Genomic DNA, 51,425 nt, shown 5'->3' on the forward strand with positions numbered 1-51,425 from the left:
ATCTCAACCGAACTAGACGGTGAAGACCTTAGTTGTTATCTAATAAAAAAGGGTCCTAATAAAGCCACACCCCAAAATCATAATTTCACACCTTGTATATGGCCCGAATAACGTTATACGACCTGTATAGAATAATCTAACATGATAAATATTGGGTCGTATAATGTTATACGACTCATATAGATGGAGAATATATTAGGTCGTATAACATTTTATACGGTCATATAACATTCTATACAGGTCGTATATGTTATACGACCCGTATACATGAAGACAAAAAACATTCTCTGGCTTTTTTTGTAACAATCAATTATACGACTCGTATAACTCTATACGGGTCATACTTTGAAAATTTAAAAAATTAAAAATTTTAGCAGTGTAGAAAGAGTTGAAAACAATAAAAATCAAACAAATATCCCAATCAATAATTCCCCATGTTTATGTAATTAGTCCAAAAAATAAACATAAGTGGACTCTTAAGGGTGTAAGGGGTGCTCACCTCTTAGGTGAGTCCCCCCTCTTACACATAACCAACCATAAAATGCCACGTCAACTCCCCTCTAACACTCCTCTAATACCCCTTTTTGATGGCGGCACTCCCCTCTTAGGTGAATTGGTTTTTTTTTTTTAAAAAAAAAAAAAGAAGAAGAAAAGCATTGATTGGTCAAGATCTCCCTCTCTCCTCCCTCTCTCCTCCCCTCTCTTGGCAACTCCCCACCTATTTCACCCTCTCTCTCTACTCTCTCTCTAACTCACCTAAGTGTTGGCAATGCTCACCTAATAGGTGAATGGAGTCACCTAAGGTGCCCCGGACACCCTAACAACTTTATTCTTATCCAGCCATCAAAATCATTCAACACACACAAAAACCCATTAAACAACCCACTCTTAATTGTACTTTAGCTTCTTCTTCTTCTTCAACCCCCACTCATCTACACCCTCTCTCCTCTCTCTCTCTCTCTCTCTCTCTATATATATATATATATATATATATATATATATATATTCCAACCTAACTTGATGTCTATTTTCTGATATTCATCAACCAACAATGGAGTCGACTCAAGGGTGGTTGTTATTATTTTCATTACTGTTGATTTTAAACAGCTGTGCTTGTTACTCAAAAGCACCTGAGTTTGTAAACGTGGGGGTTCTTTTTTCCTTTGAATCTGTCATCGGTAGAGCTGCAAAGGCGGCTATGAAGACTGCTGTAGTTGATGTTAATAAGGATTCGAAGATTCTTAATGGAACTCAGATCAGGTTGATCATGGAGGACACTAATTGCAGCGTCTTCAAGAGTTCAATTGGAGGTATATATATATATTTATCTTGTTATAACATAGATTGATTATTTGTTTAAATTGTTTTGTTGGTTTTAGGGATTTGATCATACTTCATATCAATACTCTTACCCAATAACTAGTTTATTTATTTATTTATTTATTATTATTATTTTTTTTAGAGTTAAATGTTGTTTTAGTCACTGTGGTTTGGGTTATTTTGCCAGTTTAGTCCAAAGGTTTCATTTTTCGCAAATGAATCCGAAAACGTTGCCATTTTAGTCTACTGGGTTAACTTCATCTATTTTTTTTGTTAACGAGAAGGGCAATTTGGTCTTTATATGGCCGAATTGCCCTTATAGTTAACAGAATTACATATAAAATGACCAAATTGCCCTTCTTGTTACTTACCCAGTGGACTAAAATGGCAAAGGTGAAAACTTTTTGGCCACAGACAAAAAAAATAAAACTTTTGGATTAAATTGAAAAATGACCTAAAACCACATGGACTAAAATGAAATTTAACCCTTATTTTTAAGTATTAGCATTTGGCTACATATTTTGCCTCAAGGGTAAAGTTACTTGACCAAATAACTAGTTTAATTTGGTTTTTTTTTTTTTTTTTTTTTTTTTTTTTTTTTTTTTTTTAGCTTTTGATTAGATATTTGGTCCCCAAGGGTAAAGACAGTTGAGGGGAAAATCAATTAGAATGAGCATTTGACCAGTCAAACTTAACAAAATAACATTGAATGCAAGGTTTAATTTTATAAAACATTGAATAGATAAAACTTTTAAGACTTTTCAAAAAAAAAAAAGAGAGAGAGATAAACTTTTAAGACTTTTCAAAAAAAAAGATAAACTTTTAAGATCTTGACACATGGCACGAATGTGCACCGAGTGCACAACAAGCTGGTGGCCCAAAATAAAGAAAGGAGCACTAAAAACGTGTCACATAGGCAATTGCATTATGCGAGATAAGTCTTAGTGCACACATTTTGTGCACTGAGATTTAAACCCGCTGGCGTAATTGCCTATGTGGCGTGTTTTTAGCGGTCCTTTTTTTTCTCTTGGACCACGAGCTCATTGTGCATTTGGTGGCCATTCGTGACTCTGGTCAATGTTTATGTGTGTTTTTGTATGGCTCAAGCTATCTACACACTTGGTGTGTAGACAGCCACCTCAAAAAGTGGTTTTTTGTCCTATATGCACACCCTACAGTGTTGAGCTGTGGTCAAAGCGCGGCGTTTGGGTCCGGTTAACCAGACAAAGACTGGCGGGTCTGTTGACCGGACCAAAACGCCGAGATTTGGCCGCGTTTTGGTCCGGTCAACCAGACAAAAGACTGATCGGGTGTCTGGTTGACAGGACCAAAACGTGGCCAAAGCTCGGCGTTTTGGTCCGGTCAACAGACCCGTCAGACACCCGTCAGTCTTTGTCTGGTTGACCGGACCAAAACGTCGCGATTTGGCCACATCTCGACACTGCAGGGTGTGCATATAGGACAAAAAACCACTTTTTTGGTGTGCATATAGGCACATTGGTGTGCCAATAGGTACACCCTGTTGTATATATTTGCATATTGAATTTGGCAAATATAAGGAATTAGAAACATAGGCGTAACGCGCTATAAACATGTGTCTCCTTACCTTAAAATATCATTAATATCACACTGTTATAAAATATCATGTTATTGTTTGTATTCTGATGTGTAGACCTGGCAAACGGGTCGGGTCATGGGTCAAAACGGGTTCGGGTCAAAACGGGTCAATTATAAAAAAAGGGTTGTTTTGGTTCGGGCCAAAACGGGTCCGGGTCGGAACGGGTTTCGGGTCGGGTCGGGTCCGGGTCAGAACATTTGTCAGCATTTCAGTGATGTGTCTGCAACTTAAAGTTACCGAATAAAGTTTCTTGAAAACATTTGTCAGCATTTCAGATGCTTGAGCGAGACGTGGTGGCAATAATCGGCCCGCAATCATCAACAGTCGCCCACATGATATCTCAAATCGCAAATGGCGTTCAGGTACCGATAATATCATACGCTGCAACGGACCCCACGTTATCATCCCTGCAGTTCCCGTATTTCTTTAGAACCACACAAAGCGATTCGTATCAAATGGCAGCCGTCGCTAATTTGATCGACTTTTACGGGTGGAAAGAAGTGATCGCTATTTACACCGATGATGAGTACGGGAGAAACGGGATATTTTCGTTAGATGATGAAGTAGAAAAAAGAATGTCGAAGATTAGTTACAAGTTAGCGTTGCCCGTTAATTATAGCGTCAATGACGTCGTTAACGTGCTTAACGGGTCAATCCCGCTTGGTCCTCGTGTTTATATCGTTCACGTTAATCCTGATCCCGCTTTGAAGTTTTTTCAAGTGGTTAATAAGCTTAATATGACAACGAGTGATTATATATGGTTAACGACCGATTGGCTTTGCACGACTTTATCGTCATTCACCCCGAAAAATCGGTCTTTGTTAAGAATTATCGAGGGTGTTGTCGGTCTTTGTCAACATACTCCACAAGTGTCGATGGATAAGAATTTCGGGTCGAATTTCTACGGGTCGAATGTCTACGGACCGTACGCGTATGATGCCGTGTGGGCCGTAGCACACACAATCGATACTTTTCTTAATCAAGAAAATAGTTTAACGTTTACGACTGTCGGGTCACAATTCGGGAAACTCAAGATTTTCGACGGTGGGGAACAATTTATCAAGATATTATCCAAGACGAATTTCGACGGATTAACGGGCCCCATTCGATTTGACGGAGATAGAAACTTGGTCCCGTCTGGCTATAAAGTGTTTAACATGGTCAACTTAACGGTTCGTAATGTGGGCTATTGGTCAAACCACTCGGGTCTGTCGGTCAAACCACCCGAGACTCTCAAAGTGAATAAAACTAGCTCTTCGGTTTCAAACGATGAACTCGGTGTGATTACTTGGCCCGGTGGAAAAACGGATCGTCCTCGTGGATGGGTCATTGGTGATAGCGAAAGACCGTTAAGAATCGGGATACCGAAACGGGCTAGCTTTGTTGAATTCGTGACGGAATTAAGTAATCATACAATTGCAGGATATTGTATTGATGTGTTTAAGGAAGCACTTAAGTTAGTTCCGTATGATCTACCTTATAGATTTGTTCCGTTTGGAGATGGTGCGCATAACCCTAATTATGATGATCTTGTGAGGCTTGTTATGGAGGATGTAAGTAAAATACTAATTATATCTTATTGAATAAATTACAAAAATCGTCCTTTATGTATGTCAGTTATTGCAAACTGTGTCCTTTATCTTCAATAATTACAGAAAACGTACTCGTTGTTTGCAAACCCTTGCAAGTTATGTCCTTTAGCCCTAACTCAGTTAATTTTTGTGGTTAAATCTGATCAAATGGACCCCACATGAGTGTATTTTGGTCATTTTACTCTCATGTGGGGTCCATTTGGTCAGATTTAACCACAAAAATACCCTCATGTGGGGTCAATTTGGTCAGATTTAACCACAAAAATTAACTGAGTTAGGGCTAAAGGACATAACTTGCAAGGGTTTGCAAACATCGAGTACGTTTTCTGTAATTATTGAAGACAAAGGACACAGTTTGCAATAAGTGACATACATAAAGGACGATTTTTGTAATTTACTCTATCTTATTTTTATCCTAGCATTATGATCTATGTTTAAAATTTGCATTTTGGAGCTCAACCAAACGAGCTGAAATGTTGAGCTCGAACTCAGCTCGTAAAAAGCTCGAGCCAGCTCGTTTAATTTCAAGGATTGTCCTTTATCTTTATACCTATTTTCAGGCGCTGTCCTTTATGTTCAAAATTGACGAGTTTTGTCCTTTATGTTTTCATATCATACACATTTTGTCCTTTAGGCTTAACCCAGTTAGTTTTTTCAGTTAAATTTGGTCATATGCTTTGCACATGAGGGCATTTTTGTCAATTCAAAGGTAAGTTCAACGACAGATTTACAGCTCAAAGCTTCTGCAACCTTTGAATTGACAAAAATGCCCTCATGTGCAAAGCACATGACCAAATTTAACTGAAAAAACTAACTGAGTTAGGCCTAAAGGACAAAACGTGTATGATATGAAAACATAAAGGACAAAACTCGTCAATTTTGAACATAAAGGACAGCGCCTGAAAATAGGTATAAAAATAAAGGACAATCCTTCAAATTCACTCTCGTTTATTTAAATATCAAAATTATTAAAATGTATAGTACGCCTTTCTTGAAAAACAACAATGTTATTTTGATGAGTGAATTGCAAGTTTTGTCCTTTATCTTTAGGCCATTTTGCAAGTTTTGTCCTTTATGTTTAAATTTGACGAGTTTTGTCCTTTATGTTTGAAAATCAAGCACGTTTTACCCTTTGGGGCAAAACGTGCTTGATTTTTAAGGACAAAACGTGCTTGATTTTTAAACATAAAGGACAAAACGTGCTTGATTTTTAAGGCTCAAAGGGTAAAACGTGCTTGATTTTTAAACATAAAGGACAAAACTCGTCAAATTTAAACATAAAGGACAAAACTTGCAAAATGACCTACAGATAAAGGACAAAACTTGCAATTCACTCTATTTTGATTATTTACAGGTTTTTGACGGGGCGGTAGGAGACATAGCAATCGTAACAAACAGAACAAGAATTGTTGATTACACGCAGCCGTATGCTACAACCGGTCTTGTGATAGTGGTTCCTATTAATAATTCAAAAGCGAGTACTTGGGTATTTCTTAGACCGTTCACTATAGAAATGTGGTGCGTCACAGCAACGGCTTTCGTGTTAATCGCTCTTGTTATTTGGCTTCTTGAGCACCGTGTTAATAAAGATTTCCGGGGCCCACTTAAGAGACAACTTGTAACAATTTTCTTGTAAGTTCTTTGTTTATATATTTTACTATTTTAGAGGTAGTGGGCCATGGGCGGACCTAGCCTTTGGCCAGGGTGGGCGGCCGCACCCCTTGAAAAAAAAAAATTTAGTGTATATTTTAGGTAAAAAACCCGACTGCACCCCTTGAAAATATAGTTGAACACCTCATCCGCACCCCCAGCAAATAATTTCTGGGTCCGCCACTGCTAGTGGCAATTTCGACCCGTTTACGTATAAATGGGCCGTTTTGACAAATTGGGTTGTTTTATACTAGCTGGTCAAAGAAAAAAATTAGAGTAAAGTACACAGATAGTCCTTGTGGTTTTTCAAAATTTTGGATTTGGTCCCTAACTTTCCAAAAGTACACGGATGGTCCCAGCTTTTGCCAAAAGTACATGGATAGTCCCTGTGGTTTACACTTTTTAACGCATGTAGTCCATAACTTGGACCTCCTGAAACCCTTAGATTTGTTGGTTGGGGACTAAATGTGTTGCCAAGTGCAAACCACAGGGATCATCCGTGTATTTTTGGAAAGCTAGGGACCAAATTCAAAATTTTGGAAAACCACAGGGACTATTCGTGTGCTTTACTAAAAAGTATAGCTAAAGGGGAACAGGTTGAATAGGTCAGACAGGTTTGAAAATCGATCGATGTTTGTATTTAATGAAGTTCACCTCTTAAATTGGTATATTTAGAAATATAGATTGTAAAATGACGTGAACATATTTTGACCCGTTACCCATCCCACCTGACATCGCCATTTTGCGTAATTTAATATAAGCGATGTGCTAAAAAGTTAACGAACGCTGACGCACAATTTTTTTTTTCAGGTTCAGTTTCTCAACTCTGTTCAAGAGAAATCGTAAGCATTACTTAAATCTCTAAATTTTCTTATCATAATTTCATTAATAAATGAAGCACCCATACTATATTCTTAATTTTTTTTTAGTAAAATGCCATTTACGCCCCTGAGGTTTAGCCAGTTTTGCGACTTTCGTCCAAAGGTTTGTTTTTCCGCATCTGGATCCGAAAGGTTTGAAATCTTGTTTTTTTCATCTGGCTCGTTAACTCTATCCATTTTTCTCCGTTAAGTCAGGGGTATTTCCATTTTTCTTGCTAAAACTTAAAGGATTTTTCAGGGGTATTCGGTCTTTTTACATAAAGTGTAAAAGACCGAGTTTCCATTTAAGTTAGTAAAAAAATGGAAACACCCCTGACTTAACGGAGAAAAATGGATGGAGTTAACAAGCCAGATGAAAACGACAAGATTTCAAACCTTTTGGATCCAGCTGCGGAAAAACAAACCTTTGGACGAAAGTCGCAAAACCGACCAAACCTCAGGGACTAAAAAGGCATTTTACTCCAATTTTTTAAATTAACTTATCACTATTACTTTGCAGAGGAAGATACTATCAGCCCGCTTGCGCGAATGGTAATGGTGGTATGGCTTTTCTTGTTATTGGTAATAACATCAAGCTACACTGCAAGCTTAACATCCATTCTCACCGTTCAACAACTTTCGTCACCAATCACCGGAATCGATAGTTTAGTAGCTTCTCGTTTGCCAATTGGGTACCAAGTTGGATCGTTTGCGTATACATATTTGGCTGAAAGTCTTTTCGTGCCTAGATCCTATCTTATTCCACTTGGGTCGCCAGATGAATATGAAAAAGCATTGCGGTTGGGCCCACATAACGGTGGGGTGGCGGCTATTGTTGATGAGCTTCCTTATATCGAGTTGTTTCTTTTGGATCATCATGATTTTGCGATTGTTGGTCAACCGTTTACAAGAAGCGGGTGGGGATTTGTAAGTAACATTCCATATACGCCATCAAAATATAAGATTTACGTCACGTAATATCTAGGGATGAGCATTTGCACCGAGTACCGGTACCCAATTTTGACGATTTTCGATACCGGTATTGTACCGGTTCGGTATGGTACCGGTACCGGTACCACGCTCATTCCCAATAATATCAATCTACTTTCGTAGTTTTACCTAGGGCTGCAAATGACCTGAACGTTAAGCGAACAGTTCGTGAACTGTTCGGCGGGAAGTTCGTTTAATAAATTAATAAATGGACGAACACAAACAAGAAATTTCGTTCGTTTAGTTAAAAAAACGAACATGAACAGAAGCCACGCTCGTTCATTTATGTTCATGAACGTTCTGTTGCGTGTCTGTTTATGTCCGTTTGTGATCATTTGTGTGTGATAGTTCACTGAGGTTTTGTAATTTTAATATTTTTTAAGTACTTCAAAATTCCCACTAATAAAATATTTTATAAATATTAAGGTATTGTATAACAGGGTGGGGTTCTAGAGTGAACACTAGTGTATTTGCGAACTGAGTGAACAAATCCTGGCCATTAATCTACACACGTGTATGGCCAGGATCTCATCATCAAGTATTTCAACATCAAATCCTGGCCATTAATCTACACACGTGTATGGCCAGGATTAGTTCACTCAGTTCGCAAGCTACACTAGTGTTCACTCTTGAACCTAATCCTTGTATAACATATATAAATTATCTACGTAATGTTGTTTATGAAAGATGCTAATTTTATTTGGAATTTAATATATGTTCGTTTGTGTTCATTTTTGTTCATGAACGCTTCTTTGTGTTTGATTGTATTCATAAACGCTTGTTTGTGTTCATGAACGTCCGTTTGTGTCATGAACATTCATTTCCTTAACGGACGAACACGAACATAAAATTTCGTTCGGTAAGTGTTCATGAACAGTTCGTGAACACATGTATTTTCTTAACGAACGAACACGAACAAGGCCTTGTTTGTGTTCATTCGGTTCATTTGCAGCCCTAGTTTTACCTAATCCCGCTTTCATGTTTGTATCAAGATTATTTAGTTTTTGGATGATATGTCACTAAATAATCCACGTCAGCAAATTTTATTATCGATTTTTAGTTTTTATTTGAAACTGGTGACTAACCGATAATCATATACACCATTCCTGAATGTCAGGCATTCAAGAGAGACTCGCCTCTCGCGACCACACTATCCTTATCAATAATGCAACTTTCCGAGAACGGAAAGCTTCAAGAAATCCACGAAAAATGGTTTTGCGAAAAGGGTTGTTCAAGCGGTGTGGGGCTTGAAAACGAGCCTAATCAGCTGCAAATGAGCAGTTTTTATGGTTTATACATGATTTGCGGCATTTTCTCACTCACTGCTTTGGTATTATTCTTATTACAAACCGTTCGTCAATATATTTATTATAAACAAAAGCAGATGCTCGACCCAAGCTCGCCTTCATTCCCGACATCGTCGTCAAGCAGGGGTTGTTACGGCGTGTTGTCGAATTTTTGTGATTTTATTGATGAGAAAGAAGAAGCCATCAAGAACATGTTCAAGAAAGATGATGATAATCCTCAAGGTTCTCAAACTGTTTGATCTTATTTAATGCTAGGTTTTGTTTGAAAATTGCTACATAAACATATGATTTGTAAATATATGTGTGTATATGTAGGTGTGGTGTTGTATGCATGCATGCATAGTTAAAAGATAAATTATAGTTTTAATATGATATGGTTAACTATACTTCAAAGTATTTAGGATGAAAGTTATTGCCTCTTGATTTTAACAATATACTTGTATTCATTTGTTTCTTTATACAACTTCGGTTTGAGCTCACGCTATTTGTGTTGACACGCGTTTAAGTTGTGACGCGTGTTGCCAATGTGTTGTTGGTATTGTTGAAACGTTCGACCTCTATATGCGGTTTGACCGTGTTGTAGAGTACGTTGTGCATCGACAATCGATGTAACAAGTGTGATTTCTTCCCCTTCGGTCCAATGCACCATGTTTGATTTTTTTTCTTTTTTTTTTTTGGTGTGGGTGTGGTTGAAGAAGAATGGGAAAATATGGTTTGGGGTTGGGTATTTATAGGTATAAAATGTAATTTTAAAAAAAAAATGGTTTGGCATAGCCGCTACCCCCAACGGTTACTTTGAACCAATCAACCATAGCCCGCCATGTCACCCAGCCCCCCTCCCTCCGCCCACGCTAGGCAGAATCTCCACGCTAAGCGCAACGCCAATCCGGGGTGGTGTAGCTAGCGTTAAACCCCCTCCACCGCCCCAACCCATGTCCCACACCCCATAGTCTAAGGGCAAGTGTTATACTAGTGGACTCTTCGTTCCTAGCATTATGCCAAAGTACTGACATGGTGTTCCCGTCACTTCAAACCTTCGCATCAGCTTCCATCTTTGCATCATCCTTAAATCCTTCTTTGTTTCAAATGATTATTAGTACATGGTCCACACTTTAGTTGCAGGATTGGGGGGGGGGGGGGCATCGTGGTGTTCCTTGCCCTTCCGCGATGTTACCTAAGCACCACGCATCCCCCCGTCTCCGTCGTGTGTATAACACATGACCTAAATAAACTAACAAGTGAAAATGTAAAGGTAAAATCGGAAAAGGTTGATCTGACATATATAGGTCACCATGAAGATTTGTAGATGTTATAAAAGGTATATATTGGGGAAATGACGTCAATATGTAGATAATATTTAAATAAAAACCAATAAAGATTAATAAGACAAAGCATTGTATTCTTTAGGAAGGAGTACACTGAAAATAACATTATGTTTTGATATAAACTAAATAAAATAATAAGATTTCATCCTCTAAATAGTATCCCGTATCTTTTATTCTTAGTTTATTTTCTAATATTATCTTGATGTACCACGGAAATCATGTATTGACAATTGCTATTATGATCAATTTGTTAGATAGAGCATTGACAATTGCATACATAAAATTAATACCTAGATGAAAGAAAAATATGTCTTATAAATTAACTTAACAAAGTTCATTTTCTTTAAGACATATCTTGACAAATGTGTATATTAATAGATTACATTATATTTTATTCACCGTATGTAATTAACGAGTTTAATCAAACTGTACAATACACGAGTTTTTTTTTAATAAATTAACTCTGTTATTATTATTAGTTATATAATAATATAACATTATATTTATTCAATCAAAGTAATACATGCAATTCTAGCTTGTTTTAAGGTATATAAAAATAAAAGTATGTTTGGAAGCTAAAAGTATATTATATTTAAAGATGGCTTGTTTGTTATAAAACTAGTCGGTTGCACCCGCGCTCCGCGGCAGGGGCTACCCGACTTTGAACAAATTTTAAATGGAAACGTAGATGCAATCATAACATGAATGGTGTGAATATGGTTGATATTTGTTTGGTTCGTTACGGTACCAACATTTGCTATCACAACCAAAAGAGAGAAAAAAAAAAATAAAGTCATTATATGACCAAAAGGATATCGACACGTGTTTTACATTCATTGAAACAATAAAAATGAATACCGATAATGGTGCCGAACTTGTGATATGACTAAAAGGATATCGACACGTATTTTATATCATCAAAAACTATAAAAACCGAATACCAGTATCGATACCGACGTTATTCAATCGATATCAACGCGGTTCATTTCGTTACCCGTACAATATCAGGAATTTATAAAATAAAGGAACGTAAGTTATTTAAAGTATAAAGTTGTGATTAAAACAAAAGGACAACAAATTAAAAGAAAAAAAAAGAAAAGGACAAAATAAAAACAATGGAGCAAACAAAAACAATAAAAACCGAATATCAGTATCGATACCGACGTTGTTCGGTCGATATCAAGACGGTTCATTTCGTTACCCATACAATATCAGGAATTTATAAAATACATAAATTATTTAAAGTACAAAGTTACGATTGAAAAAAACAAAAGGACAATAAATTAAAAGAAAAAAAAAAAGAAAAGAAAAGAAAAGAACAAAATAAAAACACTGTAGCAAACATGCTATAGCATTTTATATATATAATAACTAGGTTAGAACCCCGTGTATTACACGGGTTGAATGAATATAACTTTATAAACTAAGTAATAAAATAGTTACATCTTTTAAAAACTCGTGTATTGCACGATTTGAAACACATGTCTTACACGAATAATGTAATCCGTTAACACATTTAGTCATCAAGATGTGTTTTCTAACAAAATGAACTTTGAGTTACTATTTACTTATTGTAACATCTCACTTTATTTTTTATTAGGTTAGAGAGTTGTGTATTACATGGTTTATAACATTTTACTTTGTTTTTTTATTTATTATTAGGTTAGAAACTTACGCATTACTTGATGTTGGATAATCAGCAGAAAAAAAAGAAATATTTTACTAAAAAATATTAAATACACCAAGAGATAAGTTGGATATTATGAGGTAATATTATTATTTTATTGGAGTGTAAAACGGGATAATGAGATCCTTTATTAAAAGTAGGATTCTAATTATACCACATGTATAAAAAATATATATGTTCTACATGTATTGAATAAATCCTTTTAACGAAACAGTTGATTAAAATAAATATTTTTATTTTAGTATGTGATTATCAGTTATCCTTGTACTTATCATCAAATATAAAAACAAGTAAAACTACCAATTAAATAAAATATTTTCTAGGTATTAACATAGTTAGTCCCTATGGTTTGCACAAAATAACATACTTAGTTACTAATAGAATGTGATTTTAAACCTACAAATAACGTTAATACTCCCAAAGTTACAAAACGAAAAGTTAATACCCTAGAGTGTGATTTTAAACTATTAGTACCTAAGTATGTTATTTTGTGCAAACCATATGGACTAACTATGTAATTAACTCTAAATATTTAAAACGCTAATATATTTTTTTTAAATTTTAATAATTAATATATAATTATAATAATTAATATATTATTATCAGTTATCGTTGTCTTTATCATTAAATCTCTTCTATAAATTTAAAATTTTAAATTTAATATTATCAATAATTAACTTTCCTTAGTAAATATTTAAAAAAATAATTACGAATGCCTCATAGAGCGCCATGTGTCTCTAACATGGTTTCTTTTATTATATACTAGGTTAGTTCCCCGTGTGTTACACGGGTTGAACAATTTAAACTATATAATATAGGTATTTCCTGTAAATGCAAAACAAAGACAGTAACATTTATATACCATATTGACATAAATGAGTTAATATAAATGTAACCCATCAACTCGTACATGTTAATTATTATGAGTCGCAATATTTAATAGATAACTAATAAAACAAAAGTGGTTAAACATGGAAAACTAACTTTTTTTTAACTAATAAAAAAATAAATAAGAGTGGTTATCTACAACTTATTGGAAAAAAAATAAGAGTGATTATCTATAACTTATTGAAATTATAAATTTCGAATCATATGAATATGCCATCTTTCATAACTAACTTAAAAGGAAAGAAAATTAAATATACTTAAAATAAAATAATAAATCATCATCACCATTTTGCTCTCTATTTTTTATGCTTATCGCCACTAGTAAACTCTCCAAATTAGAAGATTGATTTAAACAAGAAAACACAATTAGAGAGCGCTCAGGAAGTGTCATGTGTCCCCAAGAAGTTTATTTTATTATAGATAATAATAATAATAATAATAATAATAATAATAATAATAATAATACAATAATCTATACTATATAATAAAAGAAACCTATAAGGGGACACGTGTTGAATTACTATGCATTCTCATAATTGTTTTTCTGCCCCTTTTTTCCTCTAATTTAGTTGCTATCCTTTAGGTTTAAATATAATTTATATATTTCCTAACTGGTAAGTGATAAACAATAATTATTATAGATAAGTTTTATTTTTATTTTACCTATTCTTTAGGTCTAATTATTATTTATATATTTTCTAACTGATAAGTGATAAGCCATAATTATAGATATTGTTTATATATTTTCTAACTAAATACATTTTATTATTATTATTACCTTCGTGGTAAATGTATTATTAGTAATATGTAGTTCTAAAATCAGGATGTTACACAAATGAAACTACATAAAAGATAACTAGCTTATAACCTAACGCTATCATGAAGTGTGATAAATGTGTTCTTAGAAATTATCTACCAAATCGCATAAAATACTTTTATTTGATAAAAACTAAAGAGAAATAGAGATAAACTTGATTCAATTCTTCACAATATTCAACATTACAATATATAGAGATAAACATAGCTGGAAACCCTAAAGCCCATAAGTAACAGGTTGGGCCTAAAATGTCTGGTTTATAACACTCCCCCTCAGACATTTAGAATTAAACACAGTTTAACAACATGCTTCAGGATGATGTTAAATAGGTACTTCAGGACCTGAATAAATAAACTGATACTATTGGATCAGCTATGCTGCCTCATTAAAAACCTTACTAAGAAAACCCAGTGGGACAAAACTTAGTTAAGGGAAAAAGAGTACAGCGTGTATAATTCTCCCCATGAATTCAACAAACATCTTTCAATCTACGAAGACCGATCTTGTGTGATAGCTGCTCGAAACTGCTTCTAGGTAAAGATTTCGTGAACAGGTCAGCTAAATTTTCATTTGACTTGATCTGGCGAACATCAATTTCCCCTTCTTTTTGCAAGTCATATGTTGAGAAAAACTTTGGTGAGATGTGCTTTGTTCGATCACCCTTGATGTAACCTTCTCTGATCTGAGCTATGCAAGCAGCATTATCTTCATAAATAATCGTTGGCTCCTTCTTGATCTGTTCTAATCGGCATGCTTCTTGTGTGTGATTAATCATTGATCTCAACCACACACATTCCCTACCAGCATCATATAGTGCTATTAATTCGGCATGATTTGATGATGTTGCTGTAAGTGTTTGCTTAGTTGACTTCCAAGAAATTGATGTGCCACCATATGTGAATACATAACCTGTCTGAGATTTTGCTTTGTGAGGATCTGATAGATATCCGGCATCAGCATACCCAACAAGCTGGGACTTTTGATCTTTCTGATAGAAAAGACCTAAGTCTTGTGTCCCGCAAACATACCGGAATATATGTTTTACACCATTCCAGTGTCTACGTGTTGGATTCGAACTGTATCTCGCTAGTACATGTACTGCAAATGCAATGTCAGGTCTTGTGTTATTTGCGAGATACATAAGGGCACCGATCGCGCTTAAGTACGGTACTTCTGGACCAAGTACTTCTTCGCCTTCTTCTTGAGGGCGATAAGGATCCTTGTGTGGATCTAGCGGTCGGACAACCATAGGTACGCTAAACGGATGTGCTTTATCCATATTAAAACGTATTAACATCTTCTGGATGTAGTTTGATTGATGGACAAATGTGCCATTGCACAGATACTCAAATTGTAGTCTGATGCATAATTTCGTCATACCAAGATCTTTCATTTCAAATTCCTTCTTCAACAACTGAGCAGCTTTCTCTATCTCTTCAGGAGATCCAATAATGTTGATATCGTCAACATAGACTGCTATTATAGTGAAATTTGAGACTGATCTTTTTATAAAGACACATGGACTGATTACATCAGACTTGTATCCTTCTTTTTCGAGATATTCACTAAGTCGATTGTACCACATGCGACCAAATTGTTTGAGACCATATAAAGATCTCTGGAGCTTTATAGAACACATATCTCGAGGTGTTGATTTTAATGCTTCAGGCAATTTTAATCCTTTAGGGATTTTCATGTAGATGTCATTTTCAAGTGTCCCGTATAAGTATGCGGTGACAACATCCATTAGTCTCATATGAAGTCCTTCAGAGATTGTGAGGCCGATTAGGAACCTAAGGGTTATCGCATCCACTACAGGGGAATACGTTTCCTCATAATCAACTCCTGGGATTTGGGAAAACCCTTGTGCTACAAGTCGAGCCTTATATCGTACAATCTCATTCTTTTCATTTCTCTTTATTGCAAACACCCATTTATAACCTACTGGTTTGACGTCTATGGGCGTTCGGACTACAGGTCCGAAAACATGTCGCTTTTCGAGCGAATTTAGTTCGGCATTTATGGCTTCTTGCCATCTTGGCCAATCATTTATGTGCATGCACTCTTCTAAAGTTTTTGCTACGTAATCATTTTCGTTGATTACATCCGTTGCTATAGCATATGCGAATATATCATCAACACGTGTTTTATTCAGGTTCCACATTGTACTATCTTGTACATAATTAATAGAGATCTCATTTTCGTTCGGTACCGGTGTTTCTTCTGAAACTTCATTTTCCTCTGGATTCATAGTTGTCTCTTCTGGGACATTTACCTCTACCGGGGTTTCACTTATAATCTTTTGTGAGTTTTCACCAACTGCGTTACTTTGCTCTTTTCGTTTCCGTGGGTTTTTGTCTTTGGAACCGATTGGTCTCCCACGCTTTCGTTGTATAGTAATCACTTCTGGGATTACTTCAATTCGAGCAGGTACATTTGATGCTGGTACATGTGACTTTGTCACTCTATTCGTGTCTGTGAATGCATCTGGTAATTCATTCGCTATTCTTTGCAAATGTATGATCTTTCGGACATCATATTCACATTGACCACTTCGGGGGTCGAGATTTGATAGCGATGATGCATTCCACGTTATTTCTTGTGTTACCAGTCTTTCTTTGTCCTTATCTCCCCATAAGGCTGGGAACATCGTTTCATCAAAATGACAGTCAGCATACCGTGCTGTAAACATGTCTCCCGTCATTGGTTCTAAGTATCTAATAATGGACGGGGAGTTAAAACCAACATAGATACCCAGTCTTCTTTGGGGTCCCATTGTAGTATGTTGTGGTGGCGGTATTGGTACATATACCGCACAACCAAAAACCAAGGTGGGACAAACTTGGTTCTCGTCCAGAGACCAGTTACAATGGGGAGTATTCGTGATCAGCAGTTGGTCTCAATCTAATCAGTGCAGCGGCATGCAAAATAGCATGACCCCATGCAGAAGATGGTAATTTACATCTCATTAAGAGTGGTCTAGCGATTATTTGTAATCGTTTGATTAGAGATTCAGCTAAACCGTTTTGTGTGTGAACATGAGGTACTGAATGTTCAACATTGATCCCGATTGACATACAATAGTCATTAAAAGATTGAGATATGAACTCTCCCGCATTATCCATCCGAATGTTTTTAATTTGATTGTCGGGGAAATTGGCTCTCAATTGTATGATTTGAGCTAAAAGTCGGGCAAATGCTATATTTCGAGTAGCTAAAAGGCTCACATGTGACCACCTGGAGGATGCGTCTATTAAAACCAAAAAATAGCGGAATGGTCCACACGGAGGATGAATAGGCCCACAAATATCCCCTTGGATTCTTTCCAAAAATGAGGGGGTTTCATGTATCAATTTAGTTTGTGAGGGTCGAGTTATAAGTTTACCCAGAGAGCATGCTGCACATAATAAGTCTTGTGGTAGCAAAACTTTTAAGTTTTTTGAGAGGGTGCCCGGTTGCACTTTTGATTATTCGTCTCATCATTATGCTACCAGGGTGACCTAGACGGTCATGCCATATATTGAATGTATCTTTATCTAACAGCTTTTGGTGACCCACCATGTATGATCCGATAGGATTGATATTAGTACAATATAACCCAGAGGATAAGGCTTCTAATTGTTTAAAAATTGTTTCTTTGCCGTTTTTGTTTGAAGTAATTTGAAGATATTCAATATTATTTTCAGATATTGTTTTTAGGTGGTAACCATTTTTTCGAATATCTTTAAAGCTGAGTAAATTTCTTTTGGATTTACTAGAATATAATGCATTATCAATAGTTAATTGGGTACCCGAAGATAATGTTATGTGTGCTCTGCCGGAGCCTTCGATAAGGTTACTGACACCAGATATAGTACTAATCGGTGTCTCTGCCGGAGACAACTCAGAGAAAAATTTCATATCTTTGAGAATAGTGTTAGTACTACCACTATCTACCAGACATTCATCACCAATAATAGCTCTGCTGGAGCTAGTATACATATTTCTTCTGGAAATAATAAAACATGTTAAGTATAAGAAATTGCATGTTTGAGTATGATAAAAACATCATGCAACTATAAATCAAGCATCACTAGGTTTTAAATGAAACCATAACAATAGTTCAAAACATAAAATACCACTAGAGCTTGAATAAAATTCAAACAAAGTAAAAATATAGTCTAATGATTTTATAGTAAAAAAAATCATCACATAACACGCATCTAATGATTTTATAGTATGAGCTTGTTGTTTTGTTCCGTGACCAGTAAAACATGATATGAGCTCAGAATATTTTGTAAAATTACATTCCCTGTACTGCTGCATCAGGAGCAGTACATCAAATCTATTGTATTGTAGAATTACGTTCCCTGTACTTCTGCGTCAGGAGCATGTTGGATAAATGGAACGTTGAGGTAGTTTGCTCAATCATTTCTTTGTCGGTGATTTGTTCACCACATAATTTAAGCTCAGAGGTGATGCGAAGAAGCATGTGTATATTCGGGTTCTTTATAATTAGAACTTCGGGTTCTATTTTGCTAGATCTGCAGGTTCTAAACTCAGATTCTATTTTGCTAGACTGCAAGAAAAAAAACAGTGTGGAGATTTGGATGATGTGTACCGGGTGCAAGAAACAATGTTATGTTCCGCTGCGTGAAGCGATTCCAAACTCCGGTCAAGAATATCAAACAACTATTGGAGATGATTTGTTGCAGACGGCCTGTTAATCCCAGTGTAGAGGCAAAGGTGCTGATAACGTGATAAAAACTAAAGAGAAATAGAGATAAACTTGATTCAATTCTTCACAATATTCAACATTACAATATATAGAGATAAACATAGTTGGAAACCCTAAAGCCCATAAGTAATGGGTTGGGCCTAAAATGTCTGGTTTATAACATTATTGTTGTTGTTGTTGTTAGTATTATTATCATTTTGCATCATATGTTAACTATATTTATTTTTTCAACCCGTGTAATACACGTGGTTGTAACCTAGTATTAACAATATCTATTTGTTTAGGCGGGAAAACATAATTGAGATCACCCCATAGAGTGACATGTGGCACTAAATGGTTTACTTTATTATATGTATAGATTATAGATAGATATAGATATCCCAATGCGTATCAAGTTTGTGTAAAGTATTAATAATATCAAAAGTCATCTGAGAGAAATAAAAGTAATATTTTTAAACCAAAACAAAAAAAATATATATTACATTATTTTATTTCAAGTGAACAAAATTATTTATAGGATGAGTCTCCCAATGGCACAATGCTACAAGAAACACATGTTCCACGTGTGGGACCACTCACCACATCATTAATCAAGGTGGCCCTCACATCAATCGGAACCTTTGAATTTTTGATGACCACGTAAATGTAAAAACATAAATTCACAAGAAACAGAAAATAAAAATTCTCAAAACGCTTCAAATTGTTTGATGTGTACCACCCTTCGTAGTGGGGCGTTTTTTTTTTAATTTCAAAAATAACGTCCAAAAATGTCCGGAACCTATTACATAGGGCGTTTTTTAGCGTTTTTTTTTGAAAAAATATGAATTCACATATATGTGATAAGGGAAAGGTTCATTTGAGAAGAAATGTTTAATTCACATTATTGGATTGAATTGAAGCTGATGATTTTTTTTTTGAAAACAAAAGAAAATATGTTAATTATCTATATGATAGGAACAAGTTCAATACGATTACAAACTAATGGCAAGTAGGAACAAGTTCAATACGATTATCAAACTAATGTGATAAAGAGAAGAAATTTATGTGATAATCGTACAAATGTTATAAATTAGCGGTATATATGGGTGTTGTATACTCACACTTTTGCTTTCTAATCCTACACTATTTCACGTCATCAGCGGTATATATGGGTGTTGTATACTCACACTTTTGCTTTCTAATCCTACACTATTTCACGTCATCAGACGAACGTTTCACATATATGCAAACGACTGTTTGAAATTTAAAGGCAATGATTTGATATGCAGACCTGTAAATGGTTGTTCAATATATATACAAACGACCTTTTGGAATTCAAAGAGGGCTATGATTTAATATAGAGACTCACAAATAGTCTTTTGATTACTTTTCAAACAACCGTTTGTAAAGTGTGAGAGATTAGATTATAGGGAATGTGTATATAATCAACCTCTTAATATATAATAAAATGAAAACTTTTTAACTGTTTCTCTTCTACACTATGGTTTTCTTACAACAAATATCTATGTTATCGATCAATTATTTATTTAAGTTCATCAACTAAAATAATATAAAAGTGCGAGTGGTGGTTGTTGCAGCTTGGTAATATCTAGCATGTCGGGTCACAACACCACATCATCATATTTTCTTCTATTTACTACTTTTTTTTAGTTTTTAGCTGTTTTACACAATTATATTTTACAGCTTTATACTGGTCTTTTCATTTAGTTCGTATGTGGATTCCCACCTGCAACATGCGGTGGGGAAATCCTAGTATATATTTAGGGCATGTTTGGCTAAGCTTATTTAAGTGAAAAATGACTTTTTGTGAAAATGACTTATTGACTTATGACTTTTTGGCAAGGAGTTTTTAAAAAAGTGTTTAGATTAGCTTATGGAGTGAGAAAAGCCAATAAGTCAATAAATTGTTTTTTAAAAAGTGTTTGGCTTAGCTTATTGATGTAAAATGACTAAAAGGACAAACAAATATAGTATAAGGAGTGTTAAATCAGGGGTAATATGGTAATTTGTTGTATGAAAAGTTATAAGTTGATAAAAAGTCGCAATATGTTAACTTCTCAAAAACTCTTTTTCCTTCTTTTAAAAAGTCATTTTGTAAAGGACTTTTAGGTTTGCTAAACACTAAAACTCCTTTTTAGCTTTTTGATTAAGTGAATAAGTCAATAAGTTAGTTGGAAAAGCTTAGCCAAACATACCCTTAAAACATAGTAAATACGAGCAACATCTAGTGTTTTAATAACTATCACATGTGAGTTCACATCCGTGCATCCTTTCCCAAAATATGTCTTTGTCGGGCTATATTTATTATTTAATTTGATTTTTTCACATATTAACTTGTGTTCCTTAACATTTTTAAAAAGCTTGAATACGTAGTTGTTTTTAAATTCTTCTTCTTGATATTCGGTGTAACTTTTATTGAATACGTAGTTGGAGTCAAAATTAAAAAAAAAAAAAAAAATTATAGTATCGTGAGCTATAGCTAGTGTCGGTACGTGATGGATCGATTAGAACCAAACAACATCGGTACCAGTATTATCATTATTGGAACCCGTACCATTATTTGTTTTTATGGTTTCAATCAATATAAAACGTGTGTTCATATCCTTTTAGGCATATCACAACTTTATTTTTTGGGTTTTCTTTTTCGGTTGTTATAGCGAATGCCAATACTGTACTGATACCGACCCAATTCTCGTTGTCATATGGAGAATCCCAATAACTGTTTTAATTATTCAATACTAATCACTACAAGAATATAAAATTCCAATGTGACATTATATATCATGCAATCTAAAGTATATTTAATGAACAGAATATTTATGTTATAAAGTATCTTTGGAAAAATACAAATACAAACAAAGAAAATGCAGTTTGGTATGCAAGATGCGGTTTAAAAATTGAAAGAGAATATAAAACACATGGAATAGTTGTATAGTTATTAACAGCAAAAGAAAGATTCTTTGCTGGGAACACATTATAAACTTTTTTGTTTTGTTACTTGCTTGTGGTCTTGTAAGTTGTAAAGTATAAAGTGATTTTTTTTTTTTTTTTTGGTGGAGTCTTGTAATGGCAGAATATGATTTATCAGAAAAGTTTTGTATGATGAGGAACACGAGAATTGATTCGTGTTACACGTTAACAAGTCGGTTTGTTTAAACATGAGTACGATGCCGATACTCAGTAGGAAATGTCTATTTCTAGTTCACGATACAAATAAATAATTTATTGTAAATACAACTTTATTTTTAATAAGATATAATTTAAAATTTAACAAAAAAAATAAACACAACTTTATATATATATATATATATATATTTTAAATTAACGAACACAATATATAAAAGAAAAAAAAGTTAAATAAAATATTATAAAAAGGTTATTAAAGAAAAATTAAATAAAATAATCAACTAATTAATATTAATATTAATATTAATAAATGAATACAAAAGTGAACACGTGTCACCATAATATTTTACGTCATCAATTTTTCCGCCCAAATCCCTCCATGACCCTAAATAAAAATATTGTTTTATATAATAGAAAAAGAGTATCTTAGTCCTATTTTAATATTATGAATGCTAAACCATATATTTTTTTATAAAGAATCATGTTCTTCTGACACCGCCGACCAAAGTTTACATTAAAACAAAGACGATTACAGACTAATGGCAGGTAGACGAGCAGCAAGTTGCGCCGCTACTCCCTTCTGAATGGAAAACCCTACCCTGCTAAACACAAAATTTTGTCCCTTAACATGCGCGTTGTTACTGCTTACCACCTGCTGAACCCGCTTGAGGAACCGCACCGCGTCAGGGGTGAGAGCACCAAAGGTATCGAAAGTGCACGGGACGAACACATGCTGATTTTCGATGCAAGCCTTTTCGTGCTTAGCTACTTTGCCCGCCTCTACCTTGGTTATTGTCACACCCCCAAAATCCACCCGCGGAGTACCACCGCTTGAGAGCGTGACTGACCAGGATCAAGCCATCAATCATATCAAACATATCATTTAATAATAAAAGTAATCAATGTAAATCATCATGACATGATTGATGTTCCAAAACCAAACATCGTTTAAATAGCGGAAGCATAGTATGTAATCTCAAAATAGTTATAAGTTCAGAATAAGTTCATGATCCGTATCCCACAACGACCTGCTCCTCCCTGTGCAAGCTCCATAAAGTACCTAAGGTCCTGCAAGGCATGCAGCAAATAATCAACAAACTAGTTGAGCGAGTTCACAGAAAGTAAGTTCATAACATACTGCATAAGTATAGCTAGTGGGGGCTTCCCATACTAGTGTGTACTAAAGGTGGGGGCTTCCCAAACCTTGTGTTCATATTACTGGTGGGGGCTTCCCATGTTTATCCTGGTTAATGAGGGCTTCTCATTAACGGTACTTACTAGACTAACTTCCGACCATGTGTTCTTCTTTACCGAGAACAGGAAAACGTACAGGGTCACGTAGGCTTTACGTGACGTGCCCTTCCCCGAGGACATGGGTACGCGTGGGGGCTACGTAGGCTTTACGCAGCGTGGCCTTCCGACCTGGAAGCCAGCAGATGGTATTGGGTTACGTAGGCTTTACGCAACGTGTCCTCCCGACCCGGGAGACAAATGGCGACATAATGGGTTACGTAGGCTTTACGTAACGTGTCCTGACTAACCTGAGGACGATGGTCTATAGTCTGGAGAATGCGTAAGTACGAGTAACTCTTTCAATATTAACATATCCAACCCAATTCCCAACCCGGGAATCCCATGCCTTGGCTGTGTGAACTCACCTTGGTTTGCTCGGCAGATACACAAAAGAGTACAGGTAGCAAGTAAATGGTCAACCACGTCCTATCATGGTTATTTATGCAAGTTAGGTTCGTATATAGCACGTAGATTGTATCACGTATAATCATGGCAAACACATAAACGTATCAGCAGTTCGTATCATGTAACGAGTCCAAGTAGTCGGCCCAAACAGATAAGCAGTCCAACTAGCAGTCAAGAGCACACTTGTGCGTGTTAACCCTGGCCCAACATAACCCGGCCCAAATAGTAAGCACATACTGGTCCAATTATCAAACAGTCCACAAATCCAATTCGTTGGGCCCAAATGATTGGACCCGTGACAGTGAAGGCCCAACAGTGTACGTGCATTAACTCGTCTCGAGTCGCAACCGGCGATCTCGAGTCGCAACCGGAGATTACGAGTCGCAACCGCTGGTTGCGAGTCGCAATGGTGATCTCGGTTCGTCATGGTCTGGTCTCGAGTCGCAACGGGACTCGCAACCATGGTTCCGGCTTGTGCTGTTGTGGTCTCGAGTCGAGACGGCAAGGTTTCGACTCGCAATCTGAGTCGCAACCGTGTGTGTAACTGGTTTCCATAAATCCTGTAACAATCACTCCGTGATTCCAGCAAACAACTTAGGCAGTTTCACAATTCAGATCAATTAACAGTTTTTAACAATTTCATAACATCTTCAAGCATGCTCATATCATCAGTTCATATATTCAACCTCAGTTCACAATAATTACATAAACATAACCCGTAATCTAATTATATAACCGAATTCTAGATCAACCATGCCTTCCCCTAAACATGTTTGCACATTAGAATCATCACAGCCGATTACAAGCACAAGTATACAAACCGATCCAGGGTTACAACAAGAACAATTAGAAACATACCATTCGGTTATCATGCCTTCATACAACATATAATCAAATACAAACCATCATCAATCGATCCAACTAGCATGTGATCCGGTTACTAACAAAATCATATAAACACGTCATCATGAACATCATACTAACCGGGATGGGAAGAGAGGGATTCAGATTCAAAAGCTTCGAAGGGTGTTCGGCAGTCTTCGGTTCCGAGCCGAGAGAGAGAGAGAGAGCTTGGTGTTTGTGTGTGTTCTTGGTTGCCAAGATTGTGTAAACAAAAACCCTAATGAGATACATGTACGTATGGAAAGGAAGTGGGCCGAAACCCCACTTGGGCTATCTCATGGTCTCGAGTCCAATTGTATGGACCGAGTGGGTTTGTGTTCGGTTGGGCATTCGGTTCAAGTAGTAACATACACATTCTCATGAAATTATATAGCACGTAACATTCGATCACACAACTTAATCACATAATTCACATTAGTTCAATGGTTACACGTAATGTACGAGACGGTAAAGTACGAGTTGTCACATTATCCCCTACTAATTGGAAATTTCGTCCCGAAATTTGGTATGCACTCACTGAGGAAGCTAGGTAAACTGTATTGTTCACTGATCTTCCTGGGGTGTCACATCCTCCCCCCGTTGATCTGGAATTTCGTCCCGAAATTCCGAAGTAGTAGCTTCAGCCTCAGTAGTGGTAGCATTGGTTTCGAATAACTGGGGGTACTTTTCTGTCATCCTGTCTTCGCGTTCCCAGGTGTACTCTGGGCCACGTTTGGAGTTCCAGCGAACTCGAACAAGAGGGATTCTCTTGTTTTTGAGGACCTTCACATCCCGGTCCGTGATTTCTACTGGTTCCTCGACGAACTGCAACCGCTCGTCGATCGTGAGTTCCTTAAAAGGAATGATGAGGTTTTCATCTGATAGGCACTTCTTTAAGTTCGATACATGAAAAACATTGTGAACTGCCCCGAGTTCAGCTGGTAGGTTCAACTTGTATGCTACTTTGCCAATCTTTTCTATAATTTCGAATGGTCCGACGTATCGCGGATTCAGTTTGCCCCGTTTGCCAAAACGAACCACACCCTCCCAGGGTGAAACTTTCAATAAAACCCGGTCCCCGACCTCAAATTCCAATGGCTTTCTACGCTTGTCCGCGTAGGCTTTCTGACGGTCGCGTGCTGCCGCCATGCGTTGTCGTATCTGTGCAATCTTTTCTGTGGCGTCCACTACAATCTCTGGACCCGTGATCTGACTATCCCCCACCTCTGCCCAACAGAGAGGTGACCGGCATTTACGTCCGTACAATGCCTCGAATGGAGCGGCTTGAATGCTGGTGTGATAACTATTATTGTACGAAAACTCCACCAAAGGGAGGTGCTTTTCCCAGCCGTTGCCGAAATCGATAACGCATGCCCTAAGCATGTCTTCAAGTGTTTGAATCGTTCGCTCAGACTGCCCATCCGTCTGAGGATGATATGCTGTGCTCATGTCTAACCGTGAGCCAAAGGATTTATGCATCGCTTGCCAAAGCTCTGACGTGAATCGTGCGTCGCGATCCGAAATGATGGACGTGGGCACCCCGTGCCTTGAAACAACTTCTTTAAGATATACGTCTGCAAGGGTGGAGAACTTATCCGTTTCCTTTATAGGCAGGAAGTGTGCAGACTTGGTGAGTCGATCAACGATCACCCATATCGTATCGTTCCCACGCTGGGATCTAGGTAGGCCTGTAACGAAATCCATGGAAATTTCTTCCCATTTCCATTGAGGTATCTTAGGCTGCTGAAGTAGGCCAGCTGGTTTCTGATATTCAACCTTGACTCTCGCACAGGTCAAACATTTTCCAACGTACGTAGCAATGTGGGCCTTCATGCTAGGCCACCAATAAGTAGTGCTGATGTCGTGGTACATTTTATCCGACCCTGGATGTACCGAATAGCGAGACTTGTGTGCTTCGTCCATCACAAGTTCGCGTAGACCGCCATAAAGTGGGACCCAAATACGCCCCGTTACATAGTAGGCGCCGTCTGCCTTCTGTTCCATTTGCTGTCGTGAGCCGCGTAAGGCTTCAGCCTTGACATTTTCTGGTTTCAATGCTTCTACCTGAGCATTTCGTATCTGTGCTGGAAGGCTAGACTGAATCGTAAGCTGTAGCGCTCGCACGTGCCGTGGTAGAGTGTCTTTCCGACTGAGGGCGTCAGCCACAACATTGGCTTTGCCTGGATGATACTTGATAGCGCATTCGTAGTCGTTAAGTAACTCGACCCATCGTCGTTGACGCATGTTCAAATCCTTCTGCTTAAGGATATGCTCGAGACTCCTGTGATCGGTGTAAATCGTGCACCTGGTACCGTACAGGTAGTGTCGCCATATCTTAAGCGCGAAAACAACAGCTCCCAGCTCTAAATCGTGCGTCGTGTAGTTGCGTTCATGAATCTTGAGTTGACGAGAGGCGTAAGCGATAACCTTGTCGCGCTGCATTAACACACATCCCAGTCCCCGAATGGATGCATCACAATAAACCACGAAGTCATCTGTGCCCTCTGGCAACGAGAGGATAGGTGCACTGCAAAGTCTATCCTTTAGGTGCTGAAAAGCAGTCTCCTGGGGTTCTCCCCAGCGATAGGTAACACCCTTCTGTGTCAGTAGCGTAAGCGGCTGAGCAATCTTCAAAAAGTCTCTAATAAACCGTCTGTAGTAACCTGCCAGACCCAAGAATTGGCGTATTTCCGTTGGCGTACGCGGTGCAGGCCAGTTTCTGATCGAATCTACCTTGGATGGATCGACATGGATCCCATCCCTGTTCACCACATGGCCTAAGAAGTGGACTTCACGAAGCTAGAAGTCGCATTTAGAAAGCTTGGCGTACAGCTGTTCCTTCCGAAGGAGTTCCAAAATAAGGCGAAGATGCTGCTCGTGTTCCTCCTGACTCTTGGAGTAAATCAGAATGTCGTCGATGAAGACAATGACGAACTTGTCAAGATAGGGTTTGCACACCCTGTTCATAAGATCCATAAATACAGCAGGCGCGTTCGTTAACCCGAACGGCATGACAAGAAACTCGTAGTGACCGTAACGAGTTCTGAAGGCTGTCTTGGAGATGTCCTCATCCCGGACTCTCAGCTGATGGTACCCCGACCTTAAATCTATCTTCGAATAGTAGCACGACCCTTGCAACTGGTCGAATAAGTCGTCGATGCGCGGAAGAGGGTAACGGTTCTTCACCGTCACCTTGTTGAGTTCACGGTAGTTGATGCACATCCTGAACGTACCGTCTTTCTTTTTCACGAAAAGTACTGGAGCTCCCCAAGGCGAAGAGCTTGGACGAATAAAACCCTTTTCCAAGAGCTCTTGTAACTGCTTAGACAGTTCCTCCAATTCTGATGGAGCTAGACGATATGGTGCGCGAGCTATGGGTGCTGCTCCTGGAGCGAGCTCGATCTGAAATTCGACCTGACGATGAGGCGGTAAGCCAGGTAAGTCTTCAGGAAATACCTGAGGGTAATCACGTACAATTGGAATATCCTCCAATTTCTTTTCTTTTGCTGATGCGTCTGTAACGAGTGCTAGAATGGCAGTGTGCCCCTTTCGTAAACATTTCTGAGCCTTCAAGAAAGAGATGATGCCAACCACTGCACCACTCTTGTCGCCTTGAACTTCTAGAGGTTCCTGACCAGAACGAGGAATGCGAATAACCTTCTCGCTGCATAAGATTTCTGCCTGGTGTTGGGATAACCAATCCATCCCAATCACAACGTCGAAGCTACCCAAGACTATGGGAATGAGATCAATAGAGAAGGCTTGGCCAGCTAGGATAAGATTACAACCCTGAACTACGTGCGTGGCTTCTAGACTTTTACCGTTAGCTAACTCTACTACATGTTTGGTGGGTAAAAGTGTTGGTGCACGTTTTAGCAGTTGACACATTTTCACAGACATATAGCTTGTATCCGCACCCGAATCAAATAAAACAGTAACGTAAATATTGTCGAGGAGAAACTTACCCATAACAACGTTGGGATCGTTCACTGCGTCGCCTCGACCTAGTACGAATGCACGACCACGAGCTTCATTGCCGTTATTGTTGTTGTTTCCCCCGTTGTTGTTGCCGTTGCCCTGATTGTTGTTGTTGCGATTCTGGTTCAACTGAGGACAATCGCGTTTGAAGTGACCTTCAGCCCCACACTGGAAACACCCCCGGTTTCCACGCTGTGGCTGCTGTTGCTGCTGCTGGTTCTGTGGAGCTGGTTGCTGAGGCTGCTGATTCTGATTTGCAGGCCGTGGACTCCTACAGTCTTTGGCCTCATGACCCATCTTAAGACACCTTTGACAACGACCCTTGTTACATGGGCCATTGTGATGTCTGTGGCAATTGTAGCACTTAGGTTGACTTCCCTGATATCTCCTCTGCCTGTGACCACTAGAGGATTGCTGACTGGGACCCTGATAGTGGTCAATCTTCTGCTGCTGAGATTGTGGCTGAACAGATGCTGAACCTTTACTAGAATCTCCATCCCATTTTCTTTTGCTTTCGCTAGTAGTAGCAGGAGTAACTGATGGAGTGACTGTAGCAGTAGCGTTGACACGCTTAGGCAGTTTGTTCTGATCCACCGCCTGGTCGGTGATGCGATGAGCGAGACGCTGGATTTCCTGGATGTTGTCAAGATTAGCCGAGGTAACATGGCTCTGGATTTCTGGCGCCAAACCCTTGAGATACATCTCAATGCGCTTGTAGGGAGGGTCCACCATAGTTGGACACAGAACGGCCAGCTCATTCGACCGTTTCGTATACGCTTCGATCTCTGACCCAACCATCTTCAGATTGTACAGCTCGTCTTCCAGCTTGTGAATATCTTCACGCGTGCAATACTCACGCTTGATGAGTTCCTTAAAATCGTTCCATGGGGTGGCGTTAGCAGCTGCCAACCCTAAGATCTGAACTTGGGCGTTCCACCAAGTCAGTGCTATTCCCTCCAAAGTACCGGTGGCAAACTTGACCTTGCGAGCCTCAGGGCACTCGCACATTTCGAATACTGATTCTAGCTTTTCAAACCAATGGAGGAGTCCCACTGCCCCCTCGGTGCCGCTGAAAGAATTTGGACGACAGTCCATGAAGTTCTTGAACGTGCAGACAGGCTGCTGCGCGTGTTGACCTATTGTGTATGAATAGGACGAAGTTAAATACGAGAGTTAATGTAGGATCTAAAGATCCTAGTGTGTGCCTATACTGCAGGATATACTACCTGCTTGAGCTGCTGCAACTGCCGCAGCAACTTGAGCTTGAACGAGAGCCTCTAACTGGGCTTGTGTCATGTTGATTCGTCTAGACATGATCTTCATAGTAAAAAGTAACGTAAATGAGAGTGGTTCGCGAGTAGGGCGATGACAGAAAAGTGTAAGCACGTAGGGATTCTCATGCTATAGTATCATGTGTATCTAAGCGTAGTGCGAGCAAAGTTCTAAACAGTTCTAGCAAACAGGCAATAGACATAAACCTTGTTACCTAGGATGTCGAGTCTTGCACGTGGAGCGAAGCGTCGTTGTGGATCGTTGTGAGCACTGTTCTGGTTATAGTCCGGTTTTAATAAAAATGTTTTCCCATATTAAAACCAAGTTCTCTATAACCAATGGCTCTGATACCAATCTGTCACACCCCCAAAATCCACCCGCGGAGTACCACCGCTTGAGAGCGTGACTGACCAGGATCAAGCCATCAATCATATCAAACATAGCATTTAATAATAAAAGTAATCAATGTAAATCATCATGACATGATTGATGTTCCAAAACCAAACATCGTTTAAATAGCGGAAGCATAGTATGTAATCTCAAAATAGTTATAAGTTCAGAATAAGTTCATGATCCGTATCCCACAACGACCTGCTCCTCCCTGTGCAAGCTCCATAAAGTACCTAAGGTCCTGCAAGGCATGCAGCAAATAATCAACAAACTAGTTGAGCGAGTTCACAGAAAGTAAGTTCATAACATACTGCATAAGTATAGCTAGTGGGGGCTTCCCATACTAGTGTGTACTAAAGGTGGGGGCTTCCCAAACCTTGTGTTCATATTACTGGTGGGGGCTTCCCATGTTTATCCTGGTTAATGAGGGCTTCTCATTAACGGTACTTACTAGACTAACTTCCGACCATGTGTTCTTCTTTACCGAGAACAGGAAAACGTACAGGGTCACGTAGGCTTTACGTGACGTGCCCTTCCCCGAGGACATGGGTACGCGTGGGGGCTACGTAGGCTTTACGCAGCGTGGCCTTCCGACCTGGAAGCCAGCAGATGGTATTGGGTTACGTAGGCTTTACGCAACGTGTCCTCCCGACCCGGGAGACAAATGGCGACATAATGGGTTACGTAGGCTTTACGTAACGTGTCCTGACTAACCTGAGGACGATGGTCTATAGTCTGGAGAATGCGTAAGTACGAGTAACTCTTTCAATATTAACATATCCAACCCAATTCCCAACCCGGGAATCCCATGCCTTGGCTGTGTGAACTCACCTTGGTTTGCTCGGCAGATACACAAAAGAGTACAGGTAGCAAGTAAATGGTCAACCACGTCCTATCATGGTTATTTATGCAAGTTAGGTTCGTATATAGCACGTAGATTGTATCACGTATAATCATGGCAAACACATAAACGTATCAGCAGTTCGTATCATGTAACGAGTCCAAGTAGTCGGCCCAAACAGATAAGCAGTCCAACTAGCAGTCAAGAGCACACTTGTGCGTGTTAACCCTGGCCCAACATAACCCGGCCCAAATAGTAAGCACATACTGGTCCAATTATCAAACAGTCCACAAATCCAATTCGTTGGGCCCAAATGATTGGACCCGTGACAGTGAAGGCCCAACAGTGTACGTGCATTAACTCGTCTCGAGTCGCAACCGGCGATCTCGAGTCGCAACCGGAGATTACGAGTCGCAACCGCTGGTTGCGAGTCGCAATGGTGATCTCGGTTCGTCATGGTCTGGTCTCGAGTCGCAACGGGACTCGCAACCATGGTTCCGGCTTGTGCTGTTGTGGTCTCGAGTCGAGACGGCAAGGTTTCGACTCGCAATCTGAGTCGCAACCGTGTGTGTAACTGGTTTCCATAAATCCTGTAACAATCACTCCGTGATTCCAGCAAACAACTTAGGCAGTTTCACAATTCAGATCAATTAACAGTTTTTAACAATTTCATAACATCTTCAAGCATGCTCATATCATCAGTTCATATATTCAACCTCAGTTCACAATAATTACATAAACATAACCCGTAATCTAATTATATAACCGAATTCTAGATCAACCATGCCTTCCCCTAAACATGTTTGCACATTAGAATCATCACAGCCGATTACAAGCACAAGTATACAAACCGATCCAGGGTTACAACAAGAACAATTAGAAACATACCATTCGGTTATCATGCCTTCATACAACATATAATCAAATACAAACCATCATCAATCGATCCAACTAGCATGTGATCCGGTTACTAACAAAATCATATAAACACGTCATCATGAACATCATACTAACCGGGATGGGAAGAGAGGGATTCAGATTCAAAAGCTTCGAAGGGTGTTCGGCAGTCTTCGGTTCCGAGCCGAGAGAGAGAGAGAGAGAGCTTGGTGTTTGTGTGTGTTCTTGGTTGCCAAGATTGTGTAAACAAAAACCCTAATGAGATACATGTACGTATGGAAAGGAAGTGGGCCGAAACCCCACTTGGGCTATCTCATGGTCTCGAGTCCAATTGTATGGACCGAGTGGGTTTGTGTTCGGTTGGGCATTCGGTTCAAGTAGTAACATACACATTCTCATGAAATTATATAGCACGTAACATTCGATCACACAACTTAATCACATAATTCACATTAGTTCAATGGTTACACGTAATGTACGAGACGGTAAAGTACGAGTTGTCACATATCGCCTGGCCCGCCACAAACCCGTGGTCCCTTAGCACAATGAGGGGGGACACACGTGTCAAATCGACGCACACGTGTTTCCCTCATTCCCATCCAAAAACATGAATGTCAGCGGGCCGTAGGGTAGATCTCCCTCCTAATTGATCGGTCAAGAAGTTCACCGGGACTTCCTTTTTTGCCGAGATCCCTGCTTGCTTAAGGACATCATGAAGAACATCTTGAAGTAAATCATGTCGATATTTAAAACCTGGTAATTCTTTGCAATGGACTGCATGCTCCCCAAAAGAATCCAAGCAAGCCTTCTGACATACGGGACACAGGTATCAACTGGGAAAAAAGGTATCATTAGCCGATACTTGAGGATAGCTCGATATTCCACAACCGATATACATTGCCCTAAACATTCGATGGGAACAACAGACAAGAAATCCTGAGCATGGGGGGCTCACAAACTTAACACTCAAACACGGCTCGCTAACGAGGGGGCAAGACAAACTTCTCTTCAACTATCTTGATGATTTCACCATAATAAATTAACCATTGATTAATGATAATATTATATCCGTCAAATATAAACCGTTAACTTAGATAATAAATTTATAATGACTAATTATCAATTAAATCTGCATAACAATTATTAACAAGAATAACAAATTTAATTTAAGACATACCAATAAAATTATTTTCATGACTTCAAATAAATGTTATATTTAAAATACACACAATGATAAATATATTGTTTTAATATACATTATTATATGTAATATAATACGTAGTTTTAGTCATATGAAGAATATGCATATTTGTGTATTACATATTCTTCAGTATTCAACACGTGTAATACATAGGCTATTATGGTATTTTCCATGTTACTAATTAATGTTGGCCGATTTTTATGATAAATTCAAGTTAGTTATGTGAACTGTCATGTTTATATAAGTTTTCTTTTTACAGATTATATTATATTCTTATATATTTCTAATTGTACAACCCAACCCCATGTAATACATTAAGCGAATATATTATTAAATTAAAGAAGAAGTAGATTAGACACATGACAGAATAAGAATCCTACTAAAGATGATACCATTTATAAACATTTTCTTATTAAAAATATAATATGTGACAGACACAAAAGTAGCGATGGCAATGTGTCGGCTTCGGGTCGGGTATTGGTAATCTCATACCCATACCCGGTTATAAAACCGTGTCCCATACCCGACCTAATACCCGTCGGGTATTTGTCGGGTAGTTACCCGTCGGGTATCGGGTATACCGCGGGTACCGGGTATACCCATTAGTTTGTTAAAAAATATACGTTGGGATTTTTAAATAATTTTTTTACGATTATAATTATTATATAATTTTATTTATACAACAATTATTATAAATTAAAAATGTACATTACATACATATAAGTTCTATCATAAATTAATAATAACTTATTATACTTATACACTTACATGTATATACTTTAAAACATACAAAATATAAATACTATTATCAAATGCATATAGTAAAAGAAAAATTATCTTTTCACGTTATTAACATACTAAAATAAATCAACAATAGACAAGTGTTAATGGAAAATAAAAATATAAATTAAAAAAATCGGGTATATAGTTCGGGTAAATGGGTATGTGGTTTCGGGTAATCGGGTCGGGTATCACCTAATCCCATACCCGACCCAATACCCGTCGGGTATTTGTCGGGTAATTACCCGTCGGGTATCGAGTATACCGCGGGTACCGGGTATACCGCGGGTACCGGGTATACCCATTAGTTTGTTAAAAGATATACGTTGTGATTTTTAAATAATTTTTTTTACGATTATAATTATTATATAATTTTATTTATACAACAATTATTATAAATTAAAAATGTACATTACATACATATAAGTTTTATCATAAATTAATAATAACTTTATTATACTTATACACTTACATGTATATACTTTAAAACATACAAAATATAAATACTATTATCAAATGCATATAGTAAAAGAAAAATTATTTTTCACATTATTAACATACTAAAATAAATCAACAATAAACAAGTGTTAATGGAAAATAAAAATATAAATTAAAAAAATCGGGTATATAGTTCGGGTAAATGGGTATGTGGTTTCGGGTAATCGGGTCGGGTATCACCTAATCCCATACCCGACCCAATACCCGTCGGGTATTTGTCGGGTAATTACCCGTCGGGTATCGGGTATACCGCGGGTACCGGGTATACCCATTAGTTTGTTAAAAGATATACGTTGGGATTTTTAAATAATTTTTTTACGATTATAATTATTATATAATTTTATTTATACAACAATTATTATAAATTAAAAATGTACATTACATACATATAAGTTTTATCATAAATTAATAACTTTATTATACTTATACACTTACATGTATATACTTTAAAACATACAAAATATAAATACTATTATCAAATGCATATAGTAAAAGAAAAATTATTTTTTCACATTATTAACATACTAAAATAAATCAACAATAGACAAGTGTTAATGGAAAATAAAAATATAAATTAAAAAAATCGGGTATATAGTTCGGGTAAATGGGTATGTGGTTTCGGGTAATCGGGTCGGGTATCACCTAATCCCATACCCGACCCAATACCCGTCGGGTATTTGTCGGGTAATTACCCGTCGGGTATCGGGTATACCGCAGGTACCGGGTATACCCATTAGTTTGTTAAAAGATATACGTTGGGATTTTTAAATAATTTTTTTACGATTATAATTATTATATAATTTTATTTATACAACAATTATTATAAATTAAAAATGTACATTACATACATATAAGTTTTATCATAAATTAATAATAACTTTATTATACTTATACACTTACATGTATATACTTTAAAACATACAAAATATAAATACTATTATCAAATGCATATAGTAAAAGAAAAATTATTTTTTCACATTATTAACGTACTAAAATAAATCAACAATAGACAAGTGTTAATGGAAAATAAAAATATAAATTAAAAAATCGGGTATATAGTTCGGGTAAATGGGTATGTGGTTTCGGGTAATCGGGTCGGGTATCACCTAATCCCATACCCGACCCAATACCCGTCAGGTATTTGTCGGGTAATTACCCGTCGGGTATCGGGTATACCACGGGCACCGGGTATATCCATTAGTTTGTTAAAAGATATACGTTGGGATTTTTAAATAATTTTTTTACGATTATAATTATTATATAATTTTATTTATACAACAATTATTATAAATTAAAAATGTACATTACATACATATAAGTTTTATCATAAATTAATAATGACTTTATTATACTTATACACTTACATGTATATACTTTAAAACATACAAAATATAAATACTATTATCAAATGCATATAGTAAAAGAAAAATTATTTTTTCACATTATTAACATACTAAAATAAATCAACAATAGACAAGTGTTAATGGAAAATAAAAATATAAATTAAAAAAAAATCGGGTATATAGTTCGGGTAAATGGGTATGTGGTTTCGGGTAATCGGGTCGGGTATCACCTAATCCCATACCCGACCCATACCCGCAAAAAATTTTAAAACCAATCCTATACCCGGCCCAATACCTGTCGGGTATCAGATATACCCGTCCCATTTATGTCGGGTTTCAGGTATAATAATCAGACTCGGGTATTTTTGTCATCCCTACACAAAAGTTTCAACTAGGACAAAATATAATATGTGATAGACACAAAAGTTTCATCTTTGGGGATGTGAGGAGGAGGTTCAAAGAAATCATCACTCTCTCTCTCCCCCTCTCACTCCTCTCCCTTTCTCTTACAATTTTTCAAGAGCTCCCTATACATCTCCAAGTCAACAACAACAATCTCTTCATTATTTAACAACTCCTTTATGCATCACTTTCTTCATCATATAATATTTTTTGTTGCAAGCTCTTCAATTGTTTAAACTAACTCAATTATGCTACTATTTTAGCCTTGAAAATCCTCTTTTCATTGACTTCATCATCATATCATCCCAAAGAACTTGCACCATTAAACTAAACCCTCTCCTCAACTCTTTTACACTATTTTATTCATAAAAAAAAAAAAAAAAAAAAAAAAAATCTCTGGTTTCCATTGTGGGTATCCATATCTATAAACCCCTATGCTATAGATTAAATCAACAAAAGGGTTTATCACTTTCTCCCCTATACATATACATCCCCTGTTCATGTACTTATTGTCTTGAAAATCTTGATTTTTGTTCTAAAAATCAAGATTTCAACCTCACAATAATATCTTCATGATTTCTCACAAACCCACATCCAGTTGACTCTAATTTCAAAAGGGTATTTAAAAAAAATGGAACTTGATTGGCCTAAGATGAGAAAAAGTGTGTTTTTATTGCTTTTTGGCATATGGGTTATGTTTGCAGTGGCAGTTGCAGATGAGGGTATAACTGGAAATTCATCATCTTTATCAACAAGGCCTAAAGTTGTGAATATTGGAGCTTTGTTGACAGTTAATTCAGTTATTGGGAGGTCTGTAAAGCCTGCAATTTTAGCTGCTGTTGATGATGTGAATGCTGATACATCTATTCTTGGTGACACCCATTTGAATCTCATTTTACATGATACAAATTGTAGTGGATTTATTGGCACCATGGGAGGTAAGTCATAAATACTTTTTTTTTTTTTTTTTTTAGGGTTGTAAACGAGCCGAGCCGAGCTAGACCCAGCTCGAGCTCGGCTCGAACTCGATTCGAGCTGGCTCGGCTCGAGCTCGAATTTCAAATCAAGCTGAGATTTGAGGCTCGAGCTCGACTCGATTAGAATTCGAGCTAGCTCGGCTCGGCTCGATCTAGCCCGAACTAACAAAGAACCGCAAAATTTACTACTTAAAAAGACTTAAAAATGAATTTCTTCATAGACTAAGGGCCATAATTGTCATTTAATTTAACCATATGGCTGAATATGCAAGCATAAATAGTACTCCCTTAGTTTTTGTTTTCTAAGCGATGTGGGAAAAAAAATGCAGGATATAAAACTTATCGAGCCAGCTCATGAGCTCACGAGCCGAGCCAGGCCAAGCTCGAGCTCGGCTCGTTTACAAACCGAGCCGAGCCGAGCTGGCTCGTTTACAACCGAGCCAATTTCGAGCCGAGCTTTCTTCGAGCCTTTTTCGAGCGAGCTTCGAGCGACGAGTCTTTTGAACACCCCTGCTTTAATAATTTTGAAATTAGTGTAAATTAGTATGAAAATATTGGTCAGACATGATACTTTTAATTTCAAAATTAATATTAGCAATTTTAATCTTTAAGAAAAACTTGATGAATCAACCAAAGATGATTAATATTACTACCAACTGGAAGTGATTCGGTGTTAAAAGCGTTAACGAATAGATGATTATTGGGGATTTGACAAATAATAGTTTGACTTCAAAAGTCAAAAGATTAATTGTTAGCACTATTGGAGGTAAATGCTCTGTTAATGTTATATTTAACTGATAGTCAAATGTGATATTTTTAATTTCTAAATTAATATTAGTGTATTTGATCTTTAACAAAAACTTGATGAACCCACTAAAGAATGTGAAATTTACTAACGGTTAAGAATGATTCGGTGTTAAAAACGCTAACGAACAGATGGTAATTTTGGATTTGAAAAATAATAGTTTGACCTCAAAAAGTCAAAGATTGTTCTTGATGTTTTGATGTAGCTTTGGAGCTAATGGAGAAAGATGTGGTGGCTGCAATCGGGCCACAATCGTCTACAATCGCACACGTCATCTCACACGTCGTCAACGAGCTTCACGTACCTCTACTGTCGTTCGGTGCAACCGACCCGACACTGGCAGCTCTCCAGTATCCTTATTTCCTCCGAACCACACAAAATGATTACTACCAAATGGCAGCCATTGCTAACGTCATCGAGTACTTCGAATGGAAGGAAGTTATCGCGATTTTCGTAGACGATGATTACGGTCGAAACGGGGTTTCGTCGTTAGGCGATTCGTTAGCTCAAAAACGAGCTAAGATCGCCTATAAAGCCGCGCTTACACCCGGTTCGTCAGTGGACGACATAACCGAGGTGATAACCGCGGTCAACTTGATGGAGTCTCGGGTTTATGTTGTTCATGTGAATCCCGACACGGGTCTTGAGATTTTCGCGGTTGCGAAAAAGCTCGGGATGATGACGAGTGGGTATGTATGGATCACTACGGAGTGGCTTCCGGCGGTGCTGGATTCGTCAGCACCGCCATATTCCACCGTCGCAGCTCCTTTACAGGGTGTGTTGTCACTTCGACAACACACCCCGGACTCTGATTTAAAAAAATCATTCACCACGAAATGGAAGAACATTAAGTCGAAGGAGACATCGAGTTTTAACTCATATGCTCTTTACGCTTACGATTCCGTTTGGTTACTCGCGCGTGCTCTCGACACATTTTTCAAATCCGGCGAAGGTATCACGTTTTCCGCCGACCCGAATCTTCAAAACACAAGCGGGTCCGAGCTGCGGTTATCCGCACTTAAGACATTCAACGAGGGTCCTAGGTTACTCGAAACGATTCTATCAACTAACTTCACCGGTGTAACAGGCGAATTTCGGTTCGACCAAGACAAGAACCTCGTTCATCCGGCTTACGATGTTCTTAACATCGTTGGTACCGGATTTCGAACAATCGGATACTGGTCGAACCGTTCCGGTTTATCCATAAACCCTCCCGAAAAACTGTACGCGAAACCTTTAAACAGTTCGGCGAATGCTAAACGTCTATACGGTGTAATATGGCCCGGTGAAACGAACGTGAAGCCGCGTGGATGGGTGTTTCCGAACAATGGGAAGCCATTACGGATTGCAGTACCGTATAGGCATAGTTACAAAGAGGTTGTTACGAAAGATGTTCGATCTCCACAAGGTGTACGAGGGTATAGCATCGATGTTTTTGAAGCGGCTGTGAATTTACTACCTTACCCCGTGCCTCGGAAATACATTTTATACGGAGACGGTGTTCGAAACCCGAGCTACAGCAATCTTGTGGCTGCTGTCGCTGATAATGTAAGTTATTGTTTTGTTGCATACAATGTTTGACTTTTGAGGTCAACTTGTCTGTTCTTGATCTCATAGTTTTAACTAGGGGTGCAAACGATCCGAGCTATTCGCGAGCTACTCGAGCTCGGCTCGAGAAAAAGCTCGAACGAGCCGAGCTTAAACGAGCTCGAGCCTGAGCCTAAAAATAAGCTCGTTTACTAAACGAGCCCGAACCCGAGCTTCGCTTATCGAGCTCGAGCCGGCTCACGAGCCTAAACAAGCTTTCTGTTTAAATATTTTTATTAATATATTAAACATATATTTATATAATAATAATTACCATTTATATAAATAAAAAAATAACTAAATTATATACATGATAATAATAATAATTAATATAAATTAATTAATAAATATTAAACGAGTCGAGCCCGAGCCGAGCTCGAGCTTGAAAAATTACCTTCGAGCCGAGCTCGAGCTTTAGAAATAAAGCTCTAATTGAGCCGAGCTCGAGCTTTCATATGTTAAACGAGCTCGAGCTCGGGCTCGGCTCGGCTCGTTTGCACCGCTGGTTTTAACTAGCAAGAGTTGTTAATGTTTGATTTGGTACTTAGCTTTTCCACAAGTACACGGATGATCTCTGTGGTTTACACTTTGTAACGCTTTTACTCCCCAGCTTTTTCCAAAAGTACATGGATGGTCCCTGTGTTGTAACGCATCCCTAACTTAGACCTGCTGAAACCTTTAGATTTGTTGGCTGAGGACTAAATGCGTTACAAAGTTGAAAGCACAGGGACCATCCGTGTACTTTTGGAAAGAAAGGGACAAAATCCAATTTTTTGTTAAACCAGAGGGACCGTCCGTGTACTTGTGAAGTTTTGACTTTGACCTCGAAAGTCAAAATCTGGAACTAATGTGCCTTATTTTTTTCAGGCATATGATGCAGCAGTTGGAGATATTACAATTATTACAAACCGAACAAGAATAGTTGACTTTACGCAGCCTTACATGGAATCGGGCCTTGTGATAGTTGTTCCTGTAAAGAAGTCGAAAACCAGCCCGTGGGCTTTTCTCAAACCGTTCACCATTGAAATGTGGCTCGTCACCGGTGGCTTCTTTCTTCTTGTTGGATTTGTTGTTTGGATTCTTGAGCATCGTTTGAACCACGAGTTCCGTGGACCCCCGAGTCAACAAGTCATCACAATTTTCTGGTTTAGTTTCTCCACCATGTTCTTTTCGCATAGTAAGTTTCCTCCATTTGTTATAAAAATAAAGAGTTAATTACTGTTTTCGTCCCTATGGTTTGTCAAAAATCACTATTTCAGTCCATTAGTTTAAAAATTGTGATTTCAGTCCCTGTGGTTTCACTTTCGTAACCATTTCAGTCCATGTGGTTTCATTTTCGTAACCATTTCAATCCATTATGCTGTTAAGTACAGGGACTGAAATAGATACGAGGTGGACTGAAAAGGTTACGAAAGTGAAACCACAGGGACTAAAATGACAATTTTTAAACTAATGGACTGAAATAGTGGTTTTTGACAAACCACAGGGACTAAAACAGTAATTAACTCAAAAATAAAACATAATTCCTATGTCTTATCATATTAAAGAATGAATATCAATATTTGAAATACTTTACTAGTCGAACATGTATTGTTTTATTTAATTATAGGAAAAAATTACAAGTTTTGTCCTTTATCTTTATACCACTTTTCAAGCGGTGTCCTTTTTAACGAATGTTGACAGGCGGTGTTCTTTACTAGGTATTTTGTTGCAAGTTTAGTCCTTTACACCCAACCCAGTTAAAAAACCCTGTTAATTGTTGACAGGCGGTGTCCTTACTAGGTATTTTGTTGCAAGTTTAGTCCTTTACCTAGGTATTTTGTTGCAAGTTTAGTCCTTTACACCCAACAATTAACAGGGTTTTTAACTGGGTTGGGTGTAAAGGACTAAACTTGCAACAAAATACCTAGTAAAGGACACCGCCTGTCAACATTCGTTAAAAAGGACACCGCCTGAAAAGTGGTATAAAGATAAAGGACAAAACTTGTAATTTTTCCTTAATTATATTTACATATTTTGTTATAAAAATTAGTAAACTTATGATATTTTACATAGAGTGAATTTCAAGGATTGTCCTTTATCTTTATACCCATTTTCAGGCGTTGTCCTTTATATTCAAAATTGACGAGTTTTGTCCTTTATGTTTTCATATCATACACATTTTGTCCTTTAGGCCTAACCCAGTTAGTTTTTTCAATTAAATTTAGTTATGTGCTTTGCACATGAGTGCATTTTTGTCAAGTCAAAGGTAAGTTCAACGGCAGATTTACAGCTCAAAGCTTCTGCAACCTTTGAATTGACAAAAATGCCCCCATGTGCAAAGCACATGACCAAATTTAACTGGAAAAACTAACTGAGTTAGGCCTAAAGGACAAAACGTGTATGATATGAAAACATAAAGGACAAAACTCATCAATTTTGAAATTAAAGGACAACGCCTGAAAATGTGTATAAAGATAAAGGACAATCCTTGAAATTCACTCTTTTACATATATAAAATTTCCCAAAAACTAATTTATTTATAACTTAATATGTCCGAGTACTCTTCGTCTATGCCGAGCACTCTCAACTTCCCAGTCAACCGACTAGGGAGCGCCTAGCAACTTTTGCAGCAATCATGTTTGTCAAACATCTATTATCTTATCTATTATTATTCATGTAGGGGAGAACACGGTTAGCACTTTGGGAAGATTTGTTCTACTCTTGTGGTTATTTGTGGTGTTGATCATCAACTCAAGCTACACCGCAAGTTTGACTTCGATCCTCACCGTCCAACAGTTAACGTCCCGAATCGAGGGGATAGATGGGATGATTTCAAGTAACGAGCCTATAGGAATTCAAGACGGGTCTTTTGCGCATAATTATCTGGTCCAAGAACTTAATATTGCAGAATCTAGAATTAGACCGTTGAAAGATAGAACAGATTACATAAACGCCCTTCGTCTTGGCCCAAACCGTGGAGGTGTAGCTGCCATTGTTGATGAGCTTCCTTATGTTGAGATTTTTATGAGTTCTACCAAGTGTGAGTTCAGGATCGTCGGTCAGGAGTTCACGAAAAGCGGCTGGGGATTCGTAAGTTTTTTTAGGAAAAATTACAAGTTTTGTCCTTTATCTTTATACCACTTTTCAAGCAGTGTCCTTTTTAACGAATGTTGACAGGCGGTGTCCTTTACTAGGTATTTTGTTGCAAGTTTAGTCCTTTACACCCAACCCAGTTAAAAAACTCTATTAATTGTTGACAGGAGGTGTCCTTTACTAGGTATTTTGTTGCAAGTTTAGTCCTTTACCTAGGTATTTTGTTGCAAGTTTAGTCCTTTACACCCAACAATTAACATAGTTTTTTAACTGGGTTGGGTGTAAAGGACTAAACTTGCAACAAAATAACTAGTAAAGGACACCGCCTGTCAAGATTCGTTAAAAAGGACACCGTCTGAAAAGTGGTATAAAGATAAAGGACAAAACTTGTAATTTTTCCTTTTTTTTATGCAATCTCCCTTTTACATAGTTAAAGATTTTCGAACCTGTAAGGGGTTCGCACAGTGGTAAGCGCATTTCCAGTTAATGGCGTTTAACCGTTTTACCTTGTACTGGTGAGGTCCCGTGAGTTTTTTGGTGAAGGGTTCTCACGGTTATAATAAAACAAAAAAAAAATAGTTACATGAGATAGAACTCCAAAAAAAGAGTAAATTGCCATTTTAGTCCCTGAGTTTTTGTCCAAATTGTCATTTTAGTCCAAAAAGTTTTTTTTCTCCGTTGGGTCCCTGACTTTTCCTTTTTCTTGCCATTTTGATTACACTGCCTAACTTAGTCTAAAAACCAGGTTATAATCAGGGGTATTTTTGGCATTAAATTATTATGAGGTTTATAAATTATGTTGTAAACTACCCCTGGTTATCACTACACAACAGTTATGCCAAAACTACCCCTGGTTATAACCAGATTTTTAGACTGAGTTAGGCAATGTGATCAAAATGGCAAGAAAATGAAAAAGTCAGGGACCCAGAGGAGGAAAAAAACTATTTGCACTAAAATGGCAATTTGGACCAAACCTCAGGGACTAAAATGGCAATTTGGACCAAACCTCAGGGACTAAAATGACAATTTGGACCAAACCTCAGAGACTAAAATGGCAATTTGGACCAAACCTCAGGGACTAAAATGGCAATTTGGACCAAACCTCAGGGACTAAAATGGCAATTTACTGAAAAAAAAAATTCACATCTTTAGTCCCAAGATCAAAATTATAACTAATTTGTAAAACTTTCAGGCATTCCAAAGGGATTCTCCGCTAGCACTCGATTTATCGACCGCGATCCTACAACTTTCGGAAAACGCAGAACTACAACGAATTCATGACAAGTGGTTAACCACAAGTTCTTGTTCAACTCAAGCCGAAATAGAGGTTAATAGTCTTTCTTTAAGCAGCTTTTGGGGCTTGTTCCTCATATGTGGGATCGCGTGTTGCATTTCGCTCAGCATCTATGTTTGTCGAGTGGTGTGTCAGTACCGTCGGTTTAACCCCGCGTTAGAACAGTCACACGACATTCCCGAGCTCGAACCCGATTCAGCAAGACGGAGTTCGCGAAGAACGTTAAGGTCCACTAGTTTTAAAGATCTCATTGAATTTTATGATAAAAAAGAAGCCGAAATTAAGGAAATGTTGAGGCGACATAAGCGACAAGTTAACGGGCATAACGAGCATAATGGTTCGCCTGACTGAAGGGAGAATTACATATATCCCCCAACGCGTACGATGGTCTTTGACGGAATATTATATTTTGGGTAAATTACTTTTTGAGTCCCTGTGTTTTAATGGTTTTAACTAGTTGAGTCCAAAATCAAAAAGTTTAACGACCTGAGTCCCTATAAGCATTTTCTTTAACCATTTGAGTCCTTTTGAGTCCAAATTTTAACCTTTTTAGTCCAATTTTTTGGACTCAAATCGTTATAAAATGATCAAAATTGGACTCAAAACGTTATAAAATAAATTGCTAGGGACTCAGGGCGTTAAACTTTTTGATTTTGGACTCAAGTGGTTAAAACCACTAAAACACAGGGACTCAAAAAGTAATTTACTCTTATATTTTTCAAGTTTAGAGGAAATATATGAAACCAAATCTTATGCATAAGGGGATATCTTGTGCATATCTTGTGTGTATATATGTACATTTTCACTAGGTGAAGTTAGCTATACTATGTTTTAACAAAGAACAATTTTAAACACTATTTCAGAATTTTATAATTTGATGTACTTAAAAGGGTTTTTGGTGAATAAGCCATAATGTAATTTTAGTTCGTAAACAAGGCGGGTCAACTATATAAAGTTTTATTTTTATTTACGTTTCGAGTTGCACTTTGTTTTGTCGTAAATTTTGTTTGGAAACAAATCGGGTGAAATATAATATGTTTTCATTTGACGATATAAATTTGGGTTACTATATTTTCGACGTAAATTTAGATCGGTAACTAGTCTGGTCGATTATAGTCTATACTTTATCACGCCGCGTGCGACGCCAACGCAGGTATATATTTTGTGTACATTTTGAGTTGGTCTACGTTTCGATGTAAATTTGTTTGGAAAAAAGTCGGGTCGGATAAAATACATTTCATTCAACGGTATGAATTCAGGTTACTCTATGTTTCAACGTAAATTTGGTTTGGAAACGAGTTGGGTTGATTGTAATATATAATTTATCACGTTGCGTACAATGCTGCTACAACGCGGGACGGGTAAAAACCTAGTTTGTAATAGGTATGAATTCTTGACATGATAAAAAAAAACATATACAAAGCAAACATGAAATTAGTGGGCTTTGGGTCAAGCCCACAAACACAATTACTATAAGTAAAATAGGATGGTCTCTGGTTAATGTCAAGAGAATTAGGATGGTCTCTGGTTAACGTCAGGAGGATGTTTTAAGCATTTGTTTAAAAAAAAAAAAAAAATTGAAGGGGTATTTTATGTCAAAAAAAAAAAAAAAATCATTGAGTAATTACATCAAAACATAAAAGTTAAAGAGATAAATGAGCATTAGGTTTTGGAAGTTTCCGAAGAAGAAAGATGAATGTTTGTAGCATATAAGCTAGTACCACAAAATTCACATGAATGTGTAGAAAGTCTACACTACACCCCTATAGAATTCCCTGAAAATTCACAAACAGAAGAGTCGAAAAGTTGAAGTTTTAGCCAATTTAAAAAAGTGAGTTAGAGTGTATATAAAAAAGTGGTATATTTAGCAGATGTATACACTAGTTCAAGTTTTAATATTTAGAAAACACGATATGATACTATTACTCTACACTTCACGTTAGGCAATTGCACCCATCATTGGCGTAATATAGTGATGGTAAGATACCGAAGCTGTCTAAGGATACAATAGCTTTTAGGACTGAGTTGTTGTCAACGTCTAGTCAATCCAAAAGTGAGATTTGTTTTTGTGGCTCGTAAATATAAAATAAAATAAAAGGATAAATTTGTAGTCAATGATAAGAAAATGGGTGTTTGAGACATTTGTTACCTCTTGATGCTTCATTAATTAAAAGTTACCATGGATCACAAGAACCCGCTTTTGAGGCGAGAAGTTGTGTTCTATTAATGCCATAAATTTGTGGAGTTCTTTTTTAGGGACCCTCTCACACTCAACTATATTGGTTTGAAACAGCAAGAAAAATCCCCGCAAGGTTGTATCAAACTAGGGATGAGCACGGTATCCGTTCGGTATCAAACCGGTACCAGTACCGGAAAACGGAAAAAGTGAGTACCGGTACCGAATATACTCGGTACCAAATGCTCATCCCTAGATCAAACCACAACGATATTGCCGAATCAGCATGGAAACTATATAGTGTTATGGTTTAGTATTAAGTAAGAAAATACCATAAGGGGTTTATACGACTCATTACCATGGACCTTTTGGCTTGATTTTATCTCCCTAAAAGTAGTGACGATAATATCAAGTACTTGGTATCTTGATCTTATCTCCACACTTAGCAAGACTTTACCAGACCCTAACAAAACATCTAAGACATCTAACCCTCTTTCAAGCAACTCACATGTTTGATTATACATAAACATAGAAAACATGAATGTTCTGTGCTAGCTGCTACACAAGGTTATTATTCCGTTTCTAAGGATTTGAAAAAACTCACTTCAATATGATAATAGTATGATAATAGGTACTTAAAGTCATTAACACACCTACACAGCTCTTATTAATCCATAATCTGTTTTAATTCACTCCCCATCAAGGGGTTATCGTCCTCCAAAACCCACAAGAACCTTAGCCAAGCATGGGTTCGTTTTGTCCTAAAAATAAAAAAAGAGTAAATTGTCATTTTAGTCCTTGTGGTTTGGCTCATTTTGCCAGTTTAGTCCAAAGGTTTCATTTTTAACATCTGGATCCAAAAAGGTTTAATCGTTGCCATTTTGGTCCAACTAACTTAACTCCATCCATATCTGTTAAAGCTGCCAAGGCATTTTTGTCATTTCATTTTTTGGGTTTATCTTGAAAGAGAAATTGAATCGTCGGTTATGTTTAATTTTTGTCTTTGAAAAACAACCATGACTTGTAGTTTGTCGTTTAGCCAAATTTAGACCCAACTTCTTTGTGTAACTTAGGGTGTAAGGGGTGCTCACCTAATAGGTGAGTCCCCCCTCTTACACGTAACCAACCAGAATAAGCCACGTCAACTCCCCTCTAACACTCCCCTAATACCCCTTTTTGATGGCGGCACTCCCCTATTAGGGGAGTTGGTTTCGAAAGTTGTGCCATCTCCGAAAGATGGTTTCCACAGTTGTGCCATCTTCGAAAGATGGTTTCGAAAGATGGTCTCCCTCGAAAGTTGTGCCATCTTCAGCGGTGAACCCACACCCAAAACCCACCCCGATTCGGGACCCCGCGGGGATGGCGGCGGTGTTCCCGATCGGGGAAAGGGGTCACCGAAACCCCTTACCGAGTACGCCCCGGACACCCTTATACTCTTTTTTAGTGTGACACATCTCTCCATTTTCTAAGATTTGTCTTACATGCTTTAGTTTATCAAAGATAGAGTTTAAAAGTGTGCTCCTTAGTCTTCTTAACTATATAGTTAGTGGTAAAAAGGGTGTCGAACCACGAAGAGTTTGCATCCTATATGTGATCGGGGGGTCGAACCACGAAAAGTGTGCTCTTTAGTCCCCTTAACTATATAGTTAGTGGTAAGAAGGGTGTCGAACCACAAAGAGTTTGTGGTCGGTGATTGGATTTTAGTTGATTAAACGAGTTATGAAGTTTGCTTATTATATCAAAAGTTGTTTGAAAGTGGGAATCAATGATATGATTCCATTTAGTCTTGTGAAACAAGCTAACAACTTTTGGTTTGGAGTGTGAGTGCAGTTGGTTTGCTTGACTACGCCCATTTTGGTGGCTAGTTTCACAACTGTTGTCACGAGTAATAGTTCGAGAGTGGAAGTGGGTAGTGATTGGATATGGATTTGGAGTGTTTCCCTCGTGGTTTGGATCGATTGGAGCTCGTTGAAGATGGTTTGAAACTGGGACTCGAGTCTCGCAAAAGATTCATTCACCCATTGGTGGAACTCGGTTTCAATTAGAGTTTGAGCAACCATGGGTCACTTGACGATCACGACGTGATGTGGGTAAAATGGGTTAATTCAATAGCCAAGAAATAAGAAATGAGCTGGAAAGAATATCAAGAGATAATTGGAGCAAAGTTTTCTAGATTAATTCAGAAGGCCTAAGATGTTCTCTTTTAAGGATTAAGACATAACAATTTAAAGTTTCTTCCTAACAATTGGGAAAGATACGCTAGGGGAAATGTCGGCATCCCCATGCTTTCCTTTATTTAAGCAAACCACTATACTAAACAAACACATAAGACTAAGTCAAAGAAAGACTTTTAAAACCCTTATACATGTGTTGCATGGGCCTTATGATCATCTCCTGCATGGATGCTTTCAACATACATGGGCTTGGGCTGCAAGGGTGTCGTCTGCATGGACTTGGGCTTCGCACATAACAACGTGTGTTTTGTTTTAATCCTATTAATTAAATTAAAATTAAAATTAAAATTAAAACCTATATAAATTAGCAAGTTATATGTGCATTATCACTTGTACCCATGCTTGGGAGTGTTTCAAAGAAAACTTTGATTTTTCTTCTTCATCCTCTATCCCCAATTTACAGTTTGAACAATGGATACAACCTCACTTCTAATCTATTCACCATTATCATGCTCATTATCCCCTTCTAAACCTAAATTCACTCTCAATTCCTCATCCTTCACCTGTTATCCATTCGGAAAATGCTTGCGGTGGAACTTTCTCCCGCCAACAACCACCGTCATTCTGCGTCACCTCAAGCGTCACTCTTCTGCACATCGGCGCTTGCTGTTGGTGAAATACTGGAGAAATCTAGCTTAGAGGACTCGGTTTCGTGTGTTTCTAAAGACCAGATTCCCAAAATTGATAAGAGTGGGAGGTTTTGTAACCCTAGAGCCGCCAGAGAGCTTGCACTGTATGTTTATTTCACCTCAAATTCATGCGATTTCATTGAATTTTATTTGTGTATTGTATTATACACAAAGTGAGCATAATTGTGTTATTTGAGACAAATTGTTTGTTAATTGTACCTCAAAACTTTTCATTGAGTTTTTAGTTTTCATCATGTATCATACTCTGTCAAAACGCAATACACAGAAACCCATCTAGAGAGAAAGAGAAAGAGAGAGGAGTGATGGGAGGTGGCGGTGTGATGACGGTGGTGAAAGGTTGTGGTGGTGAAAGGGGGTTGTGGCTGTCGCGGTGGCGGTGATGGTGACGGTTGCTACGGCGACAATTGTAATTCACAATTTTTCTGTGGATTACACTCGCCGGGCATGTTCTCTCTCTTCACGGTATCATCTCCGATCTACCATTAAAACACCTTTTACTTCATCTCAGATTTCAATTCTCAATCATAAGTCATAGGTTTTAGGTATTAACTATCAAATTCTCCTTTATTCAACTCCAATTTCACCATATCTGATCAATTGCATCAACTCACGACTTCTGTATGACGTGAATGATACACTACGCAGGTTAGGTTTCCGGCGACAGAGTTGACCGGCGATCTCTCACAAGGTCTATTTTTTGGTTGTGTGATTAGTAGATTTTAGTGATTGATGAGTTTATATTAAATGGAGATTTTCGAATAGGGCCCAAAATTTTATCTCGCACATTATAATGTTCGTTGTGTGATGTAGCCAATGTTATAAAGTTTTTCATGAAAAGTTTATTGTTTTCCGAAAAAAAGAAGTTTCTTTATGCTAATCAAAGAATACATTAGCAAACCTTGAACCAACACGGCTGCACGGGAGGTGTTTGATGAAATGTTTGATGAGGTGCATATTCTGATTCCTGTACTTTTAAGTTTTTCGTCACCACTTGGTCTAAAACTGATGAATTTTCCAAGGTGGTTAATGGTTAAGTGCATTGTTAGACAAGGAAGTCACACTAATGAAAAGGAAGAGCTCACACGCGCAGTTGACGTTTGGAACTTTGGACTGATAATGACCAAGTAATCGTTAGCTATGCGTGTGAGGGTTGTGAAAACTTACAGCAACACTACATATGACAAAAAAATTTGTAGATCTGTCAGAGTAGCTGTAATCTTGTGATGTTTACCAAATTGGAATATTACTCATTAACGGTTTTGACATTTGTTTTTGCAACAGAATTTTACTCATTATAGGTGATTTTATCAAGCTTAATTGTACTTTATGGTTCAGAACTTTCCTCTTTCCTCTATTACGTGGCCCCGAGGTCCTTAAGAAATTTTATAGCCAACAATGTCATATTTGAAGTGCTAGTGTCATAAGATGTATTTTGCTATGTGGGTTCCCACCATTCTCGGTATAATTATCTGCTTTGTGTTTTTATAGTTTTTTCCTTATGATGATACGATCTTAAGGTTTCATTTACTTAATCATTTTTGACTTGTGAAACGGAACAAGGAATATTTGAGCAGGTTTTGAAAGGTAATATGAACTTATTCGTGAGTGTTTTTTTTCATACATTTTGTTTTTTTAGGTCCGATTGAATTACCATTTCAAAAAACAACCTTGGTTGATGAAATGACCTGTTATATCATTTTTGCGTACCTCTTTTTTAAGGAAATGTTTCAAACGACTACGAAAATTTATAATTTCCCTAAATAACTTGATTTCATCATTACAGGTGTGTCTATTTTGTATTTGCCTGCCTTCTTTCTACTCTATTTCACTTATGTCTATGTGTAGGTGTTCGGAGCTGATATACATCCAGGTGCAAGAGGCTATGATGAGTTAAGTCGCGATCGGCTCTTGGCGTGGCAGGATCGGAGGACGGAAAGTGCGAGTTTCTCTATTTGCAACCTCTGATGCAGCCATGGTGGTCTAATAGACAGATCTGAACCACGCTATATTAGTCAGCGAATCTGAGCCAAACAAGTTGGTCCGTTTATGCTAACATATCATTATGTTACCTCCTTTTGTAAATGCAATTTGTATCTATTCATATTGATACAACTCTTTGACTCGATGTTTTCTCTTTTGTTACTTTGGCGAGTGTCGATGCCGTAACGAATCGAACGAATACCGGACAATCTTTTAGTTTCTATGATATGTGAATGTCAACCCGGCGGCAACGCGGTGGGTGTTGCATCTAGTTACCCCTAAAAAAACAACTTGCATATGTGTGCTTATTCAACGACCCTAGCACATAACAATAGTGCGTATGTATATGTTACAAGCTGGAGCAAAGAACAACAAAATACCAAATATGTGTATGTGTGTGTTCATTCTACGACCTTGACTATAAGCCTATATTGTGTTTTCTATAAATATTTGGTATTATAGTGTAATATTTACCAGATATAGTTTAGGTCAAATTATAACTTGTATCCTATATATTGAGAGATGGATCAAAAATACGAATGAACAACTTTACAAATTATCATATGCT

The 51,425-nt window shown here is 37.5% G+C and overlaps 3 protein-coding genes across 11 annotated transcripts; all 3 read left to right on the forward strand.

Annotated features, from left to right (window-relative positions):
* The first annotated feature begins 843 nt into the window (after positions 1-843).
* On the forward strand, positions 844-9,754 carry LOC110938186 (glutamate receptor 3.7). Of its 2 annotated transcripts, none has more exons than XM_022180651.2 (6): positions 844-1,310; positions 3,206-4,491; positions 5,885-6,162; positions 6,991-7,022; positions 7,561-7,967; positions 9,148-9,754. In XM_022180651.2, the coding sequence occupies exons 1-6, from the start codon at positions 1,052-1,054 to the stop codon at positions 9,574-9,576; spliced, it is 2,691 nt and encodes an 896-aa protein (XP_022036343.1). In that variant the 5' UTR covers positions 844-1,051; the 3' UTR covers positions 9,577-9,754. The 2 variants fall into 2 exon arrangements, with proteins under 2 accessions (XP_022036343.1, XP_022036344.1); XM_022180652.2 differs by having other exon boundaries at positions 1,060-1,310; positions 3,214-4,491.
* A 26,357-nt stretch (positions 9,755-36,111) lies between these two features.
* Positions 36,112-44,749, forward strand: LOC110938188 (glutamate receptor 3.4). Its single transcript, XM_022180653.2, has 5 exons — positions 36,112-37,017; positions 38,067-39,409; positions 40,316-40,625; positions 42,111-42,520; positions 43,716-44,749. The coding sequence occupies exons 1-5, from the start codon at positions 36,711-36,713 to the stop codon at positions 44,166-44,168; spliced, it is 2,823 nt and encodes a 940-aa protein (XP_022036345.1). The 5' UTR covers positions 36,112-36,710; the 3' UTR covers positions 44,169-44,749.
* Positions 44,750-48,564: 3,815 nt separating this feature from the next.
* Positions 48,565-51,124, forward strand: LOC118491246. Of its 8 annotated transcripts, none has more exons than XR_004890939.1 (3): positions 48,566-49,419; positions 49,523-49,565; positions 50,723-51,124. XR_004890939.1 is itself a non-coding variant. In XM_035988832.1 (2 exons), the coding sequence occupies exons 1-2, from the start codon at positions 48,749-48,751 to the stop codon at positions 49,255-49,257; spliced, it is 327 nt and encodes a 108-aa protein (XP_035844725.1). In that variant the 5' UTR covers positions 48,566-48,748; the 3' UTR covers positions 49,258-51,124. The 8 variants fall into 8 exon arrangements, 2 of the variants coding, with proteins under 2 accessions (XP_035844725.1, XP_035844726.1); XR_004890940.1 differs by having other exon boundaries at positions 48,566-49,339; XR_004890936.1 differs by having other exon boundaries at positions 48,565-50,461.
* Positions 51,125-51,425: the final 301 nt, after the last annotated feature.

The sequence above is a fragment of the Helianthus annuus genome, chromosome 4 (genome assembly GCF_002127325.2).
Source record: "Helianthus annuus cultivar XRQ/B chromosome 4, HanXRQr2.0-SUNRISE, whole genome shotgun sequence".
Lineage (NCBI taxonomy): Eukaryota > Viridiplantae > Streptophyta > Magnoliopsida > Asterales > Asteraceae > Helianthus > Helianthus annuus.

Coding starts and splice junctions, on each gene's coding strand:
- LOC118491246 (XM_035988832.1), top strand. CDS start 48,749: ATGCTTGCGGTGGAACTTTCTCCCGCCAACAACCACCGTCATTCTGCG. Junction 48,961..49,142: donor GCCGCCAGAGAGCTTGCACT/GTATGTTTATTT, acceptor CGCAATACACAG/AAACCCATCTAGAGAGAAAG.
- LOC110938188 (XM_022180653.2), top strand. CDS start 36,711: ATGGAACTTGATTGGCCTAAGATGAGAAAAAGTGTGTTTTTATTGCTT. Junction 40,626..42,110: donor CACCATGTTCTTTTCGCATA/GTAAGTTTCCTC, acceptor TTATTCATGTAG/GGGAGAACACGGTTAGCACT. Junction 42,521..43,715: donor CGAAAAGCGGCTGGGGATTC/GTAAGTTTTTTT, acceptor TAAAACTTTCAG/GCATTCCAAAGGGATTCTCC.
- LOC110938186 (XM_022180651.2), top strand. CDS start 1,052: ATGGAGTCGACTCAAGGGTGGTTGTTATTATTTTCATTACTGTTGATT. Junction 4,492..5,884: donor TGAGGCTTGTTATGGAGGAT/GTAAGTAAAATA, acceptor GATTATTTACAG/GTTTTTGACGGGGCGGTAGG. Junction 7,968..9,147: donor CAAGAAGCGGGTGGGGATTT/GTAAGTAACATT, acceptor CCTGAATGTCAG/GCATTCAAGAGAGACTCGCC.